We start from the raw sequence: 72,089 nt of genomic DNA on the forward strand, positions 1-72,089 counted from the left end.
TTAATCAATTAAAAAATGTTGCACACTAATTGTGGACCCTTATAACTTGTGATTAATGTGATCAATCTTTTTCCACAATGAGAAAAACAGCATTCAATGATAATAACACTAAACTATGGTTGATGATGTATGTGTTTGCGACCATAGCGCACACCTACGTCATCAGCTGCAACGCACTCGTAACTCGTGTGCAGAAACATAACAAACATAGCTGAAGGCGGAGTTGAAACAGAGGATGAGTTTGTTGCTGAACGAGGAGCTTCCTCCATTATCTGGAGGACATGAGATGTGGAGCAGACAACGGTAATTTGCACAGTGTACTTTATTTTACAATCCCCTCTTCCTCCGTTTCACATTCACACAAATTACACACTGCCCCACCGTTTATACGAGGAAATAACTTAGACTAATATCTAGAAAGATATGAGTAATAAACTCACATCTCATGTAGATTTTCCATAAAGTTAGCATAACATAACATTTACAACAACATACAACGTACATTTAATGGATCTACCAGGTAAACCCAATGAAGAAACTGGAGCACAAGAATCACTTGATGACGTTTAATCAGGTTCAGAGGACTAACGTTTCGACATCTTCATCAGAGTCAAAACCGTGAGAGTTCAAAAAGGTTTTGACTCTGATGAAGATGCAGTGCGTGTCGAAACGTTAGTCCTCTGCACCTGATTAAACGTCATTAAGTGATTCATGTGCTCCAGTTTCTTCATTGGGTTTACCTGGTAGATCCACTGAAACACCCCTGTTTGTTGCTGGTCCTTCTGTGAGAACAGACCTCCACTTGTGGAGGGGCTGAAGTGCAAGAGACTCTCTCATTAATACAATGCACATTATATGACAGATAACATGATGCATGTTTCTTTTTATCAACGCATGCACAGGTGTCTATCAATAGTACACACCTCACAGACAGCAGACAGACAGACAGATGTGTATGGTGGAGGGACAGATAAACATTAAGGCACTATATCCGAAAATGTGACTATTCCTACCACATTTTAAACCTTATAGGCTTCAGTGTAATTATACATCATGGACTTAATCAAACTTAGTTATAAATAGTGTATCAAATTTGCTTATTCTTATTTTTATTAATTTAACAACAAGAGTTTCAGCTTGGACTTGCAGTAACTGACTTATCTCTGTAAAAACAAACATGGTGGAGCCTGGCAGCTCAGCTCCACTGAAGGAACCTCCAGCCTTAAAAGAGGATATCAGACTGCATTTTAGATTTAAACACTAGAGATGGAGGCAAAATGGACAAAAATGACCATGTCCAGGATGAGCCACATGGAGGTAAAATAGTGATGTAAATACTTCTAGTTTAGAGTAAATTTTTGATGCAAACCCTGATATTTTTAATAATGTCCCAAGTTGGAATATTCTTTGTACTATTTCCAACTCAGTTTCTCTTTGAATCTCTTAAATGTAGAAGCAACATAGTTTTTTTTTTAACTAAAATATCCCTACATGAATAATTATCTATTTAAATATTTATATAAATATAGACAAATGTATATATCTATATTCATATGTAGCTGGTGTAGTAGCCAATTTGATATATTTTACCTAGCCAAAATGGTTGTGTTGATTGGTGCTATTTTTTTATCGTGATTTATATAGTCATCACAACAAATACAGCAAAATATTGTGATACATTTTTTAGTCCATATCGCCCATCCCTACTTTTCACTGTCCTCAAGAAAAAAAGCATAAAAAGCCAAAATATATACATCTCTAAAAAACACATGCACATTTACTACAGATGCTACTGATACAAGATATCAAAACTAGAGAAAAGCCCCTCTAGGTCTACTGTGGAGTTTTTACTCTTATAAAAAGATAAACTGGCCGACTCCACCTGCTGATGAAGATCTTTTCATGTCATGAAAAGCTTCATGAGAATTTCCCCTTGTGGGAGTAATAAAAGAATATCTTATCTTATGAAATTTTCACCTGATGCTGGAGTGTGATTTGTTTGTTGTTAAGGCCTACCGTCTTTTAAGGACAAGAGCAATCTGAACCAAGTTATAAACTAACACATACCCCCCCCCAAAAAAAAAAATGCTGCAGACATCAGGTCAAATTCAAGCAGGGTTTCCCCTGCAAGTCAAAATTTGCTGAATATTTTACCACCAACAGCCTTCTTTAGAATAGAAAGCGTTTTCGTCATGAATACCATCTTCTGAGGGAAGTTTTGGATGAAGAAGGCATGTCTGTCTCCAACACACCCAATGTAATGGTGGGACATTTGTTTATACAATAAAAAGGGATGTACAATATTAGATTTTTGCAGATATCCGATATGCTGGTATTTCCAAATTCCAAACAAAAAATAATTTATATTTGGTATTAATAATCAAGTATGATCTTGATTAGATAATATAAAAAACAATACAAAAACAATACAAAAAAAAGTTTGAAAAAAATATTAATTTATATTGTTTTTATTGTCATTTATGAATGGCGCCCACTTCTTGGTCACTTAGACTGACTGTAACGATTTACTTAACACCAACTGAGGGATAAATCAAAGTCAGTCCTAGTTGTGCTTGTTCCACTGAGTACATGAGGGAAGCTACCTTTTTTACAGTAAACCTTCAAATATCCCCTCTCAAAGTGCACTTTGTTATCTGGATTAGTTTTTTTTTTTTTTTACTCAAAAGCTCTACAAAAGCTGCTGTGAGTGACATGTGTTGGCATTCTGAATTCATGTCTGATTAAAGGATCAATAAAAGGCTTTTCTTTGAAGTGCAGAATTCTCCATTGGCTGCAGAGCTTCATGCTGTCTTTGGAGAAGCTGAATAACATCTACAGAATTAATTTGCCATGCAGTGTGCACAAAACTAGAACAAGTTACCTTCTGCATTTGTAGTAAAGTGGTTCAATGACATCTTGTAAAAGCAGGATAAATCAAATCAAGCAAAATGATGTAACAATTTTATTTTGAAAAAACATACTAGTATAGTGCAACCTTAAAAGTATTGAAACCCCCTCACCTTTTTTCATTTTTGTTAGATAGCGGCCTGATGCTACAGCTGTTTAATGTCATTTTTTATTCCCATGAATCTACATTCAGTGTAGATTCATGGGAATAAAAAATGTATTATATTGAAGTATTCAGACCCTTTGCAACAACACTTTAAATCTGGCTCTGCAGGCAGTTTCTTTTAACCTCGTGGTTTGGTTTTTGCTCTGATATACATAGCCCCCTGTGAGGACTTCTATAGAGAGGTGTATGCCTTTACAAATCATGTCCAGTGAATTTAATTTACCCCAGGTGGACTCCAATCAAGGTGAGAAACATCTCAGCAAAGACAAAGACAAATGGGAAGAACCTGAGCTAAATTACTAGTGTTGTTGCAAAGGGCCTGAAAACTTATGTCAATGTGACATTTTAGTTTTTTACTTTTAATGAATTTGAAAAAAAAAAAAAACTACAATTCTATTTTCACTTTTGTCATAAAAGAGTACTGAGTGTAGATTATGGAGAATATATGTAAATATATCAACTGTGGCATCAGGCTGCAACATAAAGAAACACAGGACATTAGATAAAGTGAAGGGGTCTGAATACTGTTTGAATGCACAGTAACAAGAATTTAGTGATGTTTGAGCAGAACAAGAATCCCTCCTATAGATGTTAAAGTTAGCAGGTGTTAAACATCACAGAAGAAGTCAAGAATGAATCTCATTTTCTTTTACTTTTCTCCTTATATGATGAATTAGACATGTTTGATAAATGAAGTGAATGTTCAGAATCCTGAAATGCTTTGCAGGATGACAGAATGGAGCAGATGTTAACCTTCAATGTTAGCAAGTCGACCAAGATATGTCGGTGTGTTCTTTTTTTTTATCAGAGTAAAATTTATTAGGTGTCTGTTTGGACTCAGCAATCAACAATGGGAGTCTTGTAAGGTTCTGGGCTGGGCATATTGTTCATGTGTGAGACAAGATTAAAATAAGATCATAAACAATGATTAACAAAGTTCATGTACTGAGATGAAAAAATGGTCAAGGGATACGCTGAACATGAAATACATCACACGTTTAAATGTCTCTACCGTTTTCTATTAAAACAGCCAGAAAATAAGATTTTTCAAGATTCATCAAGGCCTTCATAAAAGTTAAAATGATCCCAGCCTTGGCTGACATGATTGAGTTTTTGGTCGACAGCAAAGATGGTGCATGAGGAGCGGTCTGATTTTCTGGTCTCTGATGCCATAAATAAGACAACTCAGACATCTGGGGAAGATGAAAATAAACACATAAAAAATGATCTGAACACGAACAAGGACTATCCTTGTTACAAGTGTTGAGATCGCCATGAGAAGTGGATTTTGTATAGTTGCAGTAATACTGAGGCCCAGCTGAATTAAATGCAGCAGCAGAGTGTCACGGCTCTTACGAGCTGAAGCTTTGTCACTGGTGGCCGACCTGGCCGCCACCATGACGCTGATATAAGAGAAAATGACTACAACACCAGCTGATACAAACACCAAACAAGTGTATGCTCGGTCATAGTGATCAGACATCGATAAGAGGAACAGGACATGTGCACTACAAAGCTTTGTCATCTGCAGAGTCACCAGGTCTTCAAAAGGATACTGCAACAGCCAAATAACTCTGGTGAGCACATTCAGAGAGCTGATGGCCCACAATGCAAGGATAACCACCACTGTGTTTCTAATGGTGACGACAGAAGCATGCCTCAGAGGGTAGCACACAGCCACGTACCTCTCCAAAGACATCACGACCAGATTGAGGGGAGAGATTTCTTCTGTGAGCACACCAAGCATACTGAGAACACCACACACAGGATACGTCAGCCGCATTCTACTGTTAGAGAGTAAGAACATTGACTGACTCAGTACCAGCATAACAGTGTCTGCAAAGAGGAGGTTATACAGAAGAATGTACCGAGAAGTTTCACAGAACACAGTTTTACTCCTCAGGATGAACAGCATGGTAAAATTGATGAAGAGGAACACACAGCATGGCAAAGTAGTCACAACAGAAACCATCACTCTTTCCATTAAACCCTGCAACTGCTGTTCAGCTGTGGAGTTGGTCAGTGATCCAGGTGCATGTGACATTTAGTAAAAGCAAGTAAGTCAAAATTTCACACAAGTCATTATTTCACACAGTTTCCCCCAACATTACTGTCTTCCACTTCACACAGATCCTTGTTAAGTCAACATACTGAATCTAAAATCATGCAGATAAGTTTCACCTTTCAGCTCTTTGGCAGGCTTGGCTTCTTTCTCTACAGAATCAGAGCGATCTGCAGGGCTCATCAGTCCTCACATGCTGGATATAATCTTTGTCTTAACACCCATTTCACATGACATCATCACATGTTCATTGCTTAGAATTACATCATCTCTTTCTCTCTTGATGTTTTTAATTCCCTGCTGATGTTATCCCACCATGGACATGAGAAAAGAGAAAGTTTATCTCCAACTTTATGGGAACATTTTCTGTAACCTCACCAGCAATAGCCAGGGCCAGAGACATTACATGTGCATCTAAAAAATTCAAATATCACGAAAAAGTTACGTTTCTCCTGTGATGTAGTTCTATAAATGAAACGTCTGTATATTTTTTATTCATCTCACACAAAGTGAAATATTCCAAGACTTGTTTTGTTTTATACTTGATGATTACAGCTTTCAGCTCATGAAAATCAAAAATCCACTATCTCAAAATATTAGAATATCACAAAACATCTAGTCAGGTATGGGAGCATATGATGGTTTGGCGTTTGGCCCTGTTCTGCTCAGGCCTCCTGATGGCCATTGTCCAGATCTGCACCAGGCCCATGCCCCATCTCTCCAGCTATCCTCCCAGCTGCACCCTCCACGATGCACCCACAGTCACCCCCTGGTGTCTGGACCAGCCTCCCTGGTCCTGGGCCCCAGTATGCAGTGAGCTGGATCTGCTGGAAAAGGAAATCAGAATCTCCATAAAGCCTCTCAACAGATGGAAGCATGAAGGGCTCTAAATCTCCTGGTCGACGGCTGACAGCGTTGACTGGAGTGGACCACCACCAGCAGATGACATTGCACCCCAAACCATCATTGACTGTGGGTGGAATACGTGAGTCATTTTATCTTTAAGATGCTTATTTGACCTAAAAAGACCAGAAATGTTTAAACAGGGCTTTCAAAAAGTAAAAAGTTTCAACTGGATTGATCTAAGAATATCTGTAGTCAATCATGATTAGCCACACTGACTGGAGTGGCTTGACATGAGAGATGCCACATTTGTAGCCCATGTCTAGGATTCGTCTGTGCCTAGTAGCTCTTGATGCGCTGACTCCAGCCTCAGTCCACTCCTTGTGAAGCCAGGCTGTGGTTATCCCTTATGCTGGTGCACCAATTCCTACCACACTTTTTCCTTCCACTCAACTTTCTATGAATATGCTTTGATACAGACTCTAAAAACAGCCTGCCCTCCCAGCAGTGACCTTCTGTGGCTTATAGGGGTGTGATGAGATCAAAACGCCACGAGATTTCTCGTCGCAGAAAAATCAATCTCACGAGATCAATATTGCGCAGACAGTAGGAGCAGCAGCTGTCCTTACAGAATAAAATACCACACTGTAAGTTAAAATAGATCACAAAGATGCCCTGGACTCTTTAAAACTGTCCGTGAAAGAGCCTATTAAGAAACGGAGCTGATCCGTGATCCATTAAGACGACCGCTCCACCCATCCTCACCATGCGCTACATGGGGCCGCCGCGCATGGTCCGCCTATGCATAATGAGTTCATCATAACAGTCCGAATTGATGAGATTCTGCTGCTGGTAACTTGTGCAGTTTCCCTGAGGAGAATACAGCGTTCATTTAGCTCGTGTATGCGTGCAGATTCGCTTGTAGTGCCCCTATTTGTGACTTTGTAACGTTGAGTCGCGGCTTCGTCATGTCTCCTCCAAGTCTCAACGTCTGTCAGTCACACATCCATTAACTGTTGGCTGCACTGTCATCAATCAGAGCTTAACATGAGTAGGTGCAGTAAACTTAGCAAAACAAACTCTGTTTGAGTGCCATAGAGTCCAATGTTAGCTCCAAAAAGGGAAGTTCTAGCTCCAGTTAAACGCGCCCTGTTTGTCTGACCGCAAACAGAGCAGAGACACACATTCACCCACCAATGCACACACATTAATACACACATCTGACAAATCTGTGCGTGGTGTCCAACACAGTCAAAGCTGATATGTGATAAAAAGACCACAAAACAATACAATAATCTATTTCTCTAAATTACAGTAAACGTGTTATTGACAGAAATATTTCTGAGTGTTTTAAATATGGATGTACCTAAAGAGGATGAAAAATAGTTTGATTTTACTGATTCAGCTCTTTATTTCAGTCTGTAAACAGTGCTTAAAGTACTTTCAAAATAATCTAAATGCTTTCATTATATATAATTAAATATAGTTATTGTAATTGTAGCAATGAGTGCATAGTGTAGTAAATTAACAATTCTGTAGACTGTTAAAATGAAAGGTTTGATTTGCAGAACATTAAAATATACAGTTTGAGGCGCGCCGGTGGTCGAGTGGTTAAGGCGCACGCCATATACGCAGGCGACCCGGGTTCAAATCCGGCCCGTGGCACTATTTCCTGCATGTCTCTCCCCGCTCTCCTCCCTGTTTCCAACTCTATGCAAAAAAGGCCAAAAATAAATCTTTAAAAAAAAAATATATATATACAGTTTGAGTCAGAGTTAGACAAGACATACTTTTTGGAAGCATTGATAGCCTGTTCAGTACAACAGGAGTTAGTTTAAACATTTTGAATATACATGAATGCTTCGCAATTATCACTTTCAGTTGTATAAAGGACATATCATCCACCCATGTATTTTTTTTCAAAATTAAAGGTGTAAAATCTCGTCTCGTCTTGTGTCTTGTGGGCCTACATCTTGTCTCGTCTTGTCTTGTGAGATAAGCGTCTCGTCACACCCCTACTGGCTTACCCTCCTTGTGGAGGATGGCGATGACTGTCTTCTGTACATCTGTCAAGTCAGCAGTCTTCCCCATGATTGTGGTTGTGTGTACTGAACCAGGGTGAGGGAATAAAGGGTTAGGGATCTTTTGCAAATCAGACTTCCATAATATACAAAGATTTTGACAGCAGATTTATTTTTTATTGTTGTGAGCTGTAAGTTGTAATCATTAAGATTTAAACAAAATAGTCTTAGAATATTTCACTTTGTATGAGACGAATCTAGAATTTTTAAAAGTTTAAGTTTCTGAAGAAAATTGTATGGAAAAATGGCGTGATATTCTAGTTTATTGAGATACACCTGTATGTTCATGTTGCCTGTCTATGCAGGTCATTCTTCTGATGCAATGTCTCAGGAATGCATTGAGAGATTTCAAACTTAAGCTTTCAAGCTTAAGTGTCCATGGTGATTGAAGGATGAACTGATTTGACTTTGGAGTTCATGTTCATCCCTTACTTGTGGGCAACAGGCAACATGGTTGAAACAAGACTAGGTTAAAAACTAGTATATGTCTGACTGCAACTATCTGGGATGTCTGTTGAAATGCCTGACTGAACTGTGTGATCTGGCAGAGTGATTTTTTGTTGGGGTGTGTATTTGTGCTGCCCCTTATGTCTGTGGGTTGAGAATGGAAGGAACCCGAAAGTTTAAAACATAAAGCCCTTTTGGTATGAAACAGCAAACCTGACACGCCAGATTGACTCATGACCATTACATGAACATTTCACATATATCTGGGAGAACTAATAAAATAAATAACACTGCTTTGTCAAAATATTTCCCAAATAATTCAAACTCTAAACAGCGCATGAGGACAATAAATAAACCATAAACCTGAAAGAATGACTACATTTTGCACAATGTTTTGTATAAAAGCTACGTTAGACAACCTGGTACCGTCCTTGTTTATACAGAATTTATTGTTACTGGTGACTCAAATTTATATCCATTTTCTCTTCTCTTTCTCCCTTTCTCTCTGTGGAGACTGAATGATAAAAGGAGCCCAGAGCAATGTCCTGCTCTTCTTGTACCGCATCTGATTGGCTACAGAGAAACACATGCTCCTACACAGACACATCGTGTCAACCACAGCGCTAATGTTGTTATGAGAATGGTGAGGAGAAAATATCCTCCCTTTATTCTGTGCTCCTTTGTGTGGGGATGGGACAACTTCTCTTCCAAGACAAACTTTTGGTGTGGATCTCTGCTCTGGTTTCATCAAGAAATGTTGTCCAGCTCTGAGTAAACCAGCATTCCTACAGCAACATCCAAGCTAACAGCTAACGTGGCAGCAGGCCCTGGACATACCAGACAAGCCGACTATAATGATCGGAAACTCATACCAAAACAGACTGGGAGTAGAGCGAAAACATCTTTTCTGTCACGGAAAGCTATCAGTGTTGCTCTCTGTGCTTGTTTTTAATAAAGACACATTGTCCAGTTCAGACAAAACTGCTAGTAACCCTTTCCCACTTAACTATCACATACTCATGCTGAAGCAGGTCAGCAGAAGAGTGAAAACATCTTTCCCATGAAAAGCTTTTAGGGTTGTTTTTGTTCTTTATTTCATATAGAGATGTGGTCCATTTCTAGTAAGAAGGACACAATGCTAAAGCTTTAAGCAATCATTATATAGACTCATTACACATAGAGTGAAATATTTCAAGCCTTTATTTCTTGAAATGTTGATGATCATGGCTTACAGATAAGAAAACCCAAAATTCAGTGTCTCAAAAAATTAGAATATTGTGAAAAAGTTCAATATTGAAAGTCATGGTGTCACACCTTAATCAGCTAATTAACTCCAAACACCTGCAAAGGTTTCCTGAGCCTTTAAATGGTCTCTCAGTCTGGGTCAGAAGGCTACACAATCATGGGGAGGACTGCAGACTTGACAGATGTCCAGAAGACAGTCATTGACACCCTCCACAAGGAGGGTAAGCCACAAAAGGTCATTGCTAAAGAAGCTGGTTTGAGTGCTGTATGGCAGTCTGAACAAACTGGTTAAAAAAGCTGGCTCTGTGGTCAGAATCAAATTGAACTCATTGGAGGATGAGGTGGAGAGACGCACACTGAGCAAGGTGGAGGCCATTCTGAGAAACATGGATCATCCACTTCATATCTCCCTCAGTGAGCAAAGAAACAACGGTGGTGGACGGCTTCTTTCCCTGCGCTGCAGGAAAAAAAGATTTAGAAAATCTATATAATTCTAAAGTAAACAGATGAGACTCCCAGACGATTGAATTTTCCTTCGGGGATAAATAAAGTTCTTTTATTGTATTGTATTGTATTGTATTGTATCCAAGCATATTCATAGAAAGTTGAGTGGAAGGAAAAAGTGTGGTAGGAAAACGTGAACCAACATAACCGCAGCCTGGAGAGGGCTGTCAAGCAAAATCCATTCAAGAATTTGGGGGAGGTTCACAAGGAGTGGACTGAGGCTGGAGTCAGCGCATCAAGAGCCACTACGCACAGACAAATCCTAGACATGGGCTACAAATGTGGCATTCCTCGTGTCAATCCACTCCTGAACCAGAGACAACATCAGAAGCGCCTTACCTGGGCTGTGGAGAAAAAGAACTGGACTGTTGCTCAGTGGTCCAAAGTTCTCTTTTCAGATGAAAGTCAATTTTGCATATCATTTGGAAATCAAGGTCCCAGAGTCTGGAGGAAGAGTGGAGAGGCACAGAATCCACATTACGTCGAGTCTAGTGTGAAGTTTCCACAGTCGGTGAGGATTTGGGCTGCCATGGTACCTGCTGGTGTTGGTCCACTGTGTTTTCTGAAGTCCACAGTCAATGCAGCCATCTACCAGGACATTTTAGAGACCTTCATGCTTCCTTCTGCTGACAACAAGATGACCTGAAGGCCGCTATCAAAGCAACCTGGGCTTCCATTACACCTGAGCAGTGCCACAGGCTGATCGCCTCCATGCCACGCTGCAATGATGCAGTAAACCATGCAAAAGGAGGCCCAATCAAGTATTGAAGGCATAGAAATGAACATACTTTTCAGAAGCCTGACATTTCCGTAGAAAATATCCTTTTTTAATTGATCTTATGTAATATTCTATTTTTTTGAGACACTGAATTTTGGGTTTTCTTATCTGTAAGCCATAATCATCAACATTTCAAGAAATAAAGGCTTGAAATATTTCACTCTGTGTGTAATGAGTCTATATAATATATGGGTTTCACTTTCAGAAACAAGTGACAAGAAATATTGAACTTTTTCATGATATTCTAATTTTTTGAGATGCACTAGTATCTGAGGTATGTCCAGCAGTGGAGGCAGCCATTACCGACGACTTTCAGTAAAGGCAAATGCAACTCTGTATGGTATGACTCTGACAGTACCATTGCTCAGTCAGTCAGACACAGACAGAGCCATCTGTAGGGCTGACCTCAGCGGTCAGCCGAAGAAGCCAATGCAGAGGTGCAAAAGAACAGACTCTGCAATAACTTTGGTTCTCGACAGGTCTACCCTGTGTTTTTTGTTTTTTTTGTGAAATCCCTGAGTTCTCGCTTTTGCCATGTCTGTTAAAGCACTTTGTAAACATTTGTTTTTAAAGGTGCTATATAAATAAAGGTATTATTATTATTATTATTATTATTATTACCCTCAGAACCCACCAGTTTCCTCAGTGGAAAATCGTAACCCAACATTTTAAAAAGAAAAAAAATACAGCACATGTATATATAATTAATAATATTGCAGTTTGGATCTTGGATGAAACAAAATATATGACTGAAAAAACAGACGGGACAAAACTAACATGTTTTACACCATATTTCCCTATGATTGCATGTAATTCTTTGCAAAATTACATTGTTATCATGAGAAAAGTGGCTTTGTTACTGCATGACAAGAAGATAAATGAGTTGAAATACTGAGAAAACATTTAAATCGACCCATTATTACAGTAAAACTAAGTAAAATAAAATGTATGGATTTGTGCTGTTAATTGATTTTAAAAAAATTAATCAAGTTGGTGCGCCGGTAGTCGAGTGGTTAAGGCGCATGCCATATACGCAGGCGACCCGGGTTCGAATCCGGCCCGTGGCACTATTTCCTGCATGTCTCTCCCCGCTCTCTCCCCTGTTTCCGACTCTATCCACTGTCCTATCAAATAAAGGCAAAAAGGCCAAAAATAAATCTTTAAAAAAAAAAAATTAATCAAGTTAATCACATCACTATTCTGTGATTAATCATGATTAATCAGAATTTTTTCTAAATTAGTTGAGTATATTTTTATGTTTTTATATTTTTAAAGGTTGTTATTGTCAAGTGCTTTATTTTTGTTCTTTTAATTCTATGTACAGCACATTGGTGATTCAGTCTGACTCATCTATTGTATATTCTTAAAATATAAACACATATTCACACTGTATTTATTGAAATTTCTCATCAAACTGAATGTTCCCATTTTATGTGACATTTGAACACATCATAACATAAAGAATACAGTGGTCTAATTTACTGAGGTTACCTGAACACATAATATTTTCCATCTTCAGCTTGTAAAGTTTGCTAATTAACATCAATTTTGCCAATTCCACCACAGATTTCTATACTGGATTAATATGGTTAACAAACAGGACTTGCTCAAAGTTTTGGAGCACTTTTCAGCCTTTATCTAAGCAGCTGAATAAGAAAACTGTCGTTGTTGTTGTTAGCATCTTTGCTAACATTAGCAAAGATGTGCTTTGCCTTAAGGTGGAACTTAAGACACGTTGTGCTTTGGTGTAAAGACAGTTCATCACTGCAGCATGTACCCAGAGTTTTGGTTTTATCTTAACTAAAATTCACCAGAAAATTGCCATTAAGCAGACCTGGGTCTGTCTCCTCACTCATCACTGCTGGCTGACCCTCTCACTTCTTCAACCCCAGTCACGTAAACATCCGCGGACTATGGGAGCAGGTTGTGGTCAAACTTAGTCATGTGATTAAATCGTGTTATTATTTTTCTAACGCATTAAGGTTTCAAGATTAATCACAAGCGTTAACACGTTACTACTAACAGCCCTAGTATGGGTGAATATCTACTAAGAACTGCAGTACTTCATAGCTCTTTTTCAACTTTTTTTTTTCCCAGAGACACATTTGCCATCCAGACACAATCCAGGTCCACAGTGCAAAGAGGATGGATTAAGTGTAGGGATGCACTATCAACTGATATTGCATATATTTTACATAATTTTGTTACTCTGATAACAACAGATTAAGCAATAAAACTCTTTAAAACCAAGGTATGTGGTCAGAACCGCACCAATCCTAGAACAGTGACCAAAAGGCATTTATAGAACCATGAACAAACAAGATTGTTGCATCCCACTTGGACATGGTGAGTGTATAATGTTCTTTGATGCTAGACATGATTAGACTCTGAGAATGCATTCATTTCAATTAAAAAAAAATTATCCAACTAAAGTTTGGGAAAAGTTTTTAACAACTTTTATCTTCAGGCATAAGAAAAAACAACAACTCTCTTCGAATTTTTTTCCACTTGGTACGTTCCTCCAAGACTTTCATCATCCCCAGTAATTATGCTTAATTAAGATACCCACAGGAATTATTACCATGGTCAGTATTTACTAACATACTAAAGTTTAAATATTTAATGTGTCTAAACGAGTTACCAAGAGAGAAGATCAGGTGAGAAAGGTGATCCACCAGGGCTTCCAGCCAAGACGAAAACAACTCTAGTAACACTTTGTACACTTAGGACTGAGCAAAGAGCATGTGTCATGAAGGAAAAGTTCTACAACATTTGAACCAATGACATGAAACTTAAAGTTATATTATACCAATACATATGTTTTAAATTAACAAACATGTCTGGTGTCTATCTCATTATTTCTTCTGATGCAAGACTTCTGCAATGCCATCATTTTCTTTTATGTTTGACCATCAGAAGAGTTTATCTAACAGCTTTCTTCCTCTGCCCAATATAAAGAAGTTCTCTCTGAATAAGAGGTTTCCATGATGCAAGCATTAAATTGATACATCCAAACAACTACACAATGGTTTCTCTAACCCCAGATTTATACTCCTAGATTGCCCTCTCTCATTACTATTATTTTTTTAAACTCTCATTGTTGCAGCTTAAACTTTCTTCCACCTAGTGTTATTTTGAACTATCAGTGATAGCTAGCACAGCATGTACCGATAAATAGACAAAAAGAGGAAAAGAAAAAAATCTGCAAAATTAAAAGTAAAACAGAAATGAACTGCCTAGTATCTCCTGACATGAAAGAACAAAAACAACTACTGAGGAAAATGACGCTTATAGATGCTGAGCCAGAGCATGGCGGAACAGGGTATGAAAAGCAGCAGAGCCTCAATAAACCGATCTCTAATGTTAATACCAGTCCAAAGACCGGTTCACACCACGATTTTACCGGTCCAGGGCTCCGCGGACCGATGCACTTGGACCACTGACGTCAAGATCGATTAACTGATCCATATCAGATTATCTTTACACCACTAATAATCACAGAGAAAGAGAGCCAAATCACACACGAGAGAGAAGAGAGCCAATCTGAAGAACCCTTAAGACACAGGCACAGACAGAGCCATCTGTAGGCTGAGCTCAGCGGTCAGCCAAAGAAGCCAACGCAGAGGTGCAAAAGACTCTGCAAGATCACTGATTCTCAGCAGGTCTACCCTCAGAACCCACCAGTTTCCTCAGTGGCAAATCGTAACCCAATGTTTTAAAAAGAAAAAAAAAAAATTAACACGTGTATATAGTGAATAATATTGCAGTTTGGATCTTGGATGGAACAAAATATATGACTGAAAAAACAAACAGGACATAACTAACATGTTTTACACCATATTTACCTATGTTTGCATGTAATTCTTTGCCAATTTCCATAGATCTTGAGAAATAACCTTGTTATCATGGGAAAAGTGGCTGTGTTATTGCATGAAAAGAAGATAAATGAGTTGAAATATTGAGAAAACATTTAAATCTACCCATTATTACAATAAAACTGAGTAAAATAAATGTATGGATATATATCTACTATGAACTGCAGTAGTTCATAGCCCTTTTCCAACTTTTTTTTTCCCAGAGACACATTTGTGACCCACTGAAAACAGCTCCACAGCCTACTTTTGGGTCCCAACCCACAAGTTGAGAACCAGTGCGCTCGGGACATCATGGTTAAATTCCTGCCATGGAATGGATTTTGGCAGCACATGATCCAGACACAATCCAGATCCACAGTGCAAAGAGGATGGATTAAGTGTAGGGATGCACTATCAACTGATATTGCATATATTTTACATAATTTTGTTACTCTGATAACAACAGATTAAGCAATAAAACTCTTTAAAAACTCTTTAAAACCAAAGTATGTGGTCAGAACCGCACCAATCCTAGAACAGTGACCAAAAGGCATTTATAGAACCATGAACAAACAAGATTGTTGCATCCCACTTGGACATGGTGAGTGTATAATGTTCTTTAATTCTAGACATGATTAGACTCTGAGAATGCATTCATTTCAATTAAAAAAAAATTATCCAACTAAAGTTTGGGAAAAGTTTTTAACAACTTTTATCTTCAGGCATAAGAAAAAACAACAACTCTCTTCGGATTTTTTTTCCACTTGGTACGTTCCTCCAAGACTTTCATCATCCCCAGTCAATTACGCTTAATTCAGATACCCACAGGAATTATTATCATGGTCAGTATTTACTAACATACTAAAGTTTAAATATTTAATGTGTCTAAATGAGTTACCAAGAGAGAAGATCAGGTGAGAAAGGTGACCCACCAGGGCTTCCAGCCAAGACGAAAACAACTCTAACAACACTTTGTACACTTAGGACTGAGCAAAGAGCATGTGTCATGAAGGAAAAGTTCTACAACATTTGAACCAATGACATGAAACTTATATTATACCAATACATATGTTTAAAATAAAAAACGTGGTTTCTTTTAAACAACATGGTGTTTTTCTCATTACTTCTTCTGGTGCAAGACTTCTGCAATGCCATCATTTTCTTTTATGTTTGATAAAAGCAGGAGCAACAGGAGCCATCTTCTTCCAATATTTTTTTATGCTGTCTTCCTCTTCATCTTCGTTGGTTCCTTAATAGCAGTTAGCAAACACTTCCAAACATTACTGCCACCCATATGGACAGGTAAATACTTTTGTTTGCATTTTTTAATGGCTGGGTGTATTCATCCTGTGACTACATGCACCAAACCGTAACCCCCAAACTCTTTACTAAAAACATCAGTGACTGTAGTACTGAAACAACATTCAAATTAAAAACAAAATGGTATTCATTCACCTTGTTTTTGCCATTTCCAAGGCCCTATGCAGCTGGGCCCCAGAAATTCTGCCCCTTTCACCCCCCTTATTAGCGGTTTTGTTGGCTAAAGAAACTAAAAATAGAAAAAATCATTTGAGAAAACAGTGGGTGAGCTAATGCTATGCTCTTTCCAGCACTGATACACCGTAAACGGGCAGGTAAGGCTCTTGACTGGTTAGCAGAACCTTTTCCGCTTCCTTATCCCCTAATAGTCATTTTGATTAAAGCCTCAAGTTTGTATTCCCTTACTTGTTTAGCCTCTTTTGTAAATGACGTGTAGTTGTGTGTAAAACAAATGTAGAAAGCCATAGCAACAGCAAAACAAACAAAACAGAGGCAGTGAGCCCTGGTGGTGTTAATTCTGCCTCTAACATTGCTCTACAGTGTACAGTTTAAGAAATTTAGCAAGACAACCAGGAAAATCGACTGTATTCTTGTGGACATCATTCCATACTTTACTTCTTAATAGAACACTCTTCTAAAACGTATTTACATAATCACAGAGAAAGGGGGCCAAATCACACATGAGAGAGAACAGAGCCAATCTGAAGAACCCTTAAGGATAGCTTCTAATATTGCTGCTGGGTCAAACTACTCTGATTTTTAAAGTGTTGTATTAAAAGGAAAGGGAACCTTGAGCCCTTTGGATCCACAACAAATATAATGTTGTTGAAGTCCTGGTTCTTCTAAGAGAACATCCAGGTAGGAAGCAACAATTACTGCTCCTCTTTAAATTAAAGAGTACGCTCACGTTAATAAAGATGTCACTGGATAGGGTAACACGAAAACACTTAAGTAGCAAATGAGCATAGCATATGTAATTAGTATCCATGCATTTTCTAATTAAAGAGGTCTCTCTTAATCAAGACTAACACTGCAGTTTCAATTCTCCAGGCTGCACCAGGGTTGCTCAGATATGTTTCCATTCCAGGGTTTTATACAGTGTTTGGTATATTACTTTTCTTTTTTAAGTCACATACCAAAAGGAGGGAAATTAACTGATCAGCTGGCATGCAGCACAAAACTGGAGTACAGCTGAGGAATGCCATTTATCAGTATCAAGTGCAATAAACAAAAGCATAGTGAGGTAAAGTCTGTTTCCCTCAGATGGCTTCCAATCCTTTGAAAGGATAGAAAACCCCTTAAACATAAGACTGCAGGGGCATCCAGAGACTACTTGTTATGTCTGTATGCCGCATGTACAGAGGATGATGTCTTGGAAGGGGGCGACTTGGGTTACATCCAGCCTGTGGCTCCTTTCCTGCATGTCATTCTCCACTCTCTCTCTCTCCCCACTTTCTTACTCAAAACACTGTCCTGTCTGAATACAGGTATGAAAGCTCAACAATAAATATTAAATAAGTATGATTATGCACTTAATCATGGATATTGCTACATGGTCATCTGTTAGAAACACAAGTCTGAATTTACTACAGTAATAAAATACTAGAGATCCACAGCATTGTATCTTTTCAATTATCCTATGAGCTGATAAGTTGATATTTCAAACTTTAGTGGATATCCATACTGATATAAACAGGCTGGTCACACACTGGGTGAGTTTCAAATCTTAAATGTTTTTTTTAAATGTGGGAGACCACAGACATTAAGACAATTTCAAATCATTTTCAATCCTAAAATCTTTGGAGTGCACACACAAGAGCCTTGGTTCTCAAATGGTGGGTTGGGACCCAAAAGTGAGCTGCAAAGCCATTTTCAGAGGGTCACAGATGTGTGACTGGAAACAAAATATGTGGCAAAAAGTTTATGATGTGCTTTTATTTTGAAGGAAATGTCTAAATCTTTTTCTTCCATTTCATTTTTTGTTTCATTTCATGTCCAAACTGCCCCATTTTTTTGTCAAAATAATGGTTATGTTTGAAAAATCCATGAAATTAAGGTGTAGATTTTTCATTGAGGAGGTTGACGCATGAAGCCACACCAGCTGAGAAAAGTTAGGACAGAGAGCTAATCCAAAATGACTGGTTTTCATTAAATAAACGCCTCAAAAAGGGAAGTCTTGCCTGGAAGTCATCTGATTCTAACCACTGGCTTCACTGGAATCATGGAGAAATTCACATCTGTTCCCAGAGTCATAAACCATCTGGAGATGATGATATATTGTCAGTAGGTTCTAAGGTCATCCTTTTGGGAACCAGTTTAGTGAAGGAAATAAACGGGTTTTTTTAAATTTATTTTACATTTAGAAGAGTCGTGTTGAAATCACAGACAGGGTTGTCCCAATCCCGATCGTATGTATCGGATCAGAGCAAAAAATACACATTTTTAATTGATCAGAGATCAGCAATTTGATCCGATCAGCCCAGCCGATCATTTACCTCAGCTGTTGTAGATGGAGCACAATTTACGACGGGCTGTAAACACACCAGTAGCAGTAGCAACATTAGCATTCCTGTGTTTAAAATGTCAGCAGTGTGGAAAAACTTCAACTGTGAGAGTGAAAACAGTCCAGTGGTCTCTTGCAGCATCTGTAACACAACTGTTTCACGAGGTGGTAGCAGCAGAGCTGCGGTTAACTCTACAAATTTGATCCGTCATCTGCAAACTAAACATGCAGCAGAATACGGTGACTTCACTATAGCAACAGGCAGCTTCACCAAAGCAACACACTCTGGACTTTAAGGGGAAAGACAGGTACGCCTTCAATGCCTTGGACAACCATCCCATCTCCGTGAGGAATTTGAGTTTTGACGTCTTTTTGAGCTTTTGTACCCACGCTATGCCCTCTTGTCTCGACATTACATTACTGACACTGTCCTCCATCTTCGAGTTCAAGTGTACAGTATTTCATGCACGCCGGTTTCGTGGGTCTCACACAGCAGAGCATGTAAAGTGGGCCATGCTGGTTTTCCTAAACAAGAACCTTCACTTCAAGTAATAGTGGGTAAAGAAAATAAAGTGAGGGAGGGAAAAGTGATGTAGCAGCTCCAGGTGCACTTTAGGAATTGCACTGTAATAACAAGAGTACCTTGTATTTTATTTGATATTTGGGTTTCATTGCAGTGTTAATGTTTTGGTTCATGTCTCAGGTTAAGCTGCTACATTTTAATAGGGATTGTTGTTTTGAATCTGTATGATTCCTATGTTTTTGATCCTATTCAAAGCAAACTCTTTACACCACTTTAACGTGGAGTTAGGATGTTTTTTTGAGTTCAGTTTTTGTTGTGACCAATATAGTCAAGTTAATTACCACTTCTAAGTGGAATTATGATATTTCAAATTCATTTATTGAATTAATTTGTTATTGTGACCATTGACTCTGCTTTTACCACCTCTAAGTGGGACTGAGGTTATTTGAGTTCACTTTTTTGGCTGCTCAGGTCTATCAGCTGTTTTCACCACTTTAAAGTGGATTTTTGATTGATTTAATTCAAACACTGCACTAAGTGAAAATGTAACTTCATTTTTTTTGAAAAATTAATTTAAAGAGAAACAGAGCTATTACACCATTCTGAGCAGAAATGTGATTTTATGTTTTTTAAAACAATGTTGGCTGTACTGAGTTAAATGGAATAAGTCTAAGATATCTAGTAGTTATTCAGTTTACTGCAGTTATTTTTGCAAACAAAAACAACTGAAACTCTATTCTAGGTAATTATGAGTATCGGATTGGGCCTCAGTATCAGCACATATTCAATATTAAAAAATGGGATCGGGATCGGAGGCCAACCCTTGTCACAGGTATTGTGAACTGTGAATTATAGCTACTATTGCACTCTTTGATCAGTTTATTTAGCCCACGTCATATCGTTATCCCAATACTCAGCAGCGTAATTGCCAAAGCACATTTTTGTCATATAGATATAAAAACCATTACAGGTCTGGCTGTGTTGAGCGCTGCAGCTGTGTGGAAGGGGAAGTTTATTTTTGTTTAGAAGAGCTATTGTGTAGGAGTCACAATGCATGGTTCCAGTCACTTCAATTGTGAAGTTTTGGAGAGTTCTGTGTTTGTAATCACATTTTCACAATCTAAAACATACACTTTTGTATGACAACCTGCAATATTCCTGACTTCCAATTTTCTAAACTGAATAACATCTGAGGCGTTATTAATGGTACAAGTATAACAGGATTTAATATTAATAGTCTTCCGCCTTGAGCTCTTCACTAGTCTAAAATGAACTCAAATAGGATATTTATTCCTAGATGCAATTTGGCTGGATATTCAAAGAAAATAAAGAATTCCAGAAACACAATCCCCTCACAGTTCTAACTCTCTTGACCCTTTCCAGTTTAAATGAAGGAGCTCAGAAAGAAAGACAGCTAAGTTTTACCATTAAAATAATTTTTTGTTGGCTTGTTTTTCATCTATGAGGAGGATTCATCTGATTGCTTCCTCTAACTTGGTGTCTGTGCTGTTGAAGACTTCTGTCTTTTTCTAGGAGTCTGATTCTCGGTCAGTCTAATCATTACATCAATGTGAAAATGCTTCACACATGTATTTCCCTCTAACCAAAGCTGATCATGGATTTTCATAATTCTGCTAACACACTGTAATAAACTGACGTGGATCCAAGATAATATTTGGCCTGTCCAATACTTTGACTTATCTTGAGCATGGACTTAAACCAACGTCATTCAGCATCAGGTCACAGGTGATCGTCCCTAACCAGTGGTTATTAAACATGCTGTTAGGGACATGTTCATCTTTAAAGACAGTTTTCTGAAAATGTCAAAAGTCAATGTAATTGTCATACTAAAGAAGAAATTATGAAATCATTCATTCATCAAAAGGTTGGATACTTAAATACTCTAAGGAACCATGTGTTTTGAAAGGACACCTGAGCTGTTCATGTAATGATTGAAAAAGCTGACAAGTGTTCTGGAAATCTCTGCATGGGCTCAGAAACACTTCAAGAAATCATTGTCATTCAACACAGTTTGTCGTGTCATCCACAAATGCAAGTTAAAGCCGAATCATACAAAGAAGAATCCAGATGTGAGCACGATCCCAAATAGCTGCCATCTTCTCTGAGTCAAAGTTCATTTAAAATGGACTGAAGCAAAATGGAAAACTGTTCTGTGGTCAGATTAATCAAAATTGGAAATTATTATTGAAACAATGGATGCTGTGTCCTGTGGACTAAAGAGATGTGAGACCATTGAGTTTGTTGTTATGCACAGTTCAAAAGCCTGCATCTCTGATGGTATGGGATTGAATTAATGCCATGGCATGGGCAGCTTACATATCTGGAAAGGCGCTATCAATGCTTCAAAGTATATTGAGGTTTTACAGCAACATATGCTCCCATCCAGACAACGTCTCTTTCAAAGAAGGTCTTGCATTTTTCTGCAAGACGATGCTAAACTGCATACCACATCCATCACAACAGCATGGCTTTACAGTAGAAATGCCAGGGACTGAACTGTCCTGTCTGAAGTCCAGACCTTTCACAGATGAAAAGCATTTGGGGCAAAAAAGAGAAGTGTGGAAAGAAGACCTGGGACTAGGGCAGCTAGAATTGTACATCAGACAAGAATGGGACAACATTCCACTCCCAAAACTCCAGCTACTGGTCTCTTTACTTCTGAGATGTTTACAAGAAGAATGGATGCTACACAATGGGTAACATGTCTCTGTCTCTGCTGTAAATTTAATGTGTTGCTGCAACCAAATTCAAAATGAGCTAATATTTTTCATGAAAGGATAAAATGTTGTAAATGCTTTATCTTTTTGCCCCTATAAAGCCCTTTGAATTATTTTGTGTATGAATGGTGCTCCATAAATAAACCTGCTTTGCTGTTAATATTGTGTAGAAAAAAAACAGCCCTTTTTCAATGACCAATAGGCCTGTTTTGGTAAAACTGAAAACAAGATGTACAATTTCTGGCCAATATGTTGTACCTGCCTGTCTGTCTGTCTGAGGAAGACTAAAAAAAGAGAAGATAGCTGCAATTAAAATTTGAAGTTGTCCTATTGAGTTAAGGGTCTTGTCTAATGCAGGGGAAATGGTGCTCGAGCTGAAGTGTGCGTTAGAAAATGAAAGGTTTAGAAATTTACAATCACGGCACAGGCCAGGAGCAAGCGGGTGTCCAGGTGGACATCTTTGGGGAGGCGGTGAAGGCAGAGAGGGAGGGAAAGATTATACATATAAATTGTAAATGGTGTCGCAGGGGCCAAATCTTGCCCGAGGCGGTGACTGCTTCATTTTGTGTTAAATTTCTTGACAGAGCGCCACCCGCGTGCTGCTGAATACTGAATGGTAATCAGAGCTGGTTGAATAAGTGGCTCCCCCCTCCCTCTTCCATTACTGTGAATTAATTCGACTTTATTTATCCAATTTCTGGAGCTGACAGAATGTTAATTTGAGTTGAGATTTCTCTCTGCTGTTCTGCCTGTGACCCGTAGCCCTGGGATTGGCGTGTTGTAATAACCTGAATCTTTCACCAGAAGCTCCGATAATTGTTACCTTATTAGCATGTAAATTGTTTAATTAATATTATTATGAAGAACCATATAATCCCTCGGTTACTTGACCCTGAGTCCACACACGAGCAGGCTTTCTGCATTTCAATGTCTGGTTTTTAAATGGACTCTTTAATGTGGGCTGGTCGTCGGGCTGTTATAAACCCCCGTTCCCCAATCTTAGTGCAACTTTGAACGGCTTGAGAGGCGCTTTTGATGTCACCCCGTCTCTATATCTCTCTGCTGCTCCCTCTATACCCTTTTTATTTCTTTGCTGCTCTTTCTGATGTGTATTTATTTTCCTGCTGCCATTTTTGAACATCAAACCCCAGTGCTTTCTTGTCATTTGCTTATAAAAGCTCCCTTTTTTTTAACAGTCCCCCTCCTTTTCTCCACTTTCCCAGTGGCTGTGCGAGCCAAACACATGCAGCGCTCGATGAAAAGCAGCCCTTGACATGAGGTCCTAAGAGACTGCAGCATTTAAATTCGCTTTTCTTCCTTCCTCCTCCTTTTTCGCTGGGCACGAGTGACATTGTCAGATGCTAGCTTTAATTAATTTGATAATAAGATGGGCGACTCACACACACAGGCCAGGGTTTGGCGTTCCTTGCCTCCAGCCTTCCTTCTCCCTCTCATCTCTCTGTGCAGGCAACACAACCAATCCAACATTTGAAGGACAAAAAGAGGCAAAAACATGACAAAATATCAGTTCCAAAAGCTGTTTTCTTTGTAAGATCTGAGCAAGACTCTAAATATTTGGTTTGGTTAAACAGATATTAGCAGCATTGTAGAGTAACCTCCAATAAAGACAGGAGGCCTTGAAACAAAAACAAGTCAAAGGAGCATATTCTCTCCTAACATGTGGTTAACACTTTCAATGTATGTGTCTTCTTTATCTGCATGTTCTACTCTCTCTCTGCCATTTACTTACAGTTCTTCAGCACAGATGAATGCAGCTTACCCCTGTATATCTCATGGTTGTCCTTAGATAAAATGAATTCATGAATAGCTTAACCTAAAGAGGGTGAAAAAATCTAACAAAAATTTAATTTTGATTTTCTGAGTTTGCAGCATCTTGCTGTTTAGCTTAGATTCACTTTTTATTTACCATTAGTTGCAATTCCATCTCTAGAATGCTGTGAGCATGACCACAGTTAAAATGAAAAGACAAACATCACTTTTCAAATTTTTCAGTGAGTTAAATAAAAATGAAATCATAGATAAGCAAACACAAGTAGAAATGGATCAAGTATAGTGCCAGTGCTCACACTGATTGTTCCTCACTTCCATAATTCTAACATTGCTTTTAGAGTTTACTGGTTAAATTACATAACTTGATGACTGAATCGTTAAACTGGAGTGAGAAAGAGGGATAAACCATAGGGCAGAAGGATTTGCAAAAATAATCTAATTGCAATTTATTTCCTAATTTTGCGATTTAATATGCAGTTATTCTTAAGTTCTTCAACATATTTTTTTCTACAAATTCATGCAAAACATCATTCTATTTTATAACCTATTTTCAGTCAGAAACACTCTTGTCATGGATTTAGCAATTTTGTCCAAAATAATTATGCATTTTTATTTGGCAGAGAAGGCTCTGCTCAAAAGATACTCCCTGGGTTTGTCAGCCAGCATGTTTGGACTTTCAAGGGAGTGCATGGCCAGAAACCCCAATATGGATAGATACTTTCATGATAATGGTTATGAAAACAATGAAATTACTTCAGGAGTAATTAATCCATAGCAGCATGAATCTGAAGATGAGGGTGCAACAAGCTTTACGTAATAAAGGAGGCAGCTGGGGTGGAGGAGGTGAAGCTGAACACTGAGCTTCATCTATTTCAGACAGAATGAACAAATTATTTTTTCTCATATTGCAAATAGGATACCAATTGCTTTATTGAAGGGCATTATCATTTTTAGGTCACTCATTTTGATTAAGCAAAACATATATAAAACCTGAAAAACAGGATTTTTGAAAACCATTATAAAAATGTGACACTTGAATGTTTGCATAATGTGCATAAAATCTTTGTTGCTGCAAAAAAAGTAATTTAGTAAACTTGAATTTTGAGAAATTTCAAGTTAAAGAGATATTGCAACATGTGTGATTTGTTAATTCTAGTAGGCCATATTGCCCTTTAATCTAATTTGCGGTTAATTGTCCTGCTCTAATGCACGATATTACTGCATGACATAAGAGTCGGCACACATTGGTCAAAGAAATTTACATCTGTTCAGCAGAAATGAGAATTTCTGCCAATAATTACAACCCATATATCAGTTGTAAGTATTGGTCGTATGTTTGAGTCAGTTTGTACAATTTTATAACTTTACAAAGCAGATGGATTTGATAAACTGTCATCAGGCAAATCCATCTTGAAAAGTTCCAATCCTCAAAGTTAGTGAGGAACTGAAAAGAGTTTGGACCAGTCAGCATCATTTAAAGAGAATGAGGCGGTAGTTACGGACTTGGTTTAATTGTACTGAAAGCCGATAGCAATGGCTGCTGCCAGTGCTGCAGATGTAGCCAAATATAGTGGCAGTTTTGTCAAAACTTGACCACATTTCTGTATGAAATAAAGAGCAAAAATCAACACTGACAACTTTTCATGAAGGAAAAGATGTTTTTACTCCTCTTCCGGCCTGTTTCGGCATGAGTGTGCAATCATTTTAGGTGAGGTTTTTGCTATGTATGGCCTCTGCCGTGGTTGCTAGCATGGATGTAGCTGTGGTATAGTGGCAGTTTAATAAGAACTGGACAACATTCTTTATTAAAACAGGAGTGAACAGCCACATTAAGAGTTTGTTTTGGCAAGGAGAATGTTTTCGCACATCTCCCGACCAGCTTTGATGAGAAACTCTTTCTCTTAGTTTGCACTGAGAAACTCCACTGTTCATTTATTACAGCAGCCTCAGCCCGTAGAGCTCAGGTTCCAACCACAGCTGCAACTACCTGTCTATCATGCTTTGTCTCGTCGCTCTGATTGGCCCATACTGAATGTGATAGCTTATGATTAAGCTGATAGGGCTATCAAACAGCAAGGCTACTGCATAAGCTTTATCGTTTATTATGCCAGTTGATAATCAGTATTTCTTACACAAAGACAATGCATGGGTAGGCCAGCCAGGTATATTTACAGCCACTTAAGTGTATTTTCTTTTTTAATTCGAATCACCATCTGTACATACAAGAGAGACAGTTACTGCTGTCTCCATCCAATAAAACACTGATTGAGGAATGAGGTCACACATTAAAATTAAGCTTTGTAGGCTGTTGTTTTCACATTTTTCTGCAGCCTCTTGTTGCTGATATTATTCAGTGAAAAACATAAATGTCCAAGACTTTGTATTACGACAAAATACCTTTAAACACTCCATGAATGGGTGCCTTTTTAGCTCAGTTGGTAGAGCAGGTTTCAATGCCTGTATATACTGAAGCTAGAGTCCTTGATGCGCTGGTCGCAGGCTCAGATCCTGATCCTGATCCTCCCACTCTCTTTCCCCATATCTGCAAAGGCAAAAGCCGAAAATGAATCATAAAAACAATCAATGACCCTTACGTGAGTGTTGCTGATGTGTCACATCCCTTATAGAGTTTTATCTTAATGTAAGCACAATACCATAAACACTTCAAGCATGTTAGGCCTCAGAGAGACAAAGCAAGGCCCTGGACTGTTAGTCTTGTTAGCTATTATTCATTTACCAGTGATGTCCCACATCAAGAATGTGTCCCAGACAAGCAGTCTGCCATGGTTGGATATGTTTACTCTCAGAGGCTGTGCAGTACAACCACAGCCTCACACTGTGCATCCATGAGCAGCTCCACAGGACCAGTCTGGGGTTTCTATCACTGCTGCTTGGGTACTGAAGGATGGTCAACTTTCTTTTACATGCAGTCAGACCAAAAATATCACTATCACACCACACCTCACTTACATCTATAGAAAACCACAAATTAGGGAATAAGATCCTAAAATATACATTGAAAAAACAAGCTCATACTATTTATAACTGAGGACATTTTAAGTTCAAGCTATACTTTATTTTATTTAACTCACTTCAGACTGAAGCTGGGCAATTCATCTTGTTTAGAAATATATTCCCAAATGAGATATAGAGTGAGACAATATTGTTTAGTATTGTCTTTTATATTGTTTAAATGACTGTAGCAAATGTTGATGCTGATTTGAAGAAAAAAACGCCAGGCCTAAGACTTCGTAAAAAGAATGTACATATTAAGAACCACTAACAGTATACTTATTGATCACAAGATAATCTATTTAAAATGTTCAGTCTAAATGAGGAATTATCATTTTGTTTATTCTGTTATTAAAGAGACAGTTATGATATTAGTAAAAATCAGATGATGGCACCTGTTAGATAGTTCAATCAAAAATAGAGGTCTTAAACACCCAGTATATTACTTATAGTTGTTGCTGCCAAGGGTGGAACAGTTCCTAGGTTTAGGGGGCAATTACTACTTTTTTACATGGGGACAGGTAGGTGTGGATGCCCTTTTCCCTTACTAAATGAAATTATTAAAAACAGTAGTTTGTATTTACTTGGGTTATTTGTGTCTAATGTTAAAATGTGTTTAAGAATCTGAAACATTGAGGTGGGACAAATATGCAAAAAATTAGGAAATCAGGAATGGGAGAAATACTTTTACACAGCACTGTTTTGTAGCCATTTAACTTGAAAGTATTAAAATATGACTTTCAGCCCAGCCCTAGGTCGGACTTTTGTTCAGGTATGTTCTTTGACATAAGTGGCATCTATTTGTCCAGAAAATGTCTGAAAGGAGCCCACAGTAGCCAAGGCTCTCATCCTGGACTTCACCTGTGGGAATACACGACCTCAACGCTCAGACATCAGCCTCACAGAGGACATGGAAACACCAGCACTCACATTCACAACAAACTCCCCTGGTGTTTCCATTTTTACATATGTTCTTAACACGTCTCATGGACAAAAATCAAAACTCTGACCGTGTAGGTTACAGCACAGAGGAATGAGAATGTCTTTTGAGCTGAAAAACCCTCAAAGTGCCTCTTGAGAGGAAGAATCAAGTCGTAGTTATTTTTTAATTAGCAAACTAAGGTGAAGCAGTGGAGAGTTAATTACTCAATTACTGCCTACAAGTTAATTTTTAACCATCTGAAATGAAGTCAGTCATTATTTAGGCGATTGCTTGATAATTAAGAGTCTAATCTAAATTAATTGTTGGGAGGTTTTTGATCCTGCAGTGCGCTCTGTGCAGCCTAAAACCAGGAAAGAATACGATTCCAATTAAAAGTGACGGATTTAATGTATTGATGTTTTGTTTTTTCCTACAAATCTTTTCCAACACATAATGAACACTTTGATAATTTAGAAAAGGAGAGAACCCATTTCCAGGCGAGTGCGTTTTAGCTCCTTCTCTCCACGCAATTAAACTTTCCCTCCATCTAATTATGAGCATAATTGTGCCTCTGACAGAATGTTGGGAGGGAATGCAAATTGTGATTTATTTAAGTTATTTCCTTTTATTCACCTTTTGTTTGATATGATGCTTTTAAAGTCAAGTTGAGTTTTTATGTTTCAAAAAGTGAGTGGAACAAAAGCCAAACTTCCTTAGGAGCAATAATTCCATTTCAATTAAAAATGACTTATCACCTTTTCCTAAAACGTGCCTAATATGCCAAAAAATTTCAACGCCTGAATGAGTCCAAAATGCCATTTTAATTGTTATCAGTGAGTTGGATCTTCCCCTCTCTCTCTCCCTCTTTCTTCTGCCCACCCCCTCCCCTTTCTTCCTTGGCTGTCTGGGCACAAGCCGCACGGAAATAGACCTAATTAACCCCCCTACCCCTCAGGGAAATCCGCTATGCAAATTAACATTTTCTAAATAAAGTAATGATATAATTTGAGGAGTGGTGATGCCAATTTTTCACACACTGGCTCCAAAGTATTTGCATATACACTTTAGCTGGCCAATCAATACATTCCTTTTATTCATGCTGATCATCTGGAGCATATGGGGGAGGGGAGACGGGTGTTAAAACAAACGCTCAGATCTGATGGGCAGAGAGGAAGAATGGATCAGCCCATTCGGCCACTGGCTGGCTACTGGAGCCCAACAAAACCATCTGCTTGGAGTGAAACGATGGAGGAAGGAAGGAGGAGAAAGTCACCTCCCTCCCCCCGAAGAGCTTAGCTTAAAGCCGCTCTGTAAACGAGAAAAGATGTTTTAATTAGGAAGCAGGTTCACGCGCATCTCATTTAAATCACTTTAATGAAACGTTCAGTCAGAGCGGCCTGTGTGCACTGAAAGAAAAGAACAAAGGTGCTCTCTTTGGTTCATGTTTTGTTTTCCCAGCTCAGCAGGGTCCTTATGTCCCCTCACCCTTACAGTTTCACTTTACAGTACAAGCACCATTTCCTTAAGTATTTAAATGCATCAATTTAATGCTAATAGTGTTGTTTTTATTGCCTTTTAAGGTTCCAATTTTGTCTGAGTAGACCCAGCTAAAAATATACAAAGGCGTTTGTCCTGGGCTCAATAAATGTTTAGTAAATTTACCTTTTGGATTGGAGTACTTTTAATCATTAAAGACAGAAAAAGTCAAGGCATTTACATTTTAATAAATCACAATTATTATCATCATCATCTGTCCACGTAGACTGTAAAAATACCCTATGTATTCTGGCAGAAAGAAACATGTCAGAGAATTTAATCTATTTGGAACATCAAATTTAAACAAACAAAGGTAGACTAATGTGACTGTGTGAATAAATCCATTTGTACTCACTTACAATCATTTTCACTTAATTTAATACCCTGACTGTGTGTGTACTAAAATAACATATGATTACTGGGATCTAAAATATCACTGTTTTCAGTGTTGTCACAGTATTGTTAGAACTTGCAGAATTTTTTCAAAAACTGCTAATAGTTCAAATAAAATATTATCAAGTTTTATATCTAAAAAACCCTGAAAAAATAAAAGCAATATGCTCTTTTGTTTGTATAAACATTATAACTTTAACCTGATGAGCATTCACTGTTGCATTACCATTGTTCTTTGTTAATAAGGTTGTAAAAATATTCATTCTAATACTATTTTTAAGGGATTTAAAGGAGTGTTTAAAGGAGTTATTGTCATTCTAGTCTGCATCTACATGCAAAAAGAACAAAATTGGTCACTGAGGTCCCAGCAAAAGCCAATAACCAAAGAAATAAACAAGCAATAAATAAACAACTTAAACCTAACCTATTTTTTGCTTTAGACAACGCAATATCCATTATTATTCTTAGTTTAGAAGGATGTAGATGTACCAAAGTAACCACTGAATAAACAGAGGTACAAGTCTTATTTTCAAAGCTCCTTATCAAACGGAGTCCTTATCAATTCTGCTATTGATACTTTTCTATTGTTGATGGAAAGACAAAACAGCAATACATTTTTTTTAACAGAAGTGGTATAATCTGAGTAGAGCTTGAGTTAAAAAGTTAAAAAGTTCATGAGTTCATTTGATTGATCTATGTCATACTGCTGAAAAAAACAAGAAAATTTCCCGTCCTCTCAGCTGCAGTGAAATTATATTTAATATCGTCAGTTGTTCGAGCTTACCCTGAACACATCATAATACAACCCTCTTTTCAGCTAGTTATGTGAGCTAAGAACGATCCTGCCAGTGAGTGCATGCTGCTCCCACTGTAACAGTTTGTTTTCAAGCTGAAGGTAGACTACCTGCTGTTGTGCAGACTAGAAAGCAGAGGAGAGAGACTGTCATGCCTCCTGATCCTGAATAGAGATGAGAAGCAATCAGATTTTATTGACATTGCTGTCATTATTGATTTTTTTATCAGTTCAATTCTTTATTAATTTCCTTATCCATTCCTTCCTGCAAAATTTCTTTTTGGAAAAAGAAGGCAATATTGTTTTTCACTGTTAACAACTCACATTTTATTGAGACTTTTTCTCTCTGAAAACTGAACAAAATGCCAGTTCTCATGCCTTGCATGAAACCACTGTTCAACAGACACGTTGTGCTGAGGCCACACTTTGGACCGCTTTAGCCTGTTTGTGGCTGTCTACCATGTTTACGTCTTCAACTTCTCCATTCTTTGCTTGCCTTGCTGACTGCCTCTTGCAAGACTGGCTTTTTCAAGGCACATGGAAGTAAGGCATTGATAAGGGAGTCGTTAAGATTAAATGTCAATTATTTTGATGTACTGAACCAGTTCGTTCTCAACTAGAACCAGTTCTCGTTTCCCATCCCAATTCCTGAATGTTGTCCTCCAGTTCAGCCTGTGTGCTTTATCCCATTCACCTCAGCAAATAATCTCTTGTAGCATGCTGTTCAAAAATTATTTACCAAGATATCAAAGCGTGGTCATCACTGATTGTTTTAATGATATTTATAATATGAACAGTATAATACAGTATGATAACTGTAGAGAAATGTTATCAAGGTCATCTTTACTACTGTTCCATCCCTGAGTATTTTATATGCTGCTTATAATGTGATCCAAAGAGTTTCCACTGAAATTGCTACTTTATGTAACATGAGCGCCTCCTGCTGGAGGCCCTACAGGCTTGACTTGGGCAGCCTGTGTTCTGTTGCCAGTCTCCACTATGCTGTCCCTGATTTGTATAAGTTTCTGCTAGAATACTTTGAATCAAGTTCATTTTTTTAGTAAAAGTAGAGTTTTTCTACAGCACATTTTTGTAATGAAAATCTTTAAAATCAATGTCAGATAATTCAGTGATGACACTGATTTGTTATTGAGCAATTCAGACTCACCATGTTGATGCTTTGCTAGCTAAAATCCTAGCTTCACTGCTGATCTCCATGGTGTAGCTTGTTAACCAACACCTTTCTATATGATGTTTTAGCATTTTTGGAGTTTATTACTACAAGAGACTTCACATGCTTCTGTTGTTCTCGTGACCATTTATCATTGTTATTACTATGTTTTTTCTGGTCTGCAATATGCTGTCCCAGTGTATTTTTTGGATTTTACCACTACTACAATGGCCATGAAAGACCCAAAACTGCTCTGCTGTCATCAGAATAAATGACATGCTGGTGCCAAAAGTGAAAATAAAGGCCTGATTCATCAGACATTGCAAGAGAGTACACAACAGCTATTATAGTATGTCTGGGCTAAACTGCCTACCAATAGTTTTAGTTCTTTTACCTATACATTCTGACACTTAACTGTAAAGGCTGTTTTTTCTCTGCCTGCATCCTGGGTTGGGAGCTGTGTAATCACAGTTTAAACATAATTTTATGAGCTGTTCAGTGTTCACGTTACAGAGTTTTCATACTTATTTGGACCAATCTTCATAAACTGCTGATTCCATTAAAACGCTGACATGCATTCGTAGATGTTTTAAAGCAAATATGAAGTTTTATTACAAATAAAAGGACAAAGATAGGAGAGTTTTCAGTATGTGCACAATGCTCTTCAAATAAGGGAAGCATCACTGTAAAACAGATGAAGCTACTTGTAAGTGAAGTGTAGAAGTGATTTTGGATAACACAACACATTACACCTGATCTAACTCTACGCCCATAGCTGCCAGTGCAATATAGAGCTGATCTAAAAGGATTATTGTTTTTTACACTGCACTACATGATCTACTCATTATGACTTGGTCACCTACCAGTATTTTCAAGGCTTCAGTTTTAAGAACTATAACACAACCAGGGACCTTTAAGTCAATCACTTTTTCAGCCAAATAACTAAGTATTAAAGTAAGTTTGGGGGGCAGGTGGCCTGGTGGTTGGGGGCGGTCCCCGTGTGCGTGGGCGGCCCGGGTTTGGGTCCGGCCTGGGGCCCTTTACCGCGTGTCTCACACCCGCTCTTGACCCTGTTTCTGGCTCTGTCCGCTGTCCTCCTCTATCTGGTGGAGGTGCAGAAATGCCCAAAAATAAATCTTAAGTAAGTTTTCACATTTCATTGGAAGTCGGTTCCTATGAGGACTATTTTGTTTCAGTTTATTTTGTTTTTTTATACCTTTATTGTAGGTAAGACGGTGGAAAGGGTTGGAAACAGGGGATAGTAGTGTGGGGAATGGCATACAGAAGAGGAGCCACAGGTCACGTTTGAAACCGGGACACCCACATCAAGGACAACAACCCGTGAACATGAACTGCACAAGGTGCCACTTTTTAACTGCTCTCCCTCCATGTCATGTCATAACCGTGCATTTAAATAAAATGAAGTACACAGTTTAGTAAATAAACTGGGTGGAGCGCTGGTTTCACGGACAACACTCCTCAGTAGGAAAATGGTTGACTTGCGGACTGTGAGTCCATCTCATCCCTGCAGGTTGAGAGCTCAGTGAGTCGATGCACAAACTTACTTACTCCTTACTGGAGTAAAAAGAGTGCCACAGCAGAGCAGAAATTGCACATTGCGGACTTCGGGAGATTTCTAAAACTGTGGCTCAGTAGCTACAGATTGTCGTCTCACAATCAGAAGGTTGTGGGTTCAATGCCCAGCTCCTGCAGTAGGGCTGGCCAATTGAAAATTTGATTCAATCGCAATATGGCCTGCTGCAATTTTCAAATGGCAAAAGGTGCAACATTTCTGTACCCTGAGTAAGTAGAAAAGGGAAGAGACATCAGAGGACATGGAGGGTATTGGTGTTGAATCAGCTGAGGGAGAGGACAGGGAAATATTTGTGCTTATACAGCCACTGCACCTACAATATTCTCATCTGTCAGCAAGTAGATACAACAAATTTGTAGTTGCAATTTGCCTGTAGACATTACTCAGACACGTGCTACCAAGTGAACCAGTTGGAGGGCTTGTGGTCTGCATCATTTCACAGTGTATCAGGTTACATGCATAGGCCTTTGAGTAGGTTCAGGGCTATGAGAACCTGCTGCGTATGCTGCAGCATACAGTGGATGCAGAAGTAGAAATCAGGCTTTCTTTACAGAAGGAAATCACCATGATATCTATCTTTTATAGCTGTTCAGCTACAAATATGTGATTTCGTTCCGTATTATCCAGCCCTAGATACAGCATTTTAAAAATGTAGTAAAGTGTCAAAGTGGAAGTTCTTTGGTGAAGCTGAAACATTCACTCACATGCAGTCTAATTAAACACAATTCAATTTGTTATGTAACTGCTCAATATATAGGTTAGAGAGAATGGCACAGACTTAATTACATAATGAAATGAAGAAAAATAATTGTGGAACACACTTAAGCTATAACCTGCTCATCAATATCATGGTCATGAGGTTATTAGAAGCATCAACATTATCCTGGTATAGAAGCTCCTTCTCTTTAACCCTATAATTATATCTTTGTTCTCTTTATTAGTCAAACAGTCACTCCCAGAGTCATTTTTCTTATAGCCTTTTTTCTGTGCCATCCTGACAGCATGCAGCTGATGGCACACAGCCAAAGTGACAGGACAGTTTAAGCAATTAACGTTCAAAGATATCAGCCAGTGAGTGAAATAATTTCTGATAAACTGCCAGTCCACCAAGCACAGCCTGATGATACCCTGCGGAATATCCCATCTCGACATATGCCTAATTGTTTACTACTGCTTGTTTACATAAATACAAAATGTTGCAGTGGAGGGAGGAGGGGGAGAGAGTGGGGGAGAGAGAGGGGGAGAGAGAGTCAGTACACTAGAAGACAGAGCTGGAGAATTAATAACAATTTGTGGCAGATAATTACTTATCAATTAAAGCTGTTATCCTGCCTAATTAGGCAACGTTCATTAAATTCAGCCAATTTAAACCTTAATCAAAGTTAGCAGGGCCTGACAGCAGAGAGAGAGGATCAGTGAGAGAGCGCCCCACAGTGGAGAGGAAGAAAGGAGTTCCCCAACACTGTGTGAGATTGATGTTTTGTTTGTTTTTAAATTTCATATTGTATTAGCATTATTTTATTCTTAAATCTTAAATTTTGTTTATGCCAACAATATGGTTTTTGTTGGCATTATTAGTTTGAATCATTTTTGTTGTTGTTAAGCAGTAGTAGTAGTAACACGTTCTAAAAGCAATAAGATCCTTTAGAAAAGTAATATTAAAGAAGTAACACAATATTTAGCCTTTCTAAATTTGATAAAAATGATAAATGTATTGCATGTGTGTACAAATGTGATTATAATTATAACTGCGTAAGCTGCAAAATGAAAACTATTTTGTTCATTAATATCAGCATAAAATAAAGAGAGGTTCAAGGTGAAAGCAGATGGAGTTAATATTCATCCCAAAAGTAAAACATTCACAATATATGTTATCAAGGGCCATGGGGTAAATAAGTCTGTAAAAAAGGGGCACTTAAGCAACATATCAGCCAATATGATGTGGTTTTAGGTAATTTATTGGTATCAAATCACCTGATCTGTCTCTATCTGTTTTAAAGAAGGTGACATTTAAGTCTCAGGACATCATACAGTGTCCTGAGCATCCTCTTCATGCTGAATTTGAGCTTTCGCCCTCTGGCACAAGATTCAGATTACCAAAGGCCAAATCCAACAGGATGACGAATTCTTTTATCACTCAAGCCCTTTAAAAAACTTTTTTTTATTTTAAGCACTTTACTCTTACTCCAGATGTCTGAGATGTCTTTTGAGGACAGGTTTTCCTTCAGTTGCCCTCTAATGTATTTAGGAATTTATGAATTTCAGTGTTGTGTCTAAGGTTGTGTTCTCAGCATTTCATTTTCTTACTTGGCTGCAAATCAAATGTCCCTCAGGGGATAGTAAAATTAAATCTGAAGGTTTAAATATAGATATCATTTTAAGGTAAGTAATTCTCCCGACAAAGCTAAAAAGGTTAAGATATCAATGATATATACGGGTTCAGCTATAAACATATTTTTTTAGTGATCTATTCCTTGAAAATCAAAACTTTCCAATATTGGAGAGTGGTCTTGTAGCTGTTTTAAGGTTTCCCTTTCATCCAGATCAGGAGTTCATAATGGTGTCAGGAAACACTCACCAAAAAACAATTTCTGAACAATGAGCCTGGGGCTATTTGGGGCCCCTCGGGGTCTGGGGCCCCGGGGCAGTTGTCCTCTTTGTCTGGTGAATTGTCTGATAAACCGGCTTTGAGTGTGAGTTACACTGGAGTACCTTTTAGATCACACTTCATTAATAATGATGACTTCTAAGACTGTAATCAGTATAACAGGAACTTGTCTTTTTTTCTACAGTGTACGCAACAAAAACTCAAGAAGCCATCCTGCATTCAAAAATCTACTTAGGTACTAAAAATTCCATTTGCAGAATGCACTGAGAGTAAATAAAGAACAGTGATCATTAATGTTGGTTCTTTTTCAAGCACAGAATTACAAATACTGTAAATACCATTACAGAGGTGTAAATCTAAAAGCATTACATGCTTGTTTGTTATTTATTTATCGTTTTTTTTTATTCTCACTTCGGTATCAAACTGCTTAAAAGGTCAAAAAAGGGCATGTTTGCTCTGTTTCGCTTTCCTACTTTCAAACGGTAATTAGGAACAGCTTGTTTTTAGATTTCTCATTTCAAAATGAAATCAATTGATACTGATCATCTTTATTTTTGCGGCCCATTTTGAATGTAAATTAATGAATAAAAACCTCAGTCTCTGAAGTAGGAAATGATGCATGTCAAAAATGATAATCATGATAATTTTAACTGATATAGATATTACGATTATCAAACATGATCAATAACTGATTTTACAGCATTTACATCAAATCCTATTTTTTGTATTTTTACAGACAGAACACTTTGGAAAACAAGCAATCATAAATATGTGAAGATATCAACATTAATATAAAATTGTTTTATGAATAAAGGAAAAAAATCAACCATATTTTGAAATATTGGTGTTGTATACTCAATGCAAAAAAAAAACATGAAGACACATTGAAACGTTAGGTGCACATGACAAAACCCATGAACATAAAAGCACACAGCACGGATCCCATTAATTATTTAATCTTGCTTATCTTGTTATTTTCTAAATATTTTCTTTAAACCCTGTGGAGGCAAATATAATGTAGGCTAGCTAAAAATGGAAATACCCAGCTACAAGATTTCAATCTCATCCTTTACCAAAGAACATGGGTGAGAAGTTGCTCTCTACTAGGGCTGGGCAGTGTGGATCAAAATGCATCTTCATATTTCATAGTTGAGTTGCCTTGCAAGAAATAAATCTTGTTTTTTGCTGAAAAGAAATTTTAAAATCCACATGGGTCAAATGTCATATAGGCATTTTTATTAAGAGGCAGTTTTACAATGTCAGCGTTTATATGAACAATGGCATGAAAATACTAAGAAAACTACAATTCTAAAATATTTTCAAGGAATAAAATAAACAAAACTGTAATAAATTAAACCAGAGAAATAGACTAAACCATTCAAAATGATTTTCCTGGGTTCAGTGAGCATATTACTTATAGTTGTTCTGACTCTAAACTATCCTTTTAACTGAGCTTTAGGCCTGGCATCTATTTTTTTCCTATCATCATAAACTATATCAGTATAAGCAATATTGTCATTCCCTTTATCTCATTTGAAAGTATCTTAAAAAAAACTTGTTGTATTTCCCAGCCCTACTTTCTGCCTTTATTATTTCTTTTACATTCAATAATTACATAAATCTGCCCTCAGGCACACAATAGCTGGAGGTTTAACACCCTCCTTCACCCTCTGGCCTGTCAGCTGCTTTTAAAGCCTTCACTTCCAAGAACTGTTGTGGCCAATTGACAACAAAGCACGCGCTTCTCAGGGCGCCTCCTCGGCACGAGGAATGAGTTAATTAATATTGGCTCTTGTTTGGTCGAGTTAATGAATGAGTGAATTATGCACCTCTGGGACACCGCCTCCCCGATCGCTTTAAATTATCCCCCACACCCCTCTGCTGACATTGTCCTCCAATTTCCCCACTCTGATCCTGCACTGATGGGGTCCCTGTCACCGGCCACACCACAGCACACAGACACTCATAGAGGGGGCTACCCCTGCCGTCTCCATCTGTCTGTCTTTGTCCTGCTCGGGTGTATTTTACTTCTTTGTCTCTGCGCATTTATTGACGCCTTTTTTTTTTTTTTTTTTTTAATTCAACGCTTCTGTTCGACCTCGGCCCGTCGGCTCAGGGTGGCAAATAACTTCCATCCCATTAACTCGTTTGAGAGGGGAGGCTAGTCAAACAAAGCTGGGCTGCAATCTGATCCGCTCTCTCTCTGTCTTTTAAATACACACTCACACAAACGTACACTTACACACTTAGTCCTGTTGGTCAGAGAGGAGAGAGAAAAAAAAGATCCATATTATTTGCATTAAAAGCCTCGCACCGTGAAATTCATTTATAATTACAAGGCGGGGTGCTGTGTGTGTTATGCAGATCAGGGACATGTGTGTGTGGTGATTGGTGCGGATTGGTTATTTTGTGATATGCTAACATGGAATGTATGGTGACAGATTGCAATTATCCCGTTATTGTAATTGTCAAAGTCAATTCAGTGCAGGCTGAATGAAAGCACACTGCATTTACACAAGACTTGGATGTTTTTTAAGCATCAGCTTTGACAAAAGCACTGCTGTTAGGCCATCACTTCACATAAAACGATGACACTGTTACCAAATTAGGCCTCACAATGGTGACTTTTGTTTCTAATAATGTAACCCATTATTTTTTTTACTTTTATAAGAACATGTAGGGATAAATTATTTGCATCTGGTTAAATTACTCAAGTTTTGGGGAGAGGAGATTTCAGGAAGGATGTTCCAGAGAATGCTGTAAGTCTGCAGTATTTTAACAACATGAATATGTCTTACATTTCTGGCAAGTTTCATAAAAAAAGATGGAAGGGAACCTCAAGCCTCTCCCACATATTGGTCTGTCCCTATCAAAAGACTCACAGTTTCCCCATAAAATACATTTTTGATACTATATCAGTCAAAGTATGGTCCTGCTGAGCATCTGTAGTCTACATGAACGGTGAGTAGTTCATTGTTAAACTGCTCTTTTATATCTGCTTCACTTACAGGCTGCAGTGCTCATCCTCATGGATCTCCACCGCCCCCTTGTGGTCCACAAGCCCCAGGACAGGTCTGTCACCAATCTGCACAAACAGCACGCACATAATCAATAATTCTGTCTTAAAAGCAGACGTTAAATTACACATTTTCATATGTAACAACAGCTGGTGCATTTTGATGCACATTTGGTTGTTTAATGATGAAAAACTAGGAAGTCTATCATATTATATCCATGTTTCCAAAGTCACTTTTATTATTATTGAAATGTGCGAAAATAAGAGAACCATTTAACAATCCATCAAACTGATTAAATCAACTGAAACTTTTTCTCATCCAGCAACCTAAACACCATGCAGTGCAGAGTATAACCACATTTTTACTGTTTCAGTTGCTGCTTTTGAAAAAGCCCCCTAAAAGATAGAGCCTCAAGAGTATAGGCTAATGGATAATAACAATATATAAGCAGCAGGTCTTTGCAGTGCTCCTAACTCACTTAAAGAGCAATGAGGAAGTGATGTAAATTTGGTTTCACACAAAATTATAAAGTCAAAGGTGTTAGCAAAAGACGTATCCCCTACCATGATAAGTTGCTTAATAATTCATCTCTACACTGGCACCAGCCCTTTGGGAGCAGAGATTTCAGGAGAAGCAGTACACTCTAAATATAAATGACTTCAAACTTCCGATTTATTTGAATAAAAATTTCCTCTTAAAGATATTCATATTTCGATGCACCTTCTTGTTCATCTATTTCTTTTTTTGTTTGTTTATTGTCTTATCTTTGTTATCTCTGCTGATATGATCTCACCATACCTGTTATATTTAAGGCTGTCAAGATTAAACACATTAATTATGATTGAACTAAGACGCACAATTAGTGCATTATTTTTTTCTTAACTGTGATAAAAGCATGCATTTTGTTCCTTCAGTACTCTTTAGTAAAGCCACTTCAACATGTCCCTGCAGCCACAGTGGTGTAAAAGAAGTCCACTACTACTTTTAAAGTCTTAATGTCTCATTTCACGTACAGAGAGCTCAGAGGGCAAGTTAAAACATCTGTACCTAGAGTTATCAGACATTAACTGTTTTACTGTCCCCTTATTTCCTTTTCAATCCATAACAAGTCCTTTTTTCATGGTCATGTAATAATATTCAATCCATATATGAAGGAGGTTTGTATTCAAACAGGAAGTCAATTAACTTTGGTTTAAGACAACAGAAAAATCCAAACTGGGCTAGAAACCATTGTAAATGTAAAAAGCTGAAACTTGACAACGCAATTAAAGAATGTGATTAACTACAGATTCACGGAAATATTGACTAACAAAATTCAGAGATAAATTGCGATTACATTTTGGCAACTGTAGTTATTAAAATCAATGACTTCCAACTTCCAGTAGGTTTGAATGAAAGGCTTCCTCATTCAGAGGTAGGGGTGAAGAAAAGCAGGAAGAGCAGAGGGGCAAGAGAAACAACAAAACACTAAACAAAAGACAAGTTTATGCTAGTTGTGGCCATTAACTTATCTCTTATTTTAAAGGAAATAGCTATTTTTTTGTTTGTATCCAAACAGGAAGTTTATTACCCCTAGTTCAAGACAGTAGAAACATCTAAAATGACACCAAAGGAAGTGATTTATCTCACAACCGCAGAAGTATCAACTACAGAAGTTCAGAGATTAACTGCAATTGAATTCTTTAATCTTTGGACAACCTTTTTTATATCATGTCTGTTATATTTTTTAATTGAGGGTTTTCTATTTTTAAAAATGTATTTTATTGATTCACCACATCAATGACCTTTTGCTATATTTTATCAACTGTGTGTTCAGATTGTGTTTGCCTTTTAATTGCAACTTTCTCGACCTTCCTCAGTTTGGCCTGATAGTTTTAGTTTATCTTATTGTTCTTTTCTGCCTTGTCTATAAAATCACTTTGTAAACTAAGTAGGTGCCATTTAAATAAAGTTAGTATTGCATGGCGAATGCTTCTCAAATCAAGTAAACCCACTCATTACCATACCAATGATAAAAAAAAATAAGCAATGATAATTATTTTTGTGTTATAATTATGCCATTAAATTGGCTGTTTAGGATATGCTATTTAAAAATGGAAATTTCGAGAAAGGACTTAACCTTTATCTCCAGAGAGAAGCTAGCTTAAGAAGCAGCTAGCTTACTTACCAAGTAGAGCCAAGCCGCTCAATGTCCCACTACGCTACTACTCTCATTATATACAACGCCAAAGACAGTAGTTAGCTTAGCGTAAAGAATGAAAAATGTTTCTCTGACTGTACTTCTAAGAGAGCACACTGTTACTACTCGTCTGAAAAGCTTTTGCGTTTAAATATACATTTCTTGAAACGCTGCCTCACATTTTCAGCTAGGCAGACAACCGTTAGCTCTGAGCTGTCGCCTGGCAACCAACGGACACCGGGGTTGTAAGTGCGCCGAAAAAGGTTAATTACTAGCGTAAAAATGTTTTGTTGTCTTTTTCGTGCTATCTTTTTTCTGACGCCTCGCTATTCGACTGCTTGCTATCCACCTAAAATAACTAACTAAATTTTTTAAACAAGTCCTTTTATTTATGTTCCTACAGTTTAATTAAGAGACATTTGTATTTTTTTTCAACGTTTTTTAACGTACAATGTTTTTTAATGATGGCTTTAGAGAATGAAAGAGTTTACGCCAAAATTTCCGTTCGTGAGACGAAAAAGTTGCGACAGATGGCCGAGGGCGCACCTGCATGAATTTCTCCTTAATTAAAACCCTCTTCACCATGTTCAGACCAAACCTCACAGTGTGCTGGTGTATACAAGTATCATGGCCCAGTCTCGGAGGATTCAGTTAACTACGTTGTCCTGTGATGCAGGCCTACCTTCGTCCTCGGTAAAGCAGGCCCCGGCCTCCAAGACTCCTCCAGGTGTTCAACAGGAGAAAGAAAACCATCCAGACACCAACGCGGTCCGCCTGGTGCTCACTTTATTTGAACCTGACGAGAGGAGCTTCCCCGAGTTTAGCTACAGTCAGCTCATTGAAAATAAGGTGAGCTACATTTCTGAAAAACTCACTCAGTTCAAGTTTAGTTTGAACAGACAACGCTTTATCTGAATGTCCTGAAACTTCGGTAAAATTCTTAAAAACAAAACAAAGGAAATGTAAATACACCACGTGTCCTCATGCTAGACTGAAAGGAATCTCCTAAGTTGTATCTGTGATTATCTGCCCTCCACCTGCTGGCTACAGCAGCAAAGACACACTCACCTTTCCTTTTATGTGCATTAATATAATTTCAGAGCGCCAGTACAATATTACTGATTTTTGATAACCTATATGGATTTTCAGAAATGCTTTTATGTGTCTAATTGCTTATGCTTTTCCTCTGTTTAACTTTTAAGACTTTTTTTTTTTTTCAAACTTTAAATGCATAGCAAAACTTTTCAAGGATTGTAGGGTGAATTCAGGGATATTGGGATGATTTTCAATTGTATGTCCTTTGTGTTATGTCTTGGGGGATGGACCCTCACCATTTTTTGTACATATGTGTATTCACATATATAGAGTGCATATACAATCCCATAGTCACCCCCATCCAACAAGGGTCCAGAATTTAGGTATATGTGTTCTTAATAAACAAACCTGTCCCTCTTTTAGTGACAACAGCCAAAATATTTATACAAGTCCAAGAAAATGTGAAAAACAAAACCGACGAAGCCCTTAACCTGTTAAAGAATCCCTTTAGAGATATTCCTCTCATTAACAACTATATTGTTTTTTATGAGACAACATAAGGTGCAGCTGCACATCATTTTTAGCTCAAAATTTATAAATATATTCATTCATTCAGCCTTTATTTAATCCCAAAACCATTCAGGACATGTCCCAATTTTCAACAGCATAGAGAGTAGAATTTAAATGAAGAAAAACAAGATAGAAAGAGAAGGAAAATCGTATAGGAATAAATTGCTAGCACCAACAAACATAAGACTCAGATATTGCCTTTTATCATATTTTGTTTAATAAACAGGGAATTTCTCTGTGAATGCATGGTTTACAGATACTTTAACAATACTTTGAAAGTGTCTGCTGGACAGTGTTAATTTCATCGACTAAAACTATGACTAAAACTGTTCATCGACAGCCTTTTTTTACATGACAAAAACTAGACTAAAACTAAAAAAATAGATCTGTGATGACTAAATTGACATAAACTAAGTTTAGTTTTCATCAAGATGACTAAAACTAGACTAAAATGTAATGTAGTTTTCATCAAATATTTCGGATTCTGTGATATTTCTCCACTGGGTGTAAATCTGTCAACAAACGATGCATCTGTAACTATTTTGTCTCTCAGCTGTAGAAAGCAGGGACTCCAAGTTTGGCAGAGTGCATAGAACACACTACCATGATCTGGTACAAGATTTAGGCAAGAAAATAAATACTCAGACTTAGTAAAGTAAAGACTATAATGTGTACTTTTTATAGACTAAAACTAGAATAAAATGTTTTGATTTTTTTGTCAACTAAAACTAGATTAAAACAACAAGGGTAGAAATTATTAAAATGTGACTAAAACTAAACTTAATTTTATTTAAAAACTAAGACTAAAATTAAAAATAGCTGCCAAAATTAACACTGTTGTGGGATCACAAAGAACAATTAATGAGCCAGTGCCTTGTATTTTGTTTTGATCAGGCATATGTAAAGTCGTCTGAATAAAAAACTTTCTTTGTAATATTTATATCTGTAAACGTACGTTGTGGCTCAGCAAACCTTGTCCTAGTAGAATAGATGTTTCCACAGACACTGATAAATTCTTAAAACCAGAAAGCAAGTGATATAACTTCTCTAACTTTATAATAATTTAGAATATGTTTATTTTTCCTTCTTCATCTTTTTATTGAAATCCTGAAGATTTTTTGTTATTGAAAATGACCTCTCGTGGCTCACCTGCTGTACCTCTGAAGCCCACCAAGGCTGCCTGGCCTACTTTGTGAAGTACCATCTTAAAATATCTCTAGACTGCAGACATGGCTCCATCCTTGCCTGTCCCCTCATAAAATGAGAGGCATTTACCATGCTACCATATCAAGTACATTATCTACAATGTAGAGCATGAGCGCTTAGCTTAGGTGGCACTGATACTGACAGGTGCATCCCTGTTTCCTTGCCATGAATTTCAAGAAAAGTTCTACTTTTTCCAGATAGCCCATGAGTACTTTTGTAGTTGATCAACCATATTTCCTGATCACCCTGAATTCACCCTGTTTTTATAATCTCTAACTCCAGTTAGCCCAATCTGGAAGTCAAAGATGATGGGTAAATTGAGCTCAATGTTTAAAAAGGCTGGTTTGGTTTTATGTGAATACTTACGTTTCTTTATTAAGATCACGGGCACAAAAGATGAAGTCCCACTGAGCAGATTTGAAGAGGAAGAAAAGAGAGAGAACGATGAGGTGGCTGCTATTGCAAGGAAACTGGAGGAAAAATATGTAAGAAGTTTAAAATGATTTAAAACTGAATTATTTTTAAAGTCAGTATTAACCAATGGTACTTTGCATAATGTCCTTGCAGGGAAGCAAACCCAAAAAAAAGAAGGACCGCGTTCAGGACCTGATTGATATTGGATATGGTTATGATGATGAGGATTCCTTTATCGATAACTCTGAAGCTGTAAGTCAGAATTTGAATTTCTACAGAATTATTTCTCCATGTCTTCTTATATTTTTATCAGTCAGTTTGAGATCTGTTGCATCATGAGACAGTTTTATGTTTTGTTTTTTAGGTCTTTGTTTCTTCCTTTCTCATTAGAAATGTTTTGATTCACTCGTTCTTGACCATTGTTGTAGTTTTATCTACTCAAGCAGTGACATAGAGTAGTTTGAGATCAACCAACATCGAAAACTTTATTCCAAACTTTCTCTGCTTTTAAAGGTGATTGTTTTCTTAAAAATTCTTCCCAGTTATGGCCTGTATCAGTTAATCGATCAGTCTCAACCTTCTGTTTTTTTAAATATTTCTTTCAGTTATTAATACTGCTTGTGTCTGATTTCTGCAGTATGACGAATTTGTGCCGTCTTCCATCACAACCAAATTTGGTGGATTTTATATAAATTCTGGCATACTGCAGTTCCGCCAGGCATCTGATGCTGAAGACCTGACAACAGATGAAACAATACCCGAGCCCTCAAAAGTAAATAAATCTTCTAAAATAACACCTTTGTTTTTTCATTTCCAGAAAACCTACATCTACAGGTGCACATCAGAAAAATAATGTGCAAGTTTTTTTCTTTAATTTGATTCAAAGAGTCAATCTTAAGTATTTCGTTGATTCAACACACAACATAAAATGTTTGAAGCCTTTTTTATCTTTATGATTACAGTTTACAGCTCATGAAAATCAAATATCTAGTATTTCAAAGTATCAGAAAATTACATAAGGCCAACTAAAAAAAAAGAATTTTTAACAGAAATGTGGGATTTCTAAAAAGTATGTTTGTTTATGCATTAAGGACTTGGTTAGAGTGTTGTTTGCACAAATTACTGCATCAATGTGATGTGGAAGGGTGGCAATCAGTCTGTGGCACTGCTTGGGTGTTATGACCACAGCCTTCAGCTTGTCTGAATCATTGAGTCTGGTGTCTCTCATCTTCCTCGTGACATTTACTGAGAGATTCTCTACGGGGTTCAAGTCAGAGGAGTTGGCTGGCCAATCAAACACAGTAACACCCTGGTTAGGAAACCATTTTCTGGTAGTTTTGGCTTCACTATAGGCAGGTACGAAGTTCTGCTTGAAACGGAAATCAGTGTTTCCATAAAGCTTCTCAGCAGATGGAAGCATGAAGGGCTCTAAAATCACCTGGTAAATGGTTGACAGCGCTGACTCTGGACTTGATAAAGCACAGTGGACCAACAGCAGCGGATGACATGGCACCTCGAACCGTCACTGACTGTGGAAACTGAAAACGCTGGACTTCAAGCACCTTGGATTCTGTGCTTCTTTGCTCTTCCTCCAGACTCAGGGACCTTGTTTTCATGATGAAATTCCATATTTACTTTCATCTGAAAACAGGACTTTGGGCCACAACACTGGGCAATGGTCCAGTCCTTTTTCTCCTTAGCCCATGTGAGATTCCTCTCACATTGTCTCCAGTTCAGGAGTGGCTTGACTCTCCTGAACTGGAGACACTTGTGTGACACTTGTAGTCCATTTCTGGACACATCTGTGCATGAATGGCTCTAAAAGCACTGACTCCAGCTTCAGTCCACTCCTTGTGAAGCTCCCTGAAGTTCTTGAATCTGCTTTGTTTGATGGTCCAAGGCTGCTCTCATCCCTGTTATTACCTTTTCCTGCCACACTTGTCCATGACTATGCTTTCCTACATTCTCTGAGAACAGCTTGCCCTTTCAGCAGTGACCTTCTGTGGCTTACCCTCCTTATGGAGGGTGACAATGAGTATGTTGACATCATCAAATCTTACACTTAAGATGCATCATCCTCATTTATATGATTGCATCAACAGTTGGATTTCTTTCTAAGGATTTTGACAAGGGTCTTTGTCCTACAGTAGAACAAACTATGTGGATGTCAATTGATTGGACACACTTGTGTTTCTTCTCCTAGCTTTGCGATGCAAGTCTTTCCAGCAGCAGCAAATCTCTTATGCACTTCTTGTAATCCCCAGGTTGGCCTTTTTCAGACACTTTCTTGAGTATTTCACCATTTATTTCTTCACACTTGTTATATGAAGGATATCCTTATCCATTTCATTGAGGAAATAATGGTCCATGTTTGATAAAGCATATTGTATTATGTTGTTTAAATGATTCAGGACTATGTGAGTCCAGAATATATCCTATTTTCACTGTCTGAAATATCTGACAATAAATATTGTACTTTTCTGCAACTTAAACTTGAATTTTTGAAATGCATGTGATATAACCAAGTACTTTCAAACATTATGACTTAGAAACGTAAACTCAATGGCAGTAAGGACAAACCAAAGAAGAAAGCGTGCAGGGAAGATGGAGAAATACGAACCAACGTGGATCAGGAGTCAAGGTTAGGCTGACTTAAATCAGTTTTGACTCACGTTAAAATTCAGTTTGATTCTGAAGTGAGGAAATGAGATTTTCTCAGTATTTATCTCAAGTGTAATGTGTTTCTCTTGTAGCATTGTGTCTAATAATGGGGTGGGTGATGAGCTAAGAAAGAAAAAGAAGAAGGCTGCAGGAACTCTGAGCGTCACCAGCATGTTGAAGAAATTTCAAAGAGAGAAGGAGAGGGAGCGACAGAAGATGGAGAAAGCAAACCAGAGGGCAACAGCCATCACAAGAGTTCCCACATTCCCTCTGTGCCCAGCAGATGCAGCAGGAGGTGGAGGTTCAGGACTGACTGACCCTCTGCTTAGTTTGATCGGATCCACCAATGACCACGCACTGATTCAGGCTGCAAACACGGTGGATTTTGACATTGATTTGGATTCTCTATTAGACGTCAGTGAAGACTCTTCATCATCCAAAACTGCTTCACAACCTCCAACAGACGAGCAGCTCTCCCAGCCTAAATCTGATGTTTATACTCAATCTGACTTTACTCACATTGAAGTTCAGCCTGAAAATATAAAGACAAACCTGTCACTAAAACCTCAGACAGAGCGGACTCAGATCGGCTCTACCTCAGCTCAGCATGTGCTGCTGCCAGAGGGACTGCCTGCCTCATTGGAGGACAGCATTCAGAAACTCATGATGGTGAGACTATGTTTCGATTGTGCTTGTTTAATTGACGATATTATAAATAACATCACATATGACTAAAAAATGGCAGGATTAAGGCATAAATAACAAACACTTTTTTTCAGGCTGCCAGAACCTCAGAGGGAGAGTCTAAAAAGAAGTTCTTCTCTCCTGAAATTAACTCAGTCCTGCTCGAGTGAGTTATCCCACACAAACACAGCTCACCTTACTGATTTGTATCTTTTTATTTAGTTTTCATGTAGCCAGGAAGACACTGGAAGTCTTTTAAAGCCCCTTTACTTTTTTTTTTAAATTTTCTATAAGGAAGCTCAGACACAGTGCCGTAGCCAAAGAGATACAGTAGATACAATATACTAGAGAAATAGTCAGTGACTGTAGCTTTATATAAAAAGTTAGTCACTCTATAATGTAAATTTCATTAACAGTCTTTAACCAGTCTTTAAGAGTTGGTGCATCGGGCTGTAACCACTCCTGGTCAGGGCTTGTTTAAAGCACTTTTTTGGCAAGACAAGTGTTAGAAATTACACAACTAAAAGATATCAACATTTGGGCTGTTTTTAGAATGCACAATATTAATGGCCAGGTATTGGTATCCATATTAGCTTAAAAATGTAATTATCGTATTGCAGATATCAACATTTCTGCCAGTATTTAAAACCAATATTTTGGCTGTGAATATTAACATATATTAACTGTAATTTTTTACCATTTGTACTAATAAGTTTGTAAAGTTTTAGGCTGGACCAACAGAACTACACCAGTTGAAGTCTTTGTTCATTCTCAGTCTCTTGGCTTTAAAGTGTGTTTTGAGAACTCAAGTTTGTTTCTTTTGTCCATCCTTATACATTAAACTGTGTTCAAATAACTGAAGTTATAGGTCTGAAATGCTTATTTGAATGTAGATATCAGTGTCTGCTTAAATTAATTGGTAAATAACGGCATAACAGATGATGGCAAAAACCCCACCTTCGTGCGTCCTTAGGCTGTGTACTTCTAGAAAGGAATTTTCATGTTAACAGTGTTACAATCAGTTAATATTGTTCTAATTAAGGCTGCAAATATAAAAGGGGTGATTCTATTTCATAAAAAATGAATTATTAAACTTTTTTCAAATCCTGCATTTGTTTATGCCCATTTTGGTAGCCATTTCACTTTTAATTTCACTTTTTTACGGAGCATTTTGTACATGTCAATGCAACTGATTTGCCAGCAAAGAAACCTCTGGTAGAAAGGGCCAAAACTGCAACATCTTTCACTGGGAACATGTAAAATGTTTTAGGTTTCGATTTCTCATTTAGGAGGTGGTGGTTGGTCCTGAGGCTAGATCAGCTGAGAACAATTTTCCCAGAGGCTAAAATAAGATACTTGCACATGCCTTCTTATGGGCTTTAATAATGCAATGGGCAATGTTGAGCAGGAAGTTGGACTATCTTTCTGCATGGTGGACATGCATCAGGATGAACATGTTTTTGAACTTTTCTTTTGTCTTTGTGTTTTCACACTTGTGACTCCTGGATGGAGAATCAATCAGTAGGTAAGTTAGAGAATTGAATAGTCCTTTCAATTCAAGCTTTTTGCAAACTTTTTTTCCTGTATTCTCTTTAATTATCTGATTTTGTCTAAATTTGGTTTCCTTGTTTGGTCATTTGTGTGAGTGTTTTTCACTTGGCAGTGATTGTTCATTAAAAAGATCACATCCACATGTATTAATGTTGATATCCTTGAGCTGAGACTTCAAGTTTTACACACTGCTGCTAAATAATCTGCTTCATAACAAAGTGCAAGACTTTAGGATGGAAAGTGTATATTTCAATATTTTTACCAGCAGAGGGCACTATCAGCTTTAGCTTCTCTTGTTTTCAGTCAGTTGCCAAAACAGTAACACCTCTCAACTGTCAGCTATTACAGAAAAGTATTGATTTATCTGTAATAATACAGCCACAAGATTGAGAGTTTAGATACTACAGGGGACACTTTGCCTTTTTTGACAGAAATTTCATATAGATTTCTACTTTTTTCATAAATTCACTTCAGTTTCATGTCCTTGTAAAAGCCAGCTAACAGAATCATGATAAAATCATTATTAATGCAGTGGGATGACACACTGTATTAAGAGATGTTTATTGACACAGTAGTAGTAAGAATGCATAGTGTAGATGCTCTTGTTCAGGTTCTCAAAACACATAAACCAGGGTCCCACTTTTTAAAATACTGTTTTATAGCAGAGGTATTGATTTAAAAACTCCAAGGAACAATTTCCCTGATTCAGGTCGAAATCCTCAGATATTTCAGTGTTTAACTGTTGGTCTAAGGCTCGAATTCATAAGAAAATGTTTTTTTTCTTTTAAGCAGCCAAAAAGAATGATCTTTCCCCATAATGGCCGTATTCAACACTTTCCATTCACCCTCTTTCACATTTTTTTCTGTCATGCAAGGCTCAGGTGCACGATGTCGTTCTAAAGATTTGTCCATCAGTAGTTAATAGGATCAAACTTCAGTCCTGCGATTTCTGTTTCTAGACTTCTTTTACAATAAAATATCAGTTCTGTGATTTGGCTTTCAATTGCAAAGTCGTTTGTTCCCAGCTTTAGTTTTCCATATCCTGATGCATAACATGCTCCTTCCCTGTTGTTCCAGTGTCGAGCTCCAGTGTCGGGAACACGGCAGCCAGCTGCGCTCAAAGGTGTTCACACATCTGTCGTCTTTCCTGCCTTGCAGCAAGGACACTCTCCTCAAACGTGTAAAGAAACTGTTAGTCGCACATATGGTGAGTTTGTTTTAACTGTTTGAGTTACTGTGGGCAATATTTGTTTATAAAGGTGCACATTTAACTTTTTGTTTGTATCATTTCTTAAAGGAAGGGCAGCCTGATGTAGAGGATCCTGTGCAAAAACTTAAGGAGGCAATTGGCAAAGTTATGCCTGACCAGATCGCTACTTTCCTTGAAAACTGCCAAGCATATGAACAAGTTAAGGCGTCAAAGTAAGCCACCTGAATAAGATTTTAAGGTTTCAGACTAAGTTGTGAGAGAATTTGTGGCATCTTTATACTTCAAGGCAGAACAAGGGGGGTTTGCTGCTCTGAATGTTGTAGTGATTGATGATGGTGAACGGTGGTGTTTTACATTGATTTCTCTACATTTCTAGAGGTAGGTTTATGGTAGACTGCATCTTGGTATTTTAAGTCTTCACCGAGTGTTTTCGGAAATTCATTGGAGGGTTGCTTTTAGCCTATGTCAACTTCCAGAAAGTGTTTGACAAGTGCTTTAAGAAAAGCCTGTAAATTAAAGCACCACAGTACATCACCATCATCCGCTGTTACTTCCTTAATAAATAGCAGAATAATCACCTTTCTAAGCATAAAGACAAATACTGAAAATAGAGAAGCTGTAGCCAGCCCAAAGCATCCACTTGAGGCTGGCTGCAGAAGCAATGGAAGTTGTATGCACAACCCATGTTAAATGTGCCATTTCACAGCAGAGGCAAACAAATCTGCAATATGGATCAAGAAAGGATTTTAGATGGAAACCCAGAGTAGAAGTGTTAATGAACATAGATGTTTTTAATAGGATTGTAGTTCACTGTATTTCATGCATTTTTCTCTTTTACTGAGTTTTGCCTCTGCTCATGACAGGGCAACAGAAGAGAGAGATGGCAAACAGGCACTCAGTGCTGGTCCAGAGGACAACGTGGAGGAGAAAAGTGGGAAAAAAGGAGGACCGAGGAAGTGGTTCAAATGGAATGAAGAGATCAGGTCAGAGTTAGGTGTCATCATTATCACCAGGTCTTTAGAAATGGTCTCCATTTTTTCTATTAAAGGAATCCAACTCCTGTTGTCTGTGGGCAACTGTGAAGTAATTCTACCTGTTTGACAGTGTGGTTTTGGAGATATAACAAGATTTTCTCTCCTACAGGGAGTGCTTCTCTCAGGTTGTAAGGGTGAAAATGGAGGGATATAAGAAGGAAAGAAAAGGAAGCCAGGAGATGGAGGAATACCTTAAGACCTTGTTAGACAACGAAGTTAAACCACTTTGGCCAAAAGGATGGATTCAGTCCAGGTATCTGGAGACGAAACACCCTCAGTCATTAATAAAAGAATTAATAGTAAATTTTTAGCTCATTCTACATGCAGACATGTCTCAACATTTGTCAATTTAGGGTGCTGTTAAGGGTGAGCAAGAAGGTTTTAGGCCTCTCTCCATCATTACCGTGAGTACAACTCCACCTCTAACTCACATCTCTATTTGAATGGATTTCTTGATGCTTTCCACCATTAAGATTTCACTCCATGTCTCACCTGTGACTCTCAGAGTAAAGAGAGCAAAGTCTGAGAAGAGGCAGCAGCCGTCCAGCTGTGGTCCAGAGGTTCAGGAATCTCAACCTCACATCAAAGAAGCAGAAGATGTCTTCACAGGGAGCCCAAGTACCTCCGTCTCTCCATCAGTGGATGGTGAGAAGGAGGAGGTTAAATCAGGAGAAAGGAATGCCATGGACACCGGTTCCACTAAACCTGTAGAGACAAATGGATCCCCAGTCATCACCACACCTCCTCCGACTTCTTCTCTCCTGGATCTCCTGGCCGATCAGGCGCTGGCTCGAGAGCAGCCTCTCTCAGTTTCTCAGGAGCTCCTAGCAGCAGCTGTGTCAAAATACTACAATTCAGTTCAACATCGAAGCTTTGAGTTTGACACCAAGAGTCCTCTTCTTCCTCCCCCACCTCCTCAGACCAGCCCTGTGGTCATGCCTGAGAAAATACAGATGGGAGACTTCACCCAAAACGTGGATGCTGCTGACGTAGTGGTCATCTCTGATGAGTCCGACACGGCAGTTATATGACAAACCTCCATGCAAAGTAAGTTCATTTGTTTATTTACTGCTTTACACTGTGTTATTTTCTGCTTGTGGTGTCTCCAGCAGATCAAGAAGAAATGTTGTGAGCTAGTATGGTATCATGGAAGTTGTCTTCATTGTTTAATTACCACTGTCGGAAAAAAATATGTTTAAAATGACTCAGGAATGGGAAAATATGAAGTTATTACCTGTTACCTAATTTAAGGCCATGTTGATTGTTTGCTTTGACATTAAGGATATCATTTTAGAGGAGTACTAAAAAGTACTATGTACTTAACTGATTTGTTCAGTGGTAGACCTGAATGCAGTGGTTTGTTGATGCCAAAGCAGAGGAGACTGAAGGAGAAAGACACTGAAAAATGTTTATGTTCAGTTAAACTGTATTACAGCATTAGTTTCATATTTTTAATAGCTATACCTCTTATAGATCTCAATCTAACCCAAACCGACACTTTTGTGTGCTGGGCATTTTACCAGGAAGTTTGGCTATTAAAACTTAAGCTAAGCTTAAGTCATGTTATCTTCCAAGTATTCATCACCATAAGAGGGGTGGTGTGCACTTGAACCAAAGGTGGGGATGTTCGAAATGTATTTGCTAACTTGTTGGCAAGGTGAGGTTATAGCCTTAATTGAGCTTTAACTATAGCTCACCCTAACTGTACATTAAAATGTACTTGGGACAGAAAGCTGCTTTTCATGTAAAGTAAAAGATTATTTTAAGTCCCCAAAGGCCAGTTAAAGATCTGCAGCCTTCAAACTCTGAACAAAAAGCTCTAATCACACATTAGTCTCACATGACACATGGCAAGATGGCCCTTTAAAAGGAGCCCTGCATGTTAGATAGATAGATAGATAGTCATTTATTGTCATTGCATTGTAAAAGTGCAACGAAATTACGTTTGGCAGTCTCCTCTGTAGCAGCAAACACAGCGGTCCAAGCGGTGGTTAGAAATCCACATCGTCCGTCCTGCTGGCAAGGAAGCAGGCATCCGGGAGAGAGATGCTTTGTAGGGCAGGTTTGTCTGGGGCCGATCTTAACCTAGCCTGCTGCCTGGCTTGTTTGCCCCGCTTTTGTCTTCTTGCACAATGCCGCCGCTGCCTCCTCCCCACTGGCTGTAGGTGTTGTGCTGCTCCACGTCCTCCTCCTGTCAGTCTCTGAGCGCCCCATTCTCCAGACAATCTCCATCAGGAAAGATGTAAACCCTGTGGGCATGCTGTCAGTTCTGGTCTAAGTGGAGGGCTTTGTTTTGCTGCTAGTGATGAAGTGCCAGGCCGCTGCATTTGTACGCACTGCCCCATGCTACCTCAACTAGTAGCATTCAGCATTCTTCAGTTGATCAGGCAGTGTTCCGTGGCAGTTACAGGCAGTTATTGTTAGCTTTTAAGCTAGCCAGGAGTTTTAGTTGAGACTGAGGTCTTTTTCACTTTTTGGGGGTTTTTCTTTCTCTCAGAGGTGTCCTGGACAATCTATCTTTGTTGTTTTCATAGGTTTCAACATATGTTGTCAACTTAATTGTGAAAACACGTCCAAGATATAACTTAAGAGTGCATCTTTCTTGCTGCCAACTGCTTTGGTTGCCCAGCAAAAACAAGACATGTTGATCATATTTAAGGGGACATATTATGTAAAAATAACTTTTTTCAGGCTTTTCTAACAAAAATATGTCCCCCTGGCCTGTCCACAATACCCTCAATTACCAGAACCCCCCCCCCCCCCCCCTTTCAGAAAATGCGTGCTGAAACAAGCCATTCTCAGATTTTCCCCTCATGATGTCATGTTAGGGGAGTTAGCACCGCCCCCATGTTCGGTTGGCCCTCCCTGCTTGGAAAAAAGTTCTGCCCTCCACTTCTCTCAGCTGCCAGCTGAGAGGAGGATCAGGAGAGCCACAGCCAGAATGCATCACTAGCCTTCCTGTGGTGTCATTCTTAAAAGATTTTTGATTTCAAACCAGAGTGCAGTTTATCAAAACAACTACAAGAGAAAGGAACCGTAATGTAGGCTGAGGTGACTAGACTAGAATCTAGGGCAGCGACACAGCTTTATGAAACATAAAAATCTTTTGTCTTTTCTTGTCCAGATGGAGAGCTGAATCTTGAACATGGACTGCACACCTGATGGGATCAAAACACACAGGAGTTCTAACATTGTTTACAGTTAACACTTTAGCTTTGACTATCCAGCACTTGTTGATTTGACAACATGAATCTTATCTTTTCTGTAGCTCAGCAGGATGTGTTGTGATTCTTATCATCTTTACTTGTATTTGGATTAATTGTTTTCTAAGAGAGAAGAAACATGCGCATGAAAACAGAAATGGCACTTTATCTTGTGAGCATAAAAATTCACTACCAGCACATTAAAATACCAAACCTCAACCCTGATATAGCAGTGAGTAAATGTGAAAAACTAGACATCTGTTTAGAGAGATATTGACTATTTTCAAATGGAATGATTTGTAATGTGGTTGATTTACTTTGAATTAATAAATAATGAAGAGCTTACTTGTTGCATAGACATTTGATGTAAACTCAGGTGTGTTTGCATGATATATTTTATTGTTGCATCCACAAACCATGAAAAAGAAAGTGAAGAAGATTGGGAGATAGAGTTTAAAGAAAATTGGATTTCAGACAATGGTTAATAGGAGCAAATGGCAATTATGAGGAGACTTTAAAAACCTCAAAGTGGTTGAAATCCAAAAATGACTGATGCCATCAGTACAGAGCTGGTACTAGATTTTTCTTTGTTCTTACTGGCAGATCTTCTGTGTCTAGGTTGATTTTTATTTATTTTTTATTTTTTAATTTACAAATCATGGATAGAGTATGTATTTTGTGTTAAAGTTTTGAAGTGGCACTATTCATTTAAACAAAGAGCATTCCTGTCAAGAACACTCATCATATATTTTACCATTTTATTGCAAAATGGATGTAGAATTTTGCTTGGCAGAGAAGGCTCTTCTCTAAAGATGCTCCTTGGGTTAGTCAGCAGCATGCTTGTATTCAAGGGAGCACATTGCAAAAAAACCTCCATAATCATACTAACAATGCACACTGAATACAGTAAAATGAGTTCAAAGCATTTAATCCATAGTGGCATGAATCTGAATATGAGGGTGCAACAACCTTTATGCTATGAAGGAGGAGGCTGGGGTGGAGGAGGTTAAGCTTTTCCAGCAGCAGCATTGTGGCATGTCAATATTAATGCAGGCAGGGATTAATGAGAAGTATGCCATATTTAAATATACCACTGAGAAAGAGCTGTGATTGGCCGTGGGAGCTGGGAGGCAATAATTGGGATCAGCTGGGCGTTTGACTACCTTGTCCTGTATCAACAAACACTGAGCTTCAAAAAAAAAAAAAAAAAGTTTCGGTTCCAGACTTTCAAATATGCAGAAAATGTTCATATATGGGTGCGCAGCGGTCTAAGGCGCTACCTACGTATGCGGGCGGCCCAGGTTCAAATCCACCCTGTGGTCCTTTACCGCATGTCTCTCCCTACTCTCTCTTCCGTTTCCGGCTCTATCCACTGTCCTATCGAATAAAGGCACAAAAAGCCCAAAGATAAATCTTTAAAAAAGAATATTAAATATTCATATTTAATAGAATGTTAAATGTATTCCTCATACTACACTATGCCTTAAAGCTCTTGAAATATATATTTTTAAGTTTTACTTCATTCAGTTTGCCTGAACTGAAAAATCATGTCGTGAACAGCAGGGTCCATTAGTTTATTTATGTGGATTTCTTTTTGCATTTATCAATCTTTAAACTCAGCAGTTACATATTTTTTGCCCATATGAAATCTAAAAAGCACCGGTGTTATCCAGTGCCACAATGTTATTTTTTTCTTTTTTACCCCCCAAAAATTCTTACATTTGATGTAGAAGTCACAGCAACCATTCCTTTTATTCTGCCAATGAAGCAGCTTATTTATTTTGGCCAAGTTTGAGCCACACCCTTTAAAAACTGTTTTCAGTTCTAATACCTCTTTGAAATTAGCCTGGACTCTTTTACTCCCAAAACTGTTATAATATTTTGGTTTGAATTAAGTTTAGGTTTGCTCAAGCCAGGATACTCAAGTCTAAAGCAAGAAAATATAGATTTGAGACGTTGGATGGTTCAGCAATTTAATTTACAGCAGTCACATTTTTACTGTAGCGGAAGAGGACCTAAGAAGTGTCTTTATACTGCAAACATTTAAACGCAAATCCAGAGAAGAAAACAGCATTGTTCATCAGAAAGCTCAACAGTCTAAAAGTAAAACAGCATACCGCTTTTACAGACATGTAACAGTGATTATTGATAATCAATCCTGTATTTACAAGTACATCTGAGTCCAAAGTTATTTCTACAGCAGCATTTGTTAAGATTTACATGGATTTAATGTATGAAATTATCCCAAGGCAGAATTTCTAAAAAGATGGCTTTTACCTGCATCAAAAGAGACTCATAGGTCCCCTATTTATTTATTTTTTTCTGTGTTGAAAATGAGAACGGGCCTGCAAAATAAAAAGGTCAAACATTTCTCTCTGCAGAAACACTTGATCAAAACTGCATGAAAGACGCCTCACGCTGGGTCCTTTAGGTGCTACAGCCAGAGAATTGTCTGAATGAGTAAGACGGCCAGCAGGAAAAGTCTGCTACAGCTGTTTGCTGTTCCTAGAAAGAGGAAAAGAAAAATGAAGTCTATACGTCAGATTAGTCATGCATCTCACTTTATTTCTATATTTCAACACTCCTTTGAACATCTGTGACCTTATCAGAATACAAAGCTACTTTTCTTTACAATCTATAGATGACAATTCACAGATGTATAAATTCTAATCTAAACAAGTGGTTTTTAACAGGTCAGGGCTCAGGTCCTACCATCTACTCCTCAAAGGGATATTCCAACATTTGCCAACCACTGAGGTTATCGGGATGAAAAATAACACTTGACAAATGTTTGATACTGTGTGCAATCGAGCCATAATTACTTCTTGGCTTATTTTTACCTTGAACTCTCTACATTAGGTGGAGCAGCTATACTGGTCATTGGTACTATATAGCCTAGCTTCCCCAAGTAAATCCTGTGTGAAGGAGCAACACTCACGGAAATCTCTGTAGGCACCAAATATGTCATACAATCAAACTTATACTGAAATATCTATTTAATGAGGAATAACAACAAAAATTACAAATTTTTCAACCAATCAAATTTATTAACTGAAAATTGTCCCACCTTGGCCCTCAGGATTACCAAATATGTGACAAAACGCAGAGAAAGCAAGAGTTTCATGGACCGTTTCCAGGCACACTCGCAACCTGCTGAAGAGGAGTCTGCAACCCACTTTTTGGTCCAAACTACCGGTTTGGCACAGTTAGGCTTTTTTTGTTGAAAAAGTCTAGGAGGTGGAGCGCAGATGGTCTAGTGGTTTAAGGCATGCCCCACGCACGCTGGGTACCTAGGTTCAAGTCCAGCCTCTGGCTACTTTCCCTCATGTTACTCCCCCACTCTCATCTCTGTTTCCAACTCTATCCACTGTCCTCCACGAAGTTTAAAGGCATACAAATCCCCCCAAAACAGATCTAAAGTGTCTTGTGCTTTCACTAAATTCTTTTGGTTCATTATGATACTGTAAATGATAAACTTACCACTGCCAGGAAGGACCTCCACCTCCACTGTAAAGTTTTTCTCTCTCAGCCCTTTAGCAGCAACTGTGTAATACCCAGCATGCTTCATGTTCGAGTGTGTGGGCAGAGCAAACACGTGTCCATCTCTGTACCAGGTGACTGATGGTATAGGGTTTCCTCTCACATCACAGTTCAGACTTTCTCCTTCTTTCACTGCAATTTTTGTCGAACAAATGATCTCTGGACCAACTGAGAAAAAAGAGAAGTCAGAGTGAGGAAGGAAGAGAGGGAAAATCAAGTTTGTAGAAGAGCAAGATCATGTATTTTCAGAAAACCAATGGAAAAATTGGAATAATCAAAAGATCTACTCACGCAGCTCAAGCAATTAGAATATTGTGAAGTTATTTTTTTTTTTATTCAATGCAAAAAGTGAAACTTCCATATATTCTAGATCAGTGGTTCTCAACTGGTGGGTTAAAAGTGAGTCGCGACTAGGTGTCTTAAAAAAATACATTGTGGCAAAAGTCCTGAATTCCTTATTGGACATGCATTGATACCTTTTATTTTACCTTGTTTTTCTGTGAAAATGGGTAAATTGAAATGTTTGATCCAGTGTTAATTTCGTCAACTAAAACTATAATTAAAAATGTTTGTCAACAGCCTTTTTTTCATGACAGAAACTAGACTTGGACTAGCAAAAACAGATCTGTGATGACTAAAACTGACAAAAGCTAAGTTTAGTTTTCGTCAAGATGACTAAAACTAGACTAAAACGTAATGTAGTCTTCATTGGACATTCAAAATCTGTGATATTTCCCCCCTGTGGGTAAATCTGTCGAAAAACAATGCATCTGTGTCTCTTCTGCCTCTCAGCTGTAGAAAGCAGGGACCCCAGGTTTGGCAGGTGCAGAGAACACACTACCATGATTTGGTACCAGATTTAAGCAAAAGAATAAATACTTGGAAATAGCTGCCAAAATTAACACTGGTTTGATCAATATTCCAACTAATTTATCTCTTCTTGCAGTAAATGGCTACTTTTCACATGATTATGACATAATTTCAAAAATTAACACATGATGGGGAAAGAGGGTTTAAAATTTTCAATTTTGTCCCTTGTTATGAATTCTTAGATTTTTTAGAAACTAGATCACTTTTTTCCCCCACAAAAACCCAGTGAAAATTCACCCTGCTCGTTTAGGCAAACTTGGTGCACCTGAGGTGGCTACTCCCAGCTGAGAGCTGTTGGTAATCAGCAGGGCTGGGAGGCTATATAGTGAGCAGGCTGCTGCTCAGTTTGGGTTGGGTTTTGAGTGTGTGAGGGTCAACACCATCAGTTGGATCTCTCTATTTGTGTTTAAGGAAAAAGAGATAATTTTGTTTCAGGGCTTTTGGTTTGTGTGTGAGGGGGAAAATCAAAAATATTTTATTTCACTTACCCCTTATTAGAAAATGACTCCCACCTATCCTTATTTTGGGTCAAATTTTTAGTTCTTCTATCATTTCGATAGACTTAGTGGGTGACAGTGAGATGAAATAATCCCCTGCCACCTTTTCGAAACCCAAGACCCATTTTGTTTTGTTCATGCAGTTTTTGTTAGTTTCCCCATTAGCGACCTTTCTTATAAAATTTGTGTTTTCTTGGGGGGGGACATAACACTCTTTTCTTTTCTGTTTTGGCTGTTTCGGTTCAATCATGCTCCAAACTGCAACATATTCAATTAACTAAACATGCGTTGTTGAAAATGACTTGGAATCTTGGGTTGTGATCTGTCGGTGGGTCCTGGGGCCGGACCAGTTGAGCACCACTGTTCTAGATACTAATAATAAAGATAATAATGATGATAATTACATCTGTAAAAAACAAGGATTTACATTGTGCTTTGACATGCAGAAAAACAAAGCAGAAGAACCCAAGCAGAGCTTAAAGACAGCAAAACCACATCAGATACCCCAACAACATCCAGAGAACCCTAAAGGAACGTAGACGAAACAAAACCTACATATTAAACCCAAGCAACATTACCCAGACATCATAAAACCTCATTCGTGCTATAACATCCCAAGACAACACAAAAATGAAGACATCCCAAGATATACAAAGAAATAAGACATCACAGGACATCACAAGAACAAGGACATCCCAAGACGTCAAAAGAACACAGATATCCACAGACGTAAGAAGAACTCTGAAATCCCATGATGTCCCAAGAACTAAGACATCCAAAGATGTCCCAGGAATTAAGACATTCCAAGACGTCAGAAGACCGCAGATATCCCAAGACATCCCAACACTAAGACATCCCAAGATTTAAGAAACCCCAAGACTTCCCAAGAACTAAGACATCCCAAACAACAAATGAAATGAGACATCCCAAGAACTTAGATGCCCCAAACAACACAAGAGCTAAGACATCCAAAGACGTCACTGAACAAGGTCATCCCAAGAACCAAGACAGCCCAAGCACCTCATGAACTCAGACGTCCAAAGACGTGTCACAAGCTAAGACATCCCAAGATATCACAAGAACTAAGACATCCTAAGACTTCCCAAGAACTAGGACATCACAAGACTCCAGAAGAATTAAGACATCCCAAGAGCTAAGACATCCCAAGGAACAAAAGAACTAAGCAAACCCAAGCCTTCCCAAAAATTAAGACGCTCCAAGCAACACAAGTAATAAGATGTCCCAAGACATCAGAAGAACTACGACATCACTAGAACCAAGACATCCCAAGAACCAAGACTTCCCAAGAACTAAGATATCAAAAGAATTGAAACATCCCAAGATGTCCGAAGAACTAAGACCTCCAAAGACTTCCCATTAACTAAGACAAGAAGACCTCAGACATCCCAAGAAATCCCAAGACGTCCCAAGATCTAAGACACCAAAAGACTTCCCAAGAATGAAGACATCCCAAGATGTCCCAAGAACTAAGACATCCTAAAACATAATACCCAAGACATCCCAAACAACAAACAAACTAAGACATCCCAAGCACCAAGACAGCCCAAAACTTCCCAAGAACTAAGATGTCCCAAAAACTGGGGCATCGCACGACATCCCAATAACTAAGACGTCCCAAGACATCACATGCACTAAGACATCCAAAGATGTCACAATGAAATACTTTAGAAGCTTTAATGGTTCCAGTTTTGATTATTACAGATCGTCAGCTCTTTTAGTCCTGTAAGAACATTGACTCAGACTAACTCCAAACACCTGCAAAGGTTTCCTTAGGCTTTATTATCCCACTCTGGTTCAGTACACACAATCACAGGAAAGACACAAGGAGTAGACTGAGGCTACTAATATGCACTAATATATTGGGAAAGGCCAGTTGTCCAATGAAATTACCTAATTGAGTTAAAACTTTATTTTAACTTTACTATGCCTGTTATTTAGCAGAATTTAATTGTGAATTGTTTTTCACTGCATTGAAAGTGTTGATACCTCAGAGAGCTAGCAAGGAAGAAAAGGTGGCGAAAATGTATTTTTCCATAAGAGAAGCTTGCACATCTTAAATGACAGGTTTTTTAGGTTCAACTCACAGAGGACGGTGGCAATGAGCTTATGTGACCCCATCACTGGAGGGTTCCGGGGCCCAGCAGGTCCCAGTTCTAGCATGGTTTCACACCAGTACTCCGCTCCATCATCCTCTCTACTGGGATAGATATTTAAAGTAAATATCTCAGTCTCTGGTGTTTTCATTGTGCTGTTGGACTGTATTCTCTCCAGTGCTGTTTGTCCTCTGTAGAAGGTCACAACGAGGTTTTCAATTGGAGCTACACCCTGTACCGTACACTGCAGGGTGTACTGATGACCCTCTAACACCGGCCCTGTGTGGTTAACCAGGCTGATGGAAACATTATCTGGAGGCTCTGTGGAGACAGATTAGTAAATGATGAACCCCTAAAGCTTTGGTGTGTTTTAAAAAGTCAGAGTAAAATCATAAACTTACTGAAGATTACTAGAGGGAGCCTGATGTCGCACTGTCCTCCCTGTTCAGATAGAGCCCAGCACATTGGTTTGATGCCCCAGTCAGTCATACTGTTCACACTCCAGACCAGAAAGTGATCCTCAGTCGGTGAAGGAGGCTCCTAGAGTCACAAAATGACACGAATAAAAACCTCTTAAGACTCTTGCGTCTTGCTGCTGCTGTAATGCATGCCAAGCTGTGAGGCTGAAGGCCCAGGAAACTGTTTGCTTTTCTTGTTGAAAAGCCTCTTCAGTGCTGAGGGGATGGTGATAATTATTGGACACTCCAGGTTAATGACACTATGTGTCCACCAGGGATGAGGTCTGAGTTAGTTTAGACCCTAGTGTGCATCATCCAGATGTTCAAGGGATCTTTATCCTTCACAAAAGACCTCAAGAGGCCCTGGCACATCGTCTGGATATGAAGACCTGGGATAAGAATGAATTCATAGGGAGGCTGAATTAAGACGGACTATCCCAGCCAAGGTGAGATTTTTGGATGACACTGAACTCAAGATAATGTTTCAACTTCTGCAGCTGATGTATTGCTGTTTGCTTCATTAGGTCATGACCAGACGATACACACTGGGACCATTAGAAGCTAAGACTGAAGTCAGCACAGCCTGTGATAATGACAGTCAAGGCCATCCATAAGGAGGGAGCTTTCTGGGGCCCAGCCAAACCAGGGGCCCATGGAGGTCAGCAAAATCATGGCCTACTGTAAAGTTGAAGTGTGGTGTCCATGTTTTATTTATTTACTTGCCAAATAACCACTCCAATCAGTGCAAAAAATATGTTTTTGCCAGAGTGTATAGCCTTCTTAAAAATATAAACCTGTATTTACAAAACAACAACAAATGAAATGGCAAAATTGGGCAGAAAGCTGGTAAGTTGGCACTTTAAATTTTTTTTAAAGATTTATTTTTGGGCCTTTATTAGATAAAGGGAGGATAGTGGACGGACTCGGAAACAGGGGACGAGAGAGTGGGGAGGGACATGCGGCAAAGGACCATTTGAACCTGGGCCGCCTGCATACATGGGGCATGCCTTAAACCACTCGACCATCTGCGTGCCCAGCAAGTGGCAAAAATGGATTAAAAGAGGCAAATTGGGCTAAAACAATGAAATGAGGTTTAAATGGGCTCAAAGAGTGGTGAAGAGGAGTTGATGGCACTAAAAGGTCAACAGAGGCACAAATAATTGGCTGTTAAAAATGGCAAAAGTTTTCTTGTGATGCAAAGTGATTATTAGTGGTAATGTAAGGTCATCAGAGGACAAAATGAGACAAAAGTGGTAAAAATGGGCATAACAAATAATGAAACACAGTTAAAATTGACAAAAATGGGCATAAAAAGTGGTGAAAGGGTTACTAGTAGCTATAATAGGTCACAGAGGCAACAGCAGGAGGAAAGTGGGAAAATGGGCCCAAAATGTGGTGTTAAGGGTTAATAGTGGCAATGAAGGTAAATAGCAGTTAAAAAACAAGCAGAAAGTGGCAAATATAGGTTAAGATATAGCAAAAATGGGCATAAAAATGGTGAAAAGGGGTTAATAAAGATAGGCCAACAGGGGCAAAATATGCAGAAAGTGGCAAAAATGGGCACAATGAATAGATTTATTTGGTTAAAATGGACAAAAATGGATGTTAAAGGGGTTTATCGTGGCAATAATGCATCTATAAAAGCAACAATAGTGGCTAAGGACAAAAAGTGACAAATAACAGGCATAACAAATAGTGAATGCAATTAAAATGAGCAAGAATAGTTGTAAAAAAAGTAAAAAAAAAGGTGTGAAGGTATCAAAATGAGTTGAACAGTGACAAAAATAGGTGGAAATTGGTCAAATTGGCAAAAACAGCAGATTAAATTGTTGGAGAGGGTTTAAAGGAGAAAAAAAACAGGGTTGTGGTGGCAAAAATTAGAAAAAAGTTTACAAAAGTGGTTATATGTAGCAAAAAATGTGCAAATTGAAAAAAGTTGAAAATGATAGCGGTAAAGGTGGTGAAAGTCTAATTTATATTTCTATTTTAAAAGTTCAAAAGAGCTAATAATTTAAAAGGACCAAGATGTAGTTAAAAATGGCAAAAATGTGTTTAGTGTGGCTAAAAAGCATTTTAAGTGGCCAAAAATGGGGATAGAAAATATAAAAATGTGATTCAAATGGATTTAAAAAGAATTTAAAACTGTTGAGATGTGTTAATAGGGACAATAATAGTTCAACAGAGGCAATAATAGGCAGAAAATGGTTACAAGTTGCAGAAATGGGCAGAAAATTGATAAGTGTGAAAAAAGGGATAAATTAGTGGAAAATGTATTGAAATGTGATTTTAATGTCAGAAAAATGGTTAAACAGTGACAAAATGGGTGGGGAAACAAGGTGGTGAAAAGAGGTTAAAATGTGGCAAAAACTGGTGTAAAGATGCAAAAATGGGTTAAAGGTGGCTCAAATAAATAATTTCAACATGAGAACCCAACAATATTTTGACACTTTTTCATTTCCAAAATGAAGAACCTGTTAGCCACAACATTCGCTCACACCAGTGCCACTGATCCAACACACATGCACCGATACTACATTAAATCACAACTGAGGAGGGCCCTTCTGTGTGTCAGGGACTGAGACAAATCTGTGGGCAGGCCTGCGGACAGCCATGATAACCTGCCGGAAAGTCGTGGATTGCCCTTGACAGCAGTTATTCACAGGTGAAAGGAAACAAGTTCCAAACAGGGTGAGGGTAGGATCTTGCCAGAGTTTTCTATTCACAAAAATGTGGTGTCAATTTTAGCTAAGTTTTTAATCACTGAGTTCAAGCAGTTCTCGTACCATTGAGACTTCCCAACCAAGAAGAGGAAACCCTCTACTCAGCACAGAGCAGTTGGCTGTGACTGGATCTCCATACCTGTCAGAGGAGAGTTTATATAAAATCAGTTTTCAGTCACTTATACAGAAAATAGAAAACAGGTCAGTGGTAAAACAAAGCATAAATTGACACCAGTGCTCTCATTATCCCTGTATACCTTTAAATCACCAAAACAGCGACAAACTGACGTACCTGACCACCAGAATGGACGGAGACATCATGAGAGGGCACTGGACCCTCTCTGTCATCTCTGCAGGACTGCTGAGGAGGGACGGGATGGGTGGAGGGACGCTGAGAGAAGGAGAAGGTGGAGACGGGAGGACTGTTGGCACGGGAGAGGGACGTGAAATTTGTGACAGAAGAGGTGGAGCAGATGTGGAAATGGAAACCGGGGATGAGGTAGCTGGGGTCAGAGAGTGGGAGAGATAAAGACAATAAGTCATTTAACTATGTCAACATTTAAAAATGTCTCTTTTAAATCATTGAAGGGTAAAAGAAGTTCACTTTAATTTAAGAAGATAAGAAGTATTGACGGTGGAATTCTTTCACTATTTTGATAGATGTACATCTTAAGTTGCTCAGTAGTTGTATTTTGTACTTCTAAGTACCCTGTACAATGGGAGGCCAGTCTGCATGCTGGTGTATACACACCAGCCCCTGTCCTTCATAAGACAGGCATGTAGAACCAGCTTATTCATGAATGATGCATCAGAACTTGCTCCCCTACCTCACAAGGTTTATCAACATTTCCATTCGAAGTATCTTTAATCTCAAAACAAGGGAGAAAAGCTGTTAAAGAGGCGCAGCTATTTTAGATTTGTACTAGACTCCTCTTGACCAGTGCTTCCCAAACTGTGGCATAAGGCCCCCTGGTACTGCATGCAGGCCTTGAGAGGTCATGTGCAATAACTGAAGACCACAGAAATCATATTAAAAATGGTAACGATTATATTAATAATGGTATTGAATAATGTTTTAAATGGTTGGAAAATATTTGATGTCCTATGGCTATTTTAAGTCTCAGAAGTAACAAAGCATAGCCAGAAGTTTCAACTTATTCCATTTTTATTATAACCTTGCAAAGCAAATGGATACGCCCGTTTTCATGTCTCTTACTGGCAAATCCATCTTCCAAAGCTCCCATCTGAACAGTTTGGGCCAAGTTAGAAAGTGACAGAACCAATCAGTGACGAGGGGCAGTACTTTCAGGTGCAGCAGAGTCGTGACGTAAACAAGCAGCAACAAGAGGCCGGTGCAGTTATGGCGGAAAAAATAATTTGCATGGTTCACGATATGCAGTTCTGTATGAAGTTTACTCCTCTAGCTCGGTAGTGGCTAGTAGTGGAGTTTTTTAAAGGCTCTGCCCTTTCCCAAACACCGTCTATGAGGGGATTACCAGATGGATGTGTGAAACAAATCCATTTGTGTGCTAGGTTATTTTTTATCATTTATTTAGTCTGATTTATAGAACTGGTGTCATGTTGTAACTGGTGTTGGATTAACTGGCAACACTTGATTAAACGTTATACTATGATGCTAGCTTGCCAGTTTTAAGGATTTTTTAAGGGTCTTCGGAGACATGAATGCTACTAGGAAAGAGTTTGCTAGGCCACAAAATGCTTTATAAATAAGAATTTTAAAAAAAATTGTTTTATTAACAGTTGCAAAATATACAAATAAAATCTACTGATGATATACAGTTTTTAAAACTAATAAGAATAAAATACATACATACATACATACATAAAATTTAAATAAATAAATACAAATAAAATAAGGGTAAACATAAGATTTAAAAGGGAGAGAAAAGGAAATGGATAATAATAATGATATTAAGAATTAAATAAATTAAATTACAAAAAGGAACTAAGAAATGAAATATCTAGCTTTAAGAACAAATGTGAATATTTAAGTGATTTGCAGTTGCTCATTAGTACTTTGTAATGCCAAAAACACTTCTTTACTAATGTCAGTGTCTCAGAGAGCCAAGCATTGAGGAAACTCTGTTCATGAAAGAAACACATAAAGGGAAATATCTGAGTGTTATTTTCTGGTTGCAAGAGTTTTGGTTGGCCCCAGAAGATTCCCTCAAATTAAGGCTGCTCTAGATTCTTGCCTCCCTTCCTCTGGCTAGACATGTAGTAGTAGACCTGCAGGATGAAGTTATTTCTTATACCAGTAGCCTCCACGCCAGTCGAATGGTTAACCGGTGGTGATAAATAACGTTTTGTGAGGTGTAGGGATCATTCCCAATGTTTAAAAAAATGTTTTGATGATAACTACAGCATCTAGGCCCATTTAGAGCTTTAAAGTACTTTCCTCCACTTCTATGTATCTCATTATACAGCCTGTCTGATTGTAGAAACTGCAAGGTATGAATCTGCAGAAAAACATCATGTTTTTGAGCATTGATATAAGTTAGTCCAGTTTCTGCAGTCATCCAAACCATGCTTTTTAAACAAATTATTTTTTATGTTGGCATGTTTATCAGCAGCATTAACATTTTTCTAGAGTTCACTGTAAACACAGAAAACAAAAGCTGTATCTCTTGATTGGTTTATTATTTTTGTGCTGTAATCTGTATGAACTCATGAGTCATTCCTTCTTTTTTTTACATAACGCAGGCAAGGGTCATTTGAATTTTGCCATCTCGTAAAATAATAGTCATTTTAGCTGATCCATTGTGAACCATTGTTTTGTAGTGCACTGAATACACCCAGTGTGTTCCTCTGAGGAAGGAAGGACACCCTGCCCAAGTCAAAGAACTCGCTCCTCTTTTCTATGACCATTGTTCCACCGAGTCCCTGGCTTGTTCTGCCGCCTATCAAATGATCTCAGACACAGTAGCTCTCTGCTGTGGGTGGGTGTGTTGGCAGAATTTATAGTTACATTTCCCACACAACACTCAGCAAATAACTTAAAGACGAATCATGTTATATTAACAGTACAGTTTGCCCCTTACGTAGAGCTGTATATCAGGATGAATCTAATTAAATGCCATTTCTATTCTTGATTGCCTTTTCTTCTAGGGTTTAAAACACAGCATAATGGTTAAAAAAGCAGCCTTAGGAATAGGTCAGAGCAAACTGACTAGGCCCAGTTTCCCCTTGCCCATGCTGAAGCATGTTTGCCCCCCTCTGAGTATGTTAACTACTTGTGCATCGCATCATAACAGGACACATGCATTATTTAGGATGCTTTCATATTAGGGACCTTGGCTGGGATCCAATTACCCTTGAAACTGAAATCCACTTCAGTTTGGTCAGTGTGAACACAAGCATGCTATACTCGATCCTGTTCAAGTTCACTTGAAAAGTTGGTCTCAGGCACAATTTAATGGTAGATGTGGAAGTAACTACAGCCCCAATTCCAAAAAACTTGGGGCGCTGTGTAAAATGTAAATAAAACAGAATGCAAAGATTGTCAAATCTCATAACCCAAACAACAAACAACACATCAGATGTTAAAACTGAGACATTTTACTATTTCATGACAAATATTTGCTCTTTTAAAGTTGTGGCAGCAACATTTTTTTAAGGAGGGACAGGGCCATGTTTACCATTGTGTAGCATCCCCTCTTCTTTAACAACAGTTTGTAAATGTCTGGAGAGTGAGGAGACTAGTTGCAGGAGAAATGTTGTCCCATTTTTGTCTGATGAAGGATTCTAGCAGCTCTACAGTTCTGGGTTTTCTCTTCTGGATGTTTTTTTTTGTTATGTTCCAAATGTTTTCCCTGCTGAAAAGTCTGAGACTTCATGAACAGAAGTACAGAGGCTACACTAGAAGGTGCAAACCACTCATTAGCAAGAAGAACAGGAAGGCAAAGATTAACCTTTATCAAAGTGATGGAAAGGCTAAAGGTTGGAGAAAGAAAGGATCTGCTCATGATCCCAAACATACAAGCTCATCTGTTAAACACAGTGGAGGTAATGTCATGGCTTGGGCTTGCATAGCTTCTTCTGGGATGGGCTCATTAATCTTCGTTGATGATGTAACACATGATGGTAGCAGCAAAACGAACTCAGAAGTCTACAGAAACATTTTTTTCTTATCCCTTTTCTCACCGTCGCCAAATGAACACATAAAAAAATAAGTAAAGGGAAAAAATTAAACTAAATAGTGTCCCGTCAAAGAGGTGCTTTTTATGTGGACCAGCTGGGTTTGTTGTCTTTTTTTTTAGTTGTAAAAAAAATTAATGAATTGATAAATCACTTACACAAGTATCATACCTATTTACATTTACTACCTGTAATCAGGCCTGCATGCAGAATCGGCTGATGTCAGTGTGTTGGATAAGTAGCATTGGTGCTAGCATCCTGGCAAGCGGTCCCCTCAGACCTGAAAAGTATGTTTAGCTATAGCTGGGTTCTGATATTGGAATGATTGTTTTTTACTACTTTTTAACCATTTCTTTCCATCCATTGTTGCCGCATGTTTTGCCTCTTTTTTGCAACTTTTATCATATTTTAGCGCTTATTCACCCATTCCAGACACAGTTTTTGCCTATTCTGCAAGATCTATTTACAACTTTTTGCCTACTTCAGCCGCCTGTTGCCTTTTCTTGCACATTCGTTCCACTTTTGGTCTATTTTTGCCCATTTTTTCACTCTTTCAAACTGTTTTTGTCACTAGTATTCCATTTATTGCTCCTTTTCACCATTTTGTATTTTATTGTTTGTTTTTATTTTTGTTTTGTTTTGTTTTTTTACCATTTTTCACCCATTTTTTGTGCATTTCTGCAACATCTTTTTGAACTTATTGCATACATTAATTTGAATTTTTTGGCAACTTTTTGTCCATTTTGTCACTTTGGGCCCATTTTTCCCACTTTTTGACCAGTTTTGCCACCTTACCCCATTTTTCCACTTTTTCCCCTCCTTTGTTGCCGCTTTTAATCCATTCATGCCACATTTTTTAACTTTTTAACCCATCCATTATTGCCACTTTGCCTCTTTTTCAACTTTATCCCATTTTTGCCCTTTTCACCCATTTCTTCCACTTTATAACCACTTTTGCTCTTATTTGACCTTTTTTGCCATTCTTTTTCTATTTTTGTTGATTTTTGCCCATTTCTGAAACATCTAGAACCTTTTGCCTACTTTAGCTGGGGGTTGGGGGTTGTAACTTTATGTCCATTTTGTCACTTTGGGCACATTTTTCCAATTTTTGGCCCTTTTTTTTTGCCACTTTTTATCCATTGGTGCCACATTTTTTCTTACTATACTAACCCATTCGCTTCTTTGACACTTTGCCTTTTTTGTTGCAACTTATATTCCATTTTGCCCTTTTTCCACCCATTTCTCCCACTTTCGAACTACTTTTTGCTCATATTTAACCCAACTTTTTGCCCGTTTCTTTTTCTTGCCACTTTTTGCCCATTTCTAAATCTTCTATCTGCAATTTTTTGCTGAGTTAAGCTACTTTTTGCTATTTCTGTTGCACGAAGTTGATACTTTTTGTCTATTTTGGCTGCTTTTAGCCCATTTTCACCCATTTTTGCCACTTTTTCCAATTTTTGTCCCTTATCACCCATTTCTGTCATTTAGCACTCCATAATTTTTTGAGTTTTGGCTGCATTTTACTCATTTTTGCTACTTTCTGCCTATGTCTTGCTACTTTTTCTTTTCTTTAGCCCATTTTTTTCCCACTTTTTAACCATTTTTGCTACTTTAACCCATTCTTGCCACCTTTCACCTATTTTGTCTCTTCTCACAGTCATTCAATCATTCATTATATTTCAAAAAAAGTTTTATCATTTTCTTCTATTTTATTTCTGGCATCCTGACTTTTGTGCACATCATGGCCTAGCTATAAAGTCTGACATGACTTTTCTAATAGTTCATCTACATTGTTAATATTACAAGTAAAAGGGTAAATCTGTTTTAATAAAAGGGGTTTAGTATTCTGTTATATTGTGCTAAATAAATGAAATTCTTGTTTTGTTGCTTTAATAAGAGTGGTTATTATTCAGGTAAAAAATAAAATATGGTTATCACAGCTTCAGTTTACAATGGACCATAATTCTGCTGACCTCACGAGCCCCCAGTTTGACTGGGCCCCAGAGAGCTCTCCCCTTTACCCCCCCATGGGCGGCCTTGCCTGTGATAAGTGCCTGTATAAGGTAGCTATTCTAATTAAGCTGTCTGATTGTCTCTGCCATGGCTGTTTATGTCTCATTGACCCTGAGTACTACAGCATCTATCCAGCTGTCATTTCACTCACCTGAGCTGAACAGGTACAACAGCAGAGGCGTGATCAACCACCTAGATGCACTCATCCTTCATCAGTGTCCTCGGCTCGGCTGATATGATGTCTCAAACACCAGCTCCTGTCCGTTCTATGATGTCGTCAGTGAAAGTCCTGAGTCTTCTGAGGAAACACAGTGTGCCTCAGATATTTATGGGAGAGGGGGTGTGTACACTGTGGATGTGCTGCTCTTATGAGTGTCTGAAGCTGATGATCAGGCCATTCCTTTGCTCTGGCCTCTGAAATCCACCCTGGGCGTTCTCTGCTGGTATCAAGAGAGGAAGGAAGGGAGGGTCAAGACTTTAACAGTGTGGGGCTGCAGCATACAGGGCAAGAACCAGAGAGAGGGAGTGAACCGCTACACGTACACAGAGAGGGGCTGCTGACGAGCTAAACGGAGAACAAAACAGGAGACTAAGAGATGATTTGTTGTCACTGAAAAATTCTGACCAACAAGAGATTAGAACAAGAGGAGGGGTAGCATTCGTCCAGGAAGTGGTTCATTTTTAGGAGCTGGGAAATATTTAAAATGAGCCTTTATTAGTGCCTTTCAATAGGAATCATTTGACAGAGTGACCACTTAATGCCCTCTTGGTACAACCCTAATTCCAAAATAGTTGGGACGCTATGTAAAATGTAAATAAAAACTGAATGCAGTGATTTAAAAACATCGTAAGCCAATATTTTATTTACAGTAGAACATAAACAACAAATCAGATGTTGCAACTGAGACATTTTACCGTTTAAGGAATTTAAAATTTGATGGCAGCAATACATTTCAAAAGTATTGGGACAGGGGGCCATGTTTACTGTTGTGTAGCATCTCTTTTAACAACAGTCAGTCGTTCCAGGATCTTTCCTTGACTTTGAGAAACAGCAAGAGTCTTTTGATCCTTAGTCCTCCTGGTCATATTATATTCTAGTGAGGTCTGGATGCTGACTGATGGTCTGTGGCACTAGCTGGACTTCTTTGTTATGACAGCTCTTCA

At 38.2% G+C, this 72,089-nt stretch overlaps 3 protein-coding genes and 1 long non-coding RNA gene across 5 annotated transcripts; 1 reads left to right on the forward strand and 3 right to left on the reverse strand.

Moving 5' to 3' along the window:
* Positions 1-4,148: 4,148 nt before the first annotated feature.
* Positions 4,149-5,117, reverse strand: LOC121507786 (odorant receptor 131-2-like). Its single transcript, XM_041784125.1, has one exon. The coding sequence runs from the start codon at positions 5,115-5,117 to the stop codon at positions 4,149-4,151; it is 969 nt and encodes a 322-aa protein (XP_041640059.1).
* Positions 5,118-25,874: 20,757 nt separating this feature from the next.
* Positions 25,875-41,410, reverse strand: LOC121509087. The gene is made up of 3 exons (XR_005991844.1): positions 40,976-41,410; positions 38,800-38,876; positions 25,875-26,304 (listed from the first exon to the last, which is right to left on the reverse strand). It is a non-coding gene; the product is annotated as an uncharacterized LOC121509087 (long non-coding RNA).
* Positions 41,411-41,526: 116 nt separating this feature from the next.
* LOC121509086 (ubinuclein-1-like) lies at positions 41,527-54,900 on the forward strand. 2 transcript variants are annotated; one of them, XM_041786310.1, is made up of 14 exons: positions 41,528-41,836; positions 44,179-44,283; positions 44,366-44,464; positions 44,850-44,984; positions 46,762-46,853; positions 46,966-47,542; positions 47,653-47,723; positions 50,186-50,315; positions 50,406-50,530; positions 51,182-51,301; positions 51,462-51,605; positions 51,706-51,756; positions 51,858-52,399; positions 54,477-54,900. In XM_041786310.1, exons 1-13 carry the CDS (start codon positions 41,615-41,617, stop codon positions 52,381-52,383), a joined length of 2,397 nt encoding a protein of 798 aa, XP_041642244.1. In that variant the 5' UTR covers positions 41,528-41,614; the 3' UTR covers positions 52,384-52,399; positions 54,477-54,900. The 2 variants fall into 2 exon arrangements, with proteins under 2 accessions (XP_041642245.1, XP_041642244.1); XM_041786311.1 differs by lacking the exon at positions 44,850-44,984 and having other exon boundaries at positions 41,527-41,836.
* Positions 54,901-56,517: 1,617 nt separating this feature from the next.
* On the reverse strand, positions 56,518-71,319 carry LOC121507825 (vascular cell adhesion protein 1-like). Its single transcript, XM_041784165.1, has 7 exons — positions 71,077-71,319; positions 65,047-65,257; positions 64,818-64,893; positions 61,978-62,116; positions 61,568-61,897; positions 58,036-58,263; positions 56,518-57,060 (listed from the first exon to the last, which is right to left on the reverse strand). The coding sequence occupies exons 1-7, from the start codon at positions 71,129-71,131 to the stop codon at positions 56,990-56,992; spliced, it is 1,110 nt and encodes a 369-aa protein (XP_041640099.1). The 5' UTR covers positions 71,132-71,319; the 3' UTR covers positions 56,518-56,989.
* Between the last annotated feature and the right edge of the window lie 770 nt (positions 71,320-72,089).

The sequence above is a fragment of the Cheilinus undulatus genome, linkage group 4, assembly GCF_018320785.1.
Source record: "Cheilinus undulatus linkage group 4, ASM1832078v1, whole genome shotgun sequence".
Taxonomy (NCBI): Eukaryota; Metazoa; Chordata; class Actinopteri; order Labriformes; family Labridae; genus Cheilinus; species Cheilinus undulatus.

Bases quoted from the DNA above. Each gene is read 5' to 3' on its own strand.
- LOC121509086 (XM_041786310.1), top strand. From the start codon at position 41,615: ATGGCCCAGTCTCGGAGGATTCAGTTAACTACGTTGTCCTGTGATGCA. The intron at 41,837-44,178 runs GTGAGCTACATT...TTCTTTATTAAG, and splicing joins GTCAGCTCATTGAAAATAAG to ATCACGGGCACAAAAGATGA. The intron at 50,531-51,181 runs GTAAGCCACCTG...TGCTCATGACAG, and splicing joins GAACAAGTTAAGGCGTCAAA to GGCAACAGAAGAGAGAGATG.
- LOC121507786 (XM_041784125.1), bottom strand. From the start codon at position 5,117: ATGTCACATGCACCTGGATCACTGACCAACTCCACAGCTGAACAGCAG.
- LOC121507825 (XM_041784165.1), bottom strand. From the start codon at position 71,131: ATGAGTGCATCTAGGTGGTTGATCACGCCTCTGCTGTTGTACCTGTTC. The intron at 65,258-71,076 runs GTGAGTGAAATG...CTCTGACCCCAG, and splicing joins GTTGTACCTGTTCAGCTCAG to CTACCTCATCCCCGGTTTCC. The intron at 58,264-61,567 runs GTGAGTTGAACC...CTTTTTTCTCAG, and splicing joins GCTCATTGCCACCGTCCTCT to TTGGTCCAGAGATCATTTGT.